The 72,089-nt window shown below is 45.2% G+C and overlaps 1 long non-coding RNA gene across 1 annotated transcript; it reads left to right on the forward strand.

The window, feature by feature from the left end:
* The first annotated feature begins 25,589 nt into the window (after positions 1-25,589).
* LOC125942424 (uncharacterized) lies at positions 25,590-43,186 on the forward strand. Its single transcript, XR_007465096.1, has 3 exons — positions 25,590-25,653; positions 37,590-37,722; positions 40,020-43,186. It is a non-coding gene; the product is annotated as an uncharacterized LOC125942424 (long non-coding RNA).
* The last annotated feature ends 28,903 nt before the right edge of the window (positions 43,187-72,089 follow it).

Genomic DNA, 72,089 nt, shown 5'->3' on the forward strand with positions numbered 1-72,089 from the left:
ACTATAGTAAGCATAGCGACAAGTCGAGCCACAAACGACAAGCCGTAGCTAAAGCCAGGCTGGGGAACAGCTACCGTTGTTAACGGTGCCGTCACGGCTGTTCTTTGGTGGCTATTTGTAACATTTCCATTCCCATCCACTCGCAGTATGTCACCGCAGTTTGCCTCCCCGAGTTCAGCGCTGCTGAAGTGAATACTGGATATTGTAGCAACAAGCGACCAACGATTGACCGTAACATGTGGGTATGCGTGTATTAACAAGGTGAGTCATTTGGTTCACGATTTAATTGTGAGAAATACAGCGGGAAAGAAGGCAGCATACAAAGGAAAACAGGATGACCAGACTCTCCAGCTTTGTCCTGCCGTCATCTTTTCATTTGTACGGTGCGTTTTCAGCTATTATTTTCCATCCAATTTAATGGCGTGCGTACGTGTATGTATGTATGTATGTATGTATGTATGTATGTATGTATGTATGTATGTATGTATGTATGTATGTATGTATGTATGTATGTATGTATGTATGTATGTATGTATGTATGTATGTATGTATGTATGTATGTATGTATGTATGTATGTATGTATGTATGTATGTATGTATGTATGTATGTATGTATGTATGTATGTATGTATGTATGTATGTATGTATGTATGTATGTATGTATGTATGTATGTATGTACAGGTGCCCACAAAATAACTCGGAACGCCAGACCGGTGGCCGCTCGTCGGCAGAGCACACCCGCGGAAAAATACAGCCTCGGTCTGCGCGTGCGCGGCATCCCTAGCAAGCAAACCTCGCTGCCTAGTGCACATTCCGAGCCGCATTTACTACTTAGGAATAAGATCAGAACTTGGACTGTGACACGACAGCTCCTTTAAAAACGATGACTGCGTGCAGTAACAAAATTTTTCAAAATGGCATCAGACGGTGTATTCCAACACGCCAATTTCATGCACAGGAATTAATTTAATGCATGCGGCACTATAATAAAGGTCTCTTCAAGGCTTCGCAGTCACAGTGAACATCACATAGTGCGCTATTTATTTACGAAATCTGGCCGCTTCGCTGCAGTGTTAGTAGGGAGTACTGTAACATTTGATCGCGTGTCTGCGTTGGTTGGCTCAAACATTTTTCGCTCGGTGTGGTGATACGTTGCTAATCAAGGGGGTGTTCAACTGTGCGAGTTAAATGCGTAGGAAAAAAAAAACAACGTTCAGTGGGGTCCCATATAGAATAATAAGACGACTTTGACGGCGAAAGCTTTAATGCGTTGACGTCATTTCATTTGCGATTGTACATAAATAAATAAATAAATTTGTAAATAATTAACTATTAATTGTTCGTAATTCGGTTTAATTGTTTTCCTACTTGCTGTTACGGAGTCTTTAATTGATCCTTATTAGTATGTACTGCTCTTTGGAACTCTTAATTAGTCTTAATTTGGCCTGACCAGTCTTATCACGGTGTCTCGAATTGATGTTAAGTAGTCTCTACTACTGTTTGCAACCCTTAATTACTTTTAATTAATCGTAATTATTTTTAGTTACTGAGTTATTCACTTTAGCATGCTTTAATAAAGGTGTCGCATGATGTCTGTGTATTGGTCTTGTTAATTACCCTAATTACATTTAATTAGTCTTTGGGACTCTTGAATTACTCTTAATTATCTTACCTACTTGGTGCTAAATTAAATTTTACGTGCTGTATTGAACGGTAGAGGTGTAGTATGCCGCTTTGTGATTCGTGATACCGCAGGTGGTGTCGACGATGGTCCCATTCCGGGACTAATGAGCCACTTAAGGCTTTCGCTTTAAAAGGCGCCGATGCCCATTAGCGCGCGCGCGCGCGCTCGCACGAGCGCTTATTTCGCGCGCACACAGCGTTTTAGAGAGCGCATCCGCACAGCCCCGCTCTTACAACGCTAAAAGGCACCCAACGCTATTCGTTTGGAGCAAGGCAACACCTATTTAGATGCACTGGGGAGCGAGGCGAGCTTGTTAGGGTGACCGCGCATGCGCAGACTCTGGCACTACTTTTTCACCGGTGCGCTACGCCGGCGAAAAGCCACCGGTCTGGCGTTCTTATATTGTGGGCACCTGTACGTACGTACGTACGAGGGCTAATAAGAAAGTCTGCCCCTATTTTCTGGCAAAATAAGGTACACAGAGGTAATTATAAATATATGTACTATTCTACGTACCTTACACCATTTATTCACATAGTCGCCACACCGGTTCAAGCATTTGTCTCATCTCAGCACTAAATTTGAGATGCCTCTGTGGTAGAATTCGTCCGGCTGACTGTGGAGCTACCGTCGGACTGCTGTCTTGGCTTCACCGTTGCACGTGAATCGCTGTCCTGCCAGGAACTTCTTCAGCGGACCGAGGGGCGAGGTCCGGACTGTATGGTGGGTGGTCCAGACTCTCTCTCTCTCACAGTGAAATGACCGAAGCTGGTCGGCGGTCCTGATTGCCGCATGTGGCCTCGCATTGTAGTGGAGGATAACCGCGTTGTCCACATCGAGAATCCCTCGGCGTTTTCACCTGATGGCAGCTAGCAGACCTGACAGTGTGGAACAATAAATGTCGGCATTGATGGTTGCGCCTTGTGGCATCAAATCCAGCAGGAGTGGTCCTTGGCGATCCCAGAAGACCGCTAACATCACTTTCCCAACAGATGGCACTGAACGGAATTTTTTTGTCACAGGCAAACCCAGATGTTTCATCACCATGCTCTGGTGCTTCGATTCCGGCGTGAAATGCAGTATCTACGTTTCATCGCCAGTAACAATGTGGTGCAGTAAACTTTCATCCTCCTCGGTATATCGTTGCAGATGATTCAGTGAAGCAATTATTCGCTTGCCTTTCATCATGTCATCCAACTGCTTATGCACCCATCGACATGAAACCGTCCGGTACCCTAAGACCCGTGAACGATGTCGTAAACACTCCCATACGAAATGCCAAGCTCCCGTGAAATGTCCTTGAGGTGCACACGCCGATCCGCTTTCACCATTGGGAAATGTTGTCGTCAGTCCGCGACGCACGCGGCTTCCCCATTGTCATGCAAGTCTTTACGGCCTTTTGCGAAATCACACCCCGACCACCTCACACTTCTCAAAGTGAGACACCTTTCCCCATACGTGGGCTGCATTTCCCTGTTGATTTCGACGGGCGTTCGTCCCTTGCTCCATAGAAAACTAATCACACTTCGTTGCTCGTACGCCGTGGACGTGTGAAGCACAACCGCCATCTTCAACAACTGACAGCAGCGCCGTGCCGCGGAGCTACCGGCAGATAAAGCCGGGCGGTCGAAGAAAGGTACACCTCTGGGAATGGATATGTTGACTTCGCATTTACAGCCGCAATTTGGCTACAAAGAATAGGGGCAAAGACTTTCTGATTCGTGCTCGTATGTATATGTATGTATGTATGTATGTATGTATGTATGTATGTATGTATGTATGTATGTATGTATGTATGTATGTATGTATGTATGTATGTATGTATGTATGTATGTATGTATGTATGTATGTATGTATGTATGTATGTATGTATGTATGTATGTATGTATGTATGTATGTATGTATGTATGTATGTATGTATGTATGTTGAATGTAAATGTTTTTATGCTGCACTAAAGCTTCTTTATGCCTGCGCTTTCGTCGACGCGGTCAGCCAAGTCTTCGATGAACCTGAACCGTCTTCGACGGGAACGTCTCTGACGCTACAGGCGAGTTCTAACCTTGCGAAATCAAGAGTTTCAAAACGTTCGGCATCGCCGACCACCACAAATTTACTAAGTATGCGTATTCTTTACTGACACGACTTGAAAGGAAATGTTGGCCCCAAGAGATGGTGCCAGACGCACAGCGGGTCTTGCAACGACTCGGCGGTCGCCGGCGCCAGTTGACACAAGTAGTGCAGATGCCTCTATATGCCTTTTGAGAGTTCTACTTGCAGAGAGACAGTAAAATCTGAAGACCGCTGTGCATCCACAAGTCACTTTAGGTTCGCTCTCGCTACGTTTGCGAGAGTATGCGTGCTTTGATACTTATGGTACGCGTGGACGTATGCATAAAGGCAAGAATAGTGCCCTGCAGGTGCCCTTGAGCAATATGAAAAGGAACGAATCAATTGCGTTCAGCAGGACGTAATGGCCAGGAGGAGGAGGGAAAACTTTATTTTGTCAGATGTAGAATTATTTGAATTACTGGGTTCCTTTTTCTGCTAGGCGGCGTGAGGTGGCCGCAAGCCCTTGACTTTCGGCGACCTCCAAAGCCCAGTTGACGGTCCACAGCTGGACCACGGGATCTTAGCTGGACACCACTACCTCCCAGTCCGAAGTGTTATTAAGTTGGAGCTATTCCTTACGTTTAAGCCCCGGGCAGTCGCTCAATATATGTGCCAGGTACGCTTTATAGGCGTCGCAGTTATTACATTTAGTTGAGAAACAGCCCGAATATAATAACGAATACTTGTAAGGGTTGGCAAATGAGCCAGTCTGCAACTGTCTCTAGGTCACCTGTTGCAGTTTATCCAGTGATTTATGTGGAGGGGGGTATTTTTGTCTACCTTCGCGGTAGTGCATTGCAATTTTGTGGAACGTCACCATGGGATCCCTCGCTCAATCCAGGTCGAGGCCTCCCACCGCCCGGCTGACGAAACCTCGGACATAATTGTGGGCAGCCTCATTTCCTGGGTGCGAGGAATCTGGCGGGACCCAGATGATTTGAATCTGGCGAGGAGGTGGTGGCTATTTGTTTAGAATTCGCATGACCGGTTTGAGGATGTTTCCACTGGCAAAATTTCTAACTGCAGTTTTGGAATCGCTAAAAATGATTTCCGCGGTGGTGTCATTTATAGCCAGAGCTATAGCTTCCTCTTCTGCTTCCTCTGCATGCATGCAACTAATTGTTGCTGTGAAGTGGGCCTGACCTTGATTGTTGACTATGCCTATAAAGAAGGCATCTCGACTTGGGTATTCCGCAACGTCGACGTGGACTATATCCCGCAGGCCCGAGTAGCGTTTATGTAGAGCTTTAGCTCTTGCTCTCCTTCTTTACTTGTGATGTTCAGGATGCATGTTTTTTGGCATTGGGTTATTCCTTAAATTTCTCTGGTATATTAGGGACAGTTTACATATTGAGGTGTGTGTGGATCCATATCGGATCCCCAGATCCTCCAGTATGTGTGTTCCTACTTCAGTTTTGGATAGCCTCTCCAGCTGGGCTAGCCTGTGTGCCTCGACCAGCTCCTCTAGAGTATTGTGAATTCCCAATTCAAGGAGCTTCTCCTTAGCCGTGTATCGAGGGAGGTAATGGCCGAACGAAAATTTTCCGAGCAAAAGTGTTTGATGAGGCCAAATATTCATCAGGAAAGCTACTTGTTAGAGTAAGGCGGGGCAAAATGAGACACGGGGCAAAACGCGACATTTTGACTTTGCTGCCATCTATACCTAAGACAAAGCAGTTATTTTTTTGTGGTTCTTTATTTAATCAGTAGGCGGAGTAGTTGTCCATTCATTTTGATGAAAAAGTTCGCGATTGTTCGAAGAGTTCATGCGGGAAAAAATCCACGTTTCTTGTCAGTGAGCTCGTAACCAGCCAAAAAGGGGGGAAATTCTGCTCGCTGAAATATTCTAAGCTGTACATGAAGGTATTACCGCATCAGTTCAGCAACGTAATTATTTATAGTGTTGCTTTGTATCACTAGCTACGCGCTGCCAACATCTTAGTTCTGTAATTGTCATGGGTTAAAGGGGCTTTTTTTAGGGGTGAAGCACCTTAGGGCCGAGCCTTGTCCCTCCCTCGTCGTCGCCCGTCGACTGTTTTACCGCATGTTGGAAGCTCAGCGGAGCAATGTCGCGCACAAATTTCAATGATGTTTTAACAGAGCGTACCCACCAGTGCCTGTGGCTAGGGAGCTTCATCACCAATTTTATTGCGATAGCAATTATATGGACACTTCAACCGGATTACTGCTGTCGGCGTCGACGTCGCCGTCGACGTCGCCGTGAGGTTCCGTATAGATTCCAAGGGCGATAAAATCGTCGCCGCGCTCCGTATGCGCGAGTGAAAGCGCGCGGGGGACGCGCGCTATCACGGAGAGCCAACGCACGGCGGAAAGCAAACGCGACCGTCGCGCGAAAGCTTGTGGGGGTATGGGGGGGAGGGAGGCGGGGCGACGCTGTGCTACGGCACCAAATGCGTATCTTGCAACCGAGCGCAAGGGGAACTGGCAACGCAATCTCTCACGCGAAAGCAAAAAAGCGGGAAGGCAGCGTGGGAGGGAGGGGGAGGGGAGAACAGCTTCTACTCAGCCAACAAATACGCTTGCACTGGCTGTGGTGGCGGCCGCCCGCACCGTCTCTTATCTTCACACAGCTCTGACCTTTGTATGCGCTGTGCATTCACCGCTCAGTTTCCGTTGAAGCGATAGACCGCACGATTCTTCGCCAGCTGCAGCGCCTGCGCTTGCCGCCAGCGTTTTGACAGTCGTTGTCTGCGGTCATTCAGTGTGATCTATTCATGTTTGCTTGTGCGCGATGACACCACGCTTGTCAATTCAGTTAGAAAGCGAATATGTCCAAGTTTATGCAGCCGATAAAACTACTATCCCTAGTCCGAATAGCTCTCTACCAATTTGCTATCACAATTGATGCTTCGCCTTTCGGGCGAAACTGCGACATTCTTGTTTTCTTCAGCTCGCACAATTCATTTAAAAGGAGAAGCTGCATGCTATCCAGGTCGGGAGCTGACGCCGCCTTCAACATACGGCACGTGCCCTCATGATCGTCGCCGTCGTCAACGTCTTCATTGCTGCAAATTGTGCCAGGCACTTGCACACTTAATAGTAGCTTCTTCTTTTGGAGAAGAAAATACTCCTCTAGGAGAAGAGTTGTGGCTTACATCGCACCGCTACAACACAACTAGAGTGCACAAAACAAAACCACCCCACCACGCCGCACGCTTATGCGGTTTGTTCAGCATTTTCACTCGCCGCAACTGCGGACTAAGCGATCGCAAAGTCTCAACGCGTTTAAAGGCTGAAAAATTGTGTACTATTCAATTTAAAAAAAAATAATATGAAATTCTAATATTTGACTAGTTTCCATGTTGTTTTTATTTAACGATGCAGGTATGGATACTTCGTGTGGATACCTTGGGCGTCGCTGTGACGGAAATCGCGCGGTCAAAGATGCATGTGAAAGCTGCCAGCGAAAATGTGCGCGACAGAACGATATTTTTCGCCCCAATCGCGCCATGTGAAACGGCCTAACGAGGTTCCGCCAAGATGCGCGGAGAGCAGGGCCATCTGGTGGCGAAAACAAAAAACCAAAATGCCACGTGACTGCACTCTGAACTCTGATTGGCCGACGCACGCGCGACGTGCCGCGTGAGGCGTTTTTTTCTGGATCCTGCTGGGCACGCGGCAGAATGACGCGCGCGTTCCACCATCCGCGCGCCAATCGCGCCTGAAATCGCGCCATGCGGTTCCGGCTTAACTGTGTCGCGCGCGGACGACCGCCCGCTTGCTGACATGCTTCGTGGCACTGTCTCGCGAAAGGATTCGGAGCGGGGCATCGGGATGGACGAACACGATCGTTCGAACGAGCCACCGTTTTCGTGACTGCACACTCGAACGATTAGGCATTGGTGTCCGGCATGGGGCGAACATATTCGCTCGATAACCTGTCGTGGTGAGTCGGACTTCCGCGATGTGTCAGCGCCCGTCGGAATGTTCTATTGGTAGTAATTCGTCTGGGTATATAACGGTGTAGAGAAGCTGCAATAAATGCTGTTTTGATTGTTCCCCTTGCTGCATTATCGTTCCTTTTGTCCCAAGAGCACGTTTGAGACCCCACAACCACGGGATACTGAATTCAATTAGCCTAATTTTCTAGGACACAACATTTCTGGGCTTATACTTTAAGGAAAGCAAGTCCTGAAGCCTCCAGGCGTTAAAACTTACATCTAATTTAAGCAAACTGGTTGGCTGCCTGTACAAATTATCTACCCTAATACTGTTATGGCTAAAAAAAGGCTATATATTATGTCCACTGCATTACGAAGGCCTCTCCTTGCGATCTCTAATTACCCCTGTCTTGCGCTAGCTGATTCCAACTTGCGCCTGCAAATGTCCTAACTTCATCACACCACCTAGTTTTCTGCCGTGCTCGACTGCACTTCCTTTCTCTTGGCACCCATTCTGTAACTCTAAAGGTCCACCGGTTATATACCCTACGCATTACATGGCCTCCCCAGCTCCATTTTCTTTTCTCTTAATGTCAATTAGAATATCGGCTATCCTATCCGGATATCGGCTCTCTGATCCACACCGCTCTCTTCCTCTCTCTTAACGTTAGGCCTAACATTTTTCGTTCCATCATTCTTTGTGCGGTCTTTAACTTCTTCTCGAGCTTCTTTGTTAACGTCCAAGTTTCTGCCCCATATGTTAGCACCGGTAGAATGCAATGATTGTACAGTTTTCTTTTCAACGACAACGACAGTGGTAAGCTCCCAGTCAGCATTTGGAAATGTCTGCCGTATGCACTCCAACCCAATTTTATTCTTCTGTAAGTTTCCTTGTCACGATCAGGATCCCATGTGAGTAATTGACCTAGATAAACGTACTCCTTTACAGACTGTACCGTAGAGGCTGACAGGCGATTCGGAATTCTTGTTCCCTTGCCAGGCTATTGAATATTATTTTTGTCTTCTGCATATTAATCTTCAACCGCACTAATACACTGTCTCGTTTAAGGTCCTCAATGATTTGTTGTAATTCGTCCCCACTGTTGCTGAATAGGACAATGTCATCTGCAAACCGAAGGTTGCCGAGATAGTCGCCGTTGATTCTCACTCCTATGCCTTCCCAGTCTTCCAAGAGCTTGAATAGTTCTTCTAAGCATGCATTGAATAGCATTGAAGAGATCATCTCTCCATGCCTGACCCCTTTCTTGATAGGTAACTTTCTACTTCTCTTTTGGAGAACCAAGGTAGATGTGGAATCTTTGTAGATATTTTCCAAGACATTCACGTATGCCTCCTGTAATCCTTGATTACGTAATGATTCTATGACTGCTGGCATCTCTACTGAATCAAATGCCTTTTTATAATCAATGAAAGCCATATAGAGAAGTTGATTGTACTCCGCAGATTTTTTTATTACCTGATTGATGACATGGATATGATACATCGTAGAGTATCCCTTCCTGAAGTCAGCCTGTTCTCTTTTAATATCCCTTCCTGAAGCCAGCCTGTTCTCTTGGTTGGCTGAAGTCAAGTGTTTCCCTGATTCTATTCGAAATTATCTTGGTAAATATTTTATACAATACTGAAAGCAAGCGAATGGGTCTATATATTTTGAGTTCTTTAACGTCTCCCTTCTTATGGATTAGTATAATGTTGGCGTTCTTCCTATTCTCTGGTGCACTTGAAGTCGTGAGGTACTGCGTATAAAGGGCCGCAAGCTTTTAAAGCATACTATCATGATTACGACGACTGCTACCCTCTCATTAATGCTGTAGAATTCATCAATGTTTCCCACGATGTCCTTATGGATTAGAAATCGTACCCCGTATTCTCTCTTATCTGGAAGACCTCTGTAGCAGAGGATGTGGCCGTTAGTCAGCACTGTGTAAGCATCACCTGTTCTTCTTTCCTCGCTAAGGCCAACAATATCCCACGCAATGCCTGATAATTCCTTAAGCAGCCCAGCTAAGCTAGCCTTACTCAAGAGGGTACGCGTGTTGAACGTTGCCAGGTTCAGTTTCCAGTGGCAGCCTGTCCGGATCCAGAGATTCTTAGCACGCTCTGCCGTGTCGCAGGTCTGACCGCCGTCTTGGTCAAGTGCTCTGCAGCCGCTAGGGACTGAGGGCCATGGGTTAATTGCAGGAGTCTTGAGTAATTGCAGGAGTCTCGAGGGAGGTAGTGGCCGAATACCGCACTAGGGAGGCAAACTCCTGTTCTGATGAGGGAGTGACTTTGTTAAAGCTTAGTGGGCCTTCCTAATTTGGTTGCACCTGGACTAGTATAGCCACACTAGCGCTCGGGAATGTTTTTTTTTTGGCCGTTGTCAGGCGCCACTCCATGCCTGAAAATGTAGTTGACTGGAGGAGGATTCGAACTTACGGCCTTCAGATTAGAAGCCCGGTGTTCTACCTCTGCTGCACGACACCACAGAACATGTGATATTGCTCAATAAGCTTCGGTACATTAACCTTCCAAAATACCTGCCACCGGGATTCGATCCCGCGACCTCGTGCGCAGCACCGCAATGCCTTAGCTAGCTGAACCACCGCGGCGGGTTTTAAGCAAGCATATTAAACCACATCTTACGAGGGAGTTGTTCCTTGTTCGTGCATGTAGAGCTGATGTTGCGCAAACAATACTACAACGAAGGTGGAGACAGGCAGGCACGAACGAGCGCTGTATAGAAGGCCGAAATGTGTGCCTACTTATTCGGGATTATAAATTCAGTACCATATTTAAACACCAATGGCATTATGTCACCACGTTTGAAAATTGCAAGAACATAAGGGACAGCCTTTAGAGTTCTCATTTGATTGCACGAAGTTTATTCTTTTTTACTATGCAGAACAAAGTGAAGCAAGTTCTTAATCTGCAAGTCTTATTGAAAGAACAAAGTGCAGACATTTTCAAAACTAGGTACAATATCACTTTTGCAAGAGAAAAAAAAAAAAAAACCGAGCACCATAGGCACGGAGAAGCCATATGCCTTAAACAATACAATTAAAATATAACTAAGAAAAAAAAAAAGCCGGCAGATCCCACGCACTGGGGAATCGATTTTATGCGAAGCAGTGAGCGGAGAGCCTACCAAGTTAACGAAACGACCATGAGAGCACCAAGACGTAGGCGGCTGTTTCATGACCTACATGACACGCATGTCATGACCTATCATTTATGTTCGCTATACACTCTTGTCATACTATGCCAATTTCGGTACATACCAAGTTAACGAAACGACCATGAGAGCACCAAGACGTAGGCGGATAGATAGATAGATAGATAGATAGATAGATAGATAGATAGATAGATAGATAGATAGATAGATAGATAGATACTCTCAAATTGGTATGTGATCGCCAAGAAATGATTCGCATTTAAAAAGTATATATTCGCATTATGTCCGCTACAATCCGGTACATACAATATCCAAAGAAACTACTATACTAGGCCAACCGTGGCTGCCGCATTCACAAAATAATAATTAAATTACACAAACTATACAATTGCACCATGTTACCCCCCAGGTATCTACAAGACCCGACGTGGTTTCTTGGTTCACATCATATAGGTTTGGTTTGTTTTGCTGCATATATGTATAGCACAACTCACTACGGGGCTTGGCCATGAATCGGGCGACAGTGGGTAGAAAAGGGAAGAATACTTACACAGGATTTTCTTATTTAAGAATGAGATATGAAATGAATTCTAATCATTAATATGAATTTTCATGGCATATTATTTTATAATTTGAAGTTAATACTTTTGTTTTCATGTAGGCTTGGTCCACAAACTGCAAATTATCATCCTCTTCTTCGTCTGTTGTGTTCCTAATGTTGGGGATACTTGGAGCTTCGATAGAAATTTTCATCAGTGCGTCGACATGGGCCGGCGTCATGTGACATCTATCTGATGTTAAGAGACTGTGCATGGTGGAAAAGCTTCTTTCAACGGCAGCAATTCCTACGGGAAGAAGCAGTATCTTCAATGCAGCTGGTGACAAAGCAGGGAACATTCTTTTTCTCTCGACCTCGCACGCAAGCATTAGCAGTGCTTGCTGTGAAGCCAGCTCTCTAGGATACCGTCTGTAAATTCTCTCATTCCCCAGTCTAGTCGTTCGGAGCTTAAAGATAACGAGAACAATGTGCCACATTGTAAGTTTTACGACTAAGCACAGGGGTAGTGCTCGTACTGTACGTATTGTTCATACGAGTACGTTGACTTAAAAATGGAAAAACAGAAATACCAAACATGAATCTCGCATCTCATTCACGCGCAAGCGTTTACCGCGACCTCAAGGATTCTCCGCTCCCTGCAGGTCGCAGTGTAGCACTGTCGTCTGCGCGCCGAAAATCAAAATTGGGCCTCAAAATTAAGGCCACATAACGTCCACCTCCGCAAAGAATAAATATTTCTTACAGCGATTTCCACAGTGCATGCGTTCACGTAATGTTTTTCCAGGATGAGTGTCTGTCTGAAAGAGAGGAGGGGGGGGGGGGGGGTTGGTCCGGAATTATTTTTTTGGGGAGTGTCTAGATCCTCCTGGGGGGGGGGGGGGGGCGGGGGGGGGGTTTGTTGGGGTGTGTTAGGGGCTGTGTATAAAACCCTGCCATGTCGTGATAACGTACATACGTATACGTGTATGCGGATGAGATCGCGTTTTTCTCGTCGGCAAAATACATCCAAAATCTTTATAAAATATTGCAGACATCCTTGACGGCTATAAAACGATAGCTTGATGCGATGCATCTATGTCTCAACGGTAACAAATGCTCGGTGCTCGCATTTCCATTAAAGGACCCCATATACATTTCTCTTTTTTGTCATCTACATACTATTCCACAAGTAGAGACTGTCAAGTATCTTGGCGTAACATATGACTGTACTCTGTCTTGGAAGGCGCACATTGACTATATTGCAGCAAAGGGGACTCGTGCGGTTGGTTTGCTACGTATAGGCTGAGCAATAGTCGATCAACAATGCGAAGAAGAATGCTGTTATCAATATACCGCATGTATGTTCGCCCGGTATTGTAATTTTGGTGGCATTGTACTCTGTAACTCCTGCATATAAACTTCGCCCTCTTGTTATTCTGGAGAGGCAGGCGTTGCGACAATGTTTAGGGATACCTAAATTTGTAGCAAATGAAATTTTACATCTGGAAGCTCGGATCCCTTCTCTGGTTACGCGGTTTATATTGTTAGGTGTACAAACATTTTCAGGGATATATCAATCCCTATAAGGCGTCCACAAAAAGTTCTTATCTCCCAGCCGGATTTGCTTTTTGGCTTGTACCGATCGCGATTCCACGCACCTCAAATTATCTATATGCAAGCTCTCCTAGATCAGTAAAATGTTCGTATTCATGAGGTGACTCCTGTTTGTTGCAACACCAATTGTATTAAAGTTCAGTTCGATGATTATTTCCCTAAAAATGCAAAAGCACTATTTTACCGCATGCTAAGCTCTGTCTGAAATGATTACTTTTTGCGCCTACAGGTAAAGACAGTTATTGCCACTGACGCTTCCCAAAATGAAGAAAAGTGTGGAAAATAGATGGTCCTAGGAGATAGAAAATATAGAAATAGGAAATAGGAAATATAGAAATAGGAGATAGAAAAAAGATAGAAAATATCAAATATCAAATATCTATCAAATAGATTCTCCTAGGTTTTGTGAGTTTTCAAATCGTTAGGGCCCCTTCATTTAGCCTTGATTAGATTGGTTTGGGTACCAGGACATAAGGGCATATTTCCAAAAGAAATGGTAGATTCGTTGGCGAAAGTGTCCCTGAATGGCCCAGTCATTGAAATCCTACCGGGATCAGCTTTCATCACAGCGGCTAGACTTCGTAGGCGAATGACGCGGCGTGAATTTCCCGCCGCTTTTTTACCAAACTCGTCAGATTTACAGCACTTGTCTCATTCTTGGAGTATGAAACTCGGTCAAACGCGAGCGCTGGAAGTCGCAATCACTATAGATTACGCTGCCAAATTCCATTTCAAAATTTTTACCTACACAGAGCTGGTCTGGCTCCCTCACCGAACTCTTGCGGGGAACATGAAACAATCGATCATTTTCTCATTGATGGTCAAAGATATTCTGAATTGCGAAAAATAACATAAGAAACACCATTCCGCCTTCGTAGATTAGAGTTAAAAGGACACTAAAGCGAAACAATAAATCAACTTAGACTGATACAGTATTGTTCGAAAATTCTGCTGTCGTTAATTACACGACAATAGGTCTATTATTAGCAGAGAAAATGAAGTTCAAAGTTTATTGTTTTGAATTTTGCGCGGCAACCCCGACGTCAGCACTTCAGTGTGACGTCACGACTTCCAAAGTAATTTTTCGTATTTGGGCCACGTTGGCTCTGTAAAAGTTCGCGAAACTTGCCACATTCAGGCTTGGGCTCCTTTAGAACGCAATGTAGTCAATCTTTACTGCTAAAAAATTAACTGGGACCTAGAAGACGCAGTCAAAATCCATGACGTCACTGATAGCTGGTGCGGGAACTTCAAAGTGGTGTCGCCTCTTGCCTCTATGTTTTTTATTTCTTTCTGGCTCACTAAGCGGCTTCTCGCGGTAAGAGTGCTGTTTTCGGTATTGTGGAAGGGTAATCTATTGATACAGAAGAAATAATTTTTCCCTTTAGTGTCCCTTTAACTGTTAAAAATTTACTATCTTTAGTGGCCTCGACCTCCGGCCATAGTGACAGGAAGGTTGGCGATGCCATCCAGGATTTTATTGCAAAGTGAGAAAGATTTCGTCTACAAAATCAGAACCTAAGGTTTCGTTATATTCTACAAAATCAATTAGACTAGCTGTATTTTTGTTTTCATTTATTCCGTCATTCTGTTAAGTTCATAAGCTAGAAACTATCTATTATTTACCATATGCCTATTCCCAAATTTCGTTAACGTTATTTTATAATTCTTTTTTTCCTGTTGTTATATGGAGCTACCTGGTTCTTGGCCAATCCCCCAGAGTGGGTATGTGCCACTAACATCTAGGCTGTGCATCTACATCTGTCTCACGAGTTCTTGTGATTTTTTGTGTATTCCGGGGATCATCGCTCTACGGCGGGTGGCTGATAGATCCTGACCCCATTGTACGTAGTCGCGACATGTCATTGCCTTCGACGTGGGCCCCAAGGATGCGGAACAGCCAAGATTATGATACCGCCAGTGACAACACTGAACTGTACGCGGTGAGTAGCGATGACAGCGACGACGGCTTCGTACCTGTGGCGAAGCGTAAGGCGCAGAGCAGGGTCTTCAGCGTGTCTTCGCCAGGACGTACGTCAACAGTGAAGGCTTCCTGTGGTCCGTCACGCCACACTATACTATTTGTTCCCGTTGATTCTTCGGACAACCCGAGGCAGTATGAATCGGCAGGTCATCTCGGCACGACTTGAAGTTCTCGATCGTGCTGAATGAGATAAAGGACATTAGACTTAACCGACGTGAGAACGTCCTGGCCATAGACGTCGAGCATCTGGCCGCTTTAGATGCATTGCGAACTGTTACGGAGCTTGGCGACGTCAGAGTCCGTGCTTACATCTCGCAGGACAGAGGCACGACAACGGGCGTCCTATATGATGTCTACGTCTCTATACCGAATGTTGACATTCCTGTCCTGGTCAAGCCAGCTACTGGTGCTACGGACATATTGCAAATTTGCCGAATAGGCAACTCCCGTTGCGTCAAGAAGATATTCAAAGGTGACTGTCTTCCTTCCCATGTAAAGGTTGATCTGTTTCGTCAAGTCGTTCGAGCCTATATTCCGAGGCTCCTTCAATGCCACAAGTGTCTGAGAATGGGCCACGTACGTGAGTGGCGTATGTAACAACAAGCGAGCTTGCCCACGCTGCATCAAACCCCACACATCAGAGTCTTGCAACGCGACTACCCTGAAATGCAGAAACTGCAATGGAAATCATGATGCCTCATAAAAAAAAAAAAAAAACTGCCCACTAATCAAGAAGGAGAAGAGAATCTTGAGACAAATGGTGAAGGACGGCTCTCCCGGAGGGAAGCGATAACGACTATTAAAAGACAATGTTCTCGTAGACGGCGCGCTTCCGAGAAAGAAATAAGTGCTGTTTTGCCTCTAGAGCGTTCCTTTACGCCGCCGCCACCGCCAAGCACCAAAAACCTACATGGTCAGATGAATACCGAGGGCCAGAAAAGATAATCTGACGCTGCTTGGCCTACACTACTACATTTATACTTCTCCACGGAGCGACTGCATTGACTACCGCCAAGCACTACTTCGACAACAGATAATCAAGCTGCGCAAGATGTCCAGGTCGTTGCTATACTGAGGTCGCTGGTGAGTGTTATCCGCGCACTCCTGAATAATATGCAAACGCCATCCGCTAAATGTGCACTGCAAGTTATGGATTCCCTTGAACCACCACACATTGTATCTTTGATTCATGTAAAAATATATAAAAAATGTAAACATTGAAACACTGTAGTGAAATAGACTTCAAACTTCAACCAGTACTTGCGGGTCAACAGTAACAAGAAGATGGCTTGTCATCCACAACCACTGCGGCTATTCGGGGAGCAAGTCAAGGGCGCTTCCATAATTCACTGGAACGCCCCAGATCTGCATTTACGGATGTCAGAATTTCGCCACTTTGTTTTTGAGAACAAGTTGTAATTGCGCATGGAGCTGAATACAGCGTCATCGATGTGATGTCCGGCGCCCCTCAGGGGTCGGTCTTAGGTTCTCTTCTTTTTTTACTCTACATTAATGATATCAATGAAAATATTGTGTCCCAAATGAGAATCTGTGCAGATGATTGTATCCTGTATAAAAATATAACATCTAATACTGATAATAATGCTTCAACATGACCTTGACACTATATATGAGTGGTGCGCCAAATGAAAAATGGAGCTTAACTTCGGATAAAACCGTGTGCATAGCGTTTTCAAGGAAGCATTCAAAGCTAGTATCCACATACGCGATTAATAATACTCCTCTGAAAATTGTGCCAGAATATATGTATTTGGGTGTCTGTTTCACCATCGCACTGCTGGCATCGCCAAGTAGATTATACAGTTGGAAAGGCCTGCAGATCATTGGGATTTCTCAGTCGAAATACACGTTCCTTTTCGCCAGCTACCCGCGAGCTTCTTTACAAAACTTATGTACGGTCAGTACTGGAGTATGCTAGTACGGTATGGGGTTGTAGTACGGTATTGTCCCGTTTCGCCGATATATTGTTTCTTACAGAAGGAACACTCAACCATTTAAATTGCATCGGAGCTAGTGCAAGAAAAGCTAGTTTTCATTTCGTGTGTAGCTATTTGCGGTGCTTTCTATTTTAAGGTCACTTTGAAGGTACCTGCCGGTTTTGCACCTTGGGCGAGAACATGCTTTTATTGGGGGGAATGGTGTTGGCTGACTTTTGCATGCACTAACATGTCTTTAAAGTTTCAGTTGCGGTGATAGGTAACCCTTGGTACATCCGGGAATGCTTTTCTCAGACGCTGGTTACTTGATAATATTGGGTGGTATTTTCGTGGGATGTTGTTTTTGTTTGCGAGGGCATTAGAATATTTTGTTATAAAAGCTGGTGGTCTATCAGATTATGGTGTAGGTTGTTTCTTACCTAATGCCGACTGCCTCTCTTATCTTGACGCGACGCCATAAGCTCGGTTCAGAGAAATTTGTGGATGGTTTCGTTCCACTAGAATTACTTTAAGGTCATTTAGGTGGTGGATATAATCGTTGTCTTAGCTACAGATTCTTCTTATTCGTTTCGTCTGTCCGACAAAAATTTCTCGCTTGCAGTGTCGCGGATGATGACTGGTGTAGTCTAAATACTGCTGACTATCCGAAGGCTTCCGTAAAGTGTTGTTCTGAGTTTTCCCATTTTCTATGTAAACCGTCGTGTCGAGGAAGTTTATCTTACTAGCACAGTGGTGAGCAGTAAACTTAATACTCGAGTGAAAGTGGTTGAAATGGCTAATTAGGTCGGTTAGCGCGTTTGTGTCGTGTTCCCATATTATGACTATGTCGTCAATATAACGCAGGTAGGTGTGGGGTTTTGAAGGGTATGATTTTATCAGGTTAGCTTCAAGCTGTCCCATGAAAATGTTGACATACGTGGGAGCGAACGGTGTTCCCATGCTTGTGCCGAAAGTTTGTAGGCAGTGAATAGAATCGAATTTGAAATAGTTGAGTGTGAGAACTAACTCGAGAAGTGACAGGTAAACTTCAGGAGCGTGCGCTTAAGGATTGACTGCGAGGGACTTCGACACGGCTTCAATTCCTTCACTCATGAGTATGTTAGATGTAAAGAGCAGAAACATCTAAAATTACAAGAATAGCGCGGTCGGAGAGGGTTTGGTTAGTGTTAATCGAGTCGATAATTCGAAGGAAGTGGGGCGTATATTAAACAAAAAAATGGTAGGTTGGTTGGGATGTTTGACAGATGGTGATTTAAAAATTTCAATACTGACTCGGTAGGTGTGTTGTTATTTGACACTATAGGCCTGACTGGAATTTCTGCTGTAAATATTTCTTCTATGGGAATCTTATGTATTTTAGGAAGAATTAAAAGCGGCCGGCTTCTTTGTTATTGGGCATCATGAAGCGATATTCAGACTGGGTGATTAGTTCCTGGGACAACAGCTGCGTTATTGTACTTTGGACAAGGTTGCTGTAAACCAAAGTTGGGTTAGAGTCGAGTTCTGTGTAATGGGCGTGGTTGCTGAATTGTTTGAAGGCCTTATTTTTGTTCTTTTCTATGGGCCAGATTACTATACTGCCACCTTTGTCTGCTGGTTTTATTACAATATCCTTTCTTTCCGCGAGTTTTTTTAAGGATTTTGTGTTTAGCGGGGGACAAATGTTTGCGCTTGCGGCAATGACTCTAGAATTTCCTTTGAGATTAGTTTTATGTATAGATCCAGGTATGGGCACTGTTCGGCTTCCGGTCTCTGAGACCACTTGCTAGGTGGTCTCAGAGAGTCGTTATGTTTTCCTACGTCGGGCCTATCGAAAAAGAATTTCTTGATGCGCATGCGTCTTGAAAACTCTGTTATATCTTTGTGGAGTTCATACTCCTTTACTACGTTGTTCGTGGGACAAAACGTTAGACCACGTTTGAGGAGATTAACTTTATCGGGATTTAAGCTCTGTGATATGTCTACTACGTTGCTGCAGTGTGCTGGACGCTCGCTCGTAGCACTATCGGCGGAGCTATGTGCTTGTAGGGTTCATAGTTCTCTTAGGTGGATCTGTGGCTTCAATACCTTTGTGTTGGTATTTATCTAGTAGGTTTTCCTCCATAGTTTTGAAGAATTATTCAAGTTATCTTTTTTCCAGTTCAGGTAAATTTATGCTGTTGAGCTTATTAGTGATTATCGCAAGTTGTTCCGGGCAGTGTTTTTCGAAATATCAACGAAAGAGAGCGACGCATTTTCTAGGAGAGCATTCCACTACAATAATAGTCTGGAGGGTAAAGAGCCAAGGGCACATCTAACCTTAATTCTAAGGACTTTTGGGATTTTCCTGTGTTTTATGCAGCTAGCGTAGGTTTTTAGGTGAAATCTGTAATTTGTCTGTTTGGCGGCGAGTTTGCGGGATTGGAGGAAAGAGCGAGATTTGTTGTTGCGTGTGCTATCCCTAGTGCCTGGTTGGTATTTCTGATTGGTTCGGGCAGACCTCCGGGCTAAACATCTTTAGGTGGTGTCTTTTTACGCTTTGTTGGTTTGTCGAGCCCTGCACCAGTGTCTCTCTGTGTATCTGTCTGCTTATTAGTGTATGTAGCTGTTTGCGTGAAGGCTTCGCCAGTGGTTGGGGGCTTCCGTATGAGCGGGTGTTGTTCAGGTGGTGCTGGTTCCACGTCCACCGTTTGTGTAGATGCTTCTTGGATTCTAGCTTCGGCGGAGCGTGCGTACGAGCGGGTGTTGACGTTTCAGGCATGTGTTTCTGTGTTGTAGCTAACTGGGACGGATGATTTACGGGGATTGTTGGCTGCGTCAGTTTAAATGAGTTCCTGAGCCTGTACTGGATGTTGTTAGCAATTACTTTGATGCCATAAAAATTGGGGTGCAGTCCGACCCGGGCGTGTAGAATGTCTGGGTCCTGGTGTATTTCAGCGTGGTGGGTGACATCGACGTTTTAGTGTTGGTGTCCAATGCCCATAAGAAATTCATTGAGCTTACATGTCCCTAGTGCGTGAGCTAGGAGTGTCTCTGTTGAATAAGTGGCCTGTGCTTGTTTGCGATCCGGGGAAGTACTGTTGTCAAGGCGATTTTGCGTTTGGTCTGTTGGTATGCAAGTCGTTTATGAGCGTTTTCATGGCCTCAATTGTGCTGTCACCTGTGTCGTGGTTCAGGTCATTAGTCCCGCAGTGAATGATGAAATGTGTGATGTGCTGTGGTGCTGCGGCAATGAGGTCTCGGATGGTGCGTGTAGTGGCACCGCTCTTAAAGCTAATGTGTGGTGAATGTTGGCCTGGCGGGAAGTGTTCGTGAATGTACTTGTAATGACTGTCGCCAATTAATGCTACGTGTGCCAAAGAAAGCAGAGGGCGCTCACCTTGTTCCTTCATCTTCCGTCGGTAGAAATCCAGGGAAAACAAGGGGAATGCGGGAGATGGCGAATTCAAGACGATGAGTAACACGAGAACAAGGTGAAAGCAGGAGCCAACAACATCCTACGAAAATACCACCCAATATTATCAAGTAACGAGCGTCTGAGAAAAGCGTTCCCGGATGTACCAAGGATTACCTATCACCAAACAGAAACTTTAAAGACATGTTAGTACATGCAAAAGTGAGCCAACATCATTCCCCCGTAATAAAAGCATGTTCTCGCCCCAGGTGAAAAACCTGCAGGCACCTTCAAGGTGACCTTAAAAGTTAAAATCGCCGCAAATAGCTACACACACGAAGTGAAAACTAGCTTTACTTGCACTAGCTCCGATGTCATTTATATGCTTGAGTGTTCCTTCTGTAAAAAAGAATATATCCGTGAAACTGGACAATCCATGAACGCCAGGTTACACGGACATCGCGCGGACACAGCTAAAAAGCTTCCCAACGTCGTCGCCGAGCATTTCAACCATCCAGGTCATAACTTTCATGAACTAAACTCTACATACTAGTCAAATTTCCGTTCTGCGCGAGACAGAAAATATAGAGAACCGTACTTCATCCATAAGTTCAAGACATTGCAACCAGTAGGCATGAACGTTTAAAAGGGAGCTTTAGAATCTATTCGCTATGCTAAACTTCAAAGTATAGGCAACAGCACTTGATTATTTTTCATTGAGTTGCTGAGTTTCTTTTTTCGTTATTCGATTGTCAATAATATTCCAACCTCCCTTTGCTTTCACTTATTCCTTTCGCGTTCTTTTATTTATATATTTACCCCCCCCCCCCCCCCCCCCGTTTTCTTCCTTTTTTCTTTTTTTTCCACGAGCACGACTCTTCTGCTGCTACTTTTATTCTCGCTTTCAGGCACGATAGTTCACTGACCTCCAGCGGAGCAGATACCGCCCCCCCCCCCCCCCCCCCCCCCCTCCCCGTCGTCCAGGCACCTTCCTCGAAAAGAGGAACCTACAGTGACACGTCCACCGGCTAACACACGGCACTGCCTCAAATTCCTCCACCAACTATCAGTACCGCATTATCTTTCTTTTCAATTCTACACCCTCGCCGCTAACACACTCTAGTTCGTTACCTCACCCACCCGCTTTACATTCTATCCCATTTAGAAGAACCCTACCTATATATACTGTGCCGAAGAGAGCATATGTCGCCTTGAAGAAGACAAGTCCACTTGTCGAAACGTTGGCTACTGCTCTCACCTTGTTCTCGCGTTACTCATCGTCTTGAATTTCCATCTTCCGCATTCCCCGTGTTTTCCCTTGAGCACTATCTGTGTCACTGCCCATCCTTTGACACTCAACGACGTACTCTACAAGCTAAACTCAACCTGCTATATAATAGAGCACTCTTGGGAGAAGTGATACTTGGACCATGGCCTATGCATTCTTGCATGCAAAAGGCCACAACAGCCCTTCTGCACTTCGTGAATGATACTGGATTGTGCGAACACCTGTGATAGCGGAGATTATTCTGTGACTGACTCTGGACTCTGCGAATGACTGATTCTATTATTTTTCTTTTCTCTCATCTATCCTTCCCCTTTCCCCCTCCCTAAGTGTAGGTTAGCCAACCCACCACGTCCTTGGTTAACTTCCCTACCTTTCACTCTTCGTTTCTCTCTCTCCGCCGAATTCTACAGCGAAGCTGTTAAGGGCTCACTCTTCGATGGTCGCGTCCAGATGTAGAAAAAAAACTCTCATTGACCGTATGCTGTATGTGCGAGTGAAAGCACGCGAGGGCGAGAGACGCGTGCTTTCACGTGGAGCGAACGCACGGCGGAGAGCAAATGCGACTTCCCAGTGGAAGGGGAGCGGTGGGCGAGGAGGGCATCGAGGCACCCTAGACTATGCGTGTGCGTGCCCGCTCTCCCACTGCGGCGCATGGGCGCAGCCCTGCCGGCTTCTGCCGCCTGTGCCGCAGACTCTCTCTGGGCTCTCGACCGCCTCTCCCCTAATAGTGTCGACAACGGCGTGTAGCCGTTCCGTCACAAAGACATCGCGCTAGCGCTCTCAGTTGCCCTTACGACTCGCCATGGCCCGGCCGAGTGCCGTTAGTTCGGAGGAACAACGCAATGAGCGACGGGGAACTGGCGACTCAATCTCCCACGCGAAAGGAGGACAGCGGGAAGGTAGCGTGGGAGGGAGGGGTTGCGGCTTCTACTCTGCCAGGAACTTGTACTTTGCGCATCTCCGGGCGGTCGAGCGCACAGTATCTTGAAAGCGATCTGCAACACGGCTCCTACCTTTGTATGCGCTGTGCTTTCGCCGCTCAGTTTACGTTGAAGCGATAGACCGCATGAACCTTCGCTCTCTGCTGCTGGCGCACTTGCTCACGCCAGCGTTTCGACAGCGGTTGTGTGCGGTCACACAAACAACGCGCCGAACTTTTGTCGACGGCGGCGTCGTTTTGCCCGCGTTCGCACCGAACGCGCGCGGCGTTGTTGACGTGTTTACGAAGAAGTGCAAACAACCTTTGCCGTACACTCTATGGCGGTGTACCATAGCGACCATAAGGCCATGGTCCCCGTGGTCACTAAATAAATGAAAACCACCGGATCATATATATTTCTCATTCTTGAATGGTTCAAATAACCAATTACACCATCACATATAATAGTCATAATTGGAAATACATAATTCCCACTATAGTACAGCTTCGCTGGTCTTCCCTCTCCCCCCCAGTGGAAGGGCTGACAGTTTTTTTGTCTCACTTTAGCGACATGCTTAAAAAATTATGGCAATACTGAAAACGACTGCTCTAAACCATAACGAGCTCGAGATATTGCAAAAGTAATGAGAATTTACGAGAAAGCTTTTACGGAGACGCTAGCGAGTTGCGCACTCAACCGCTGTTTGCAAAACATGATAGTATTATTAAATCAAGTGATATGTATACTTATAATGGCTTTACACAAAGAAAAACAGCCTTTATCATCTTCCATCCGATATCTCCCCCAGTTACACTTTCCGCAAATCAGTGAGGTCGGTGCCTTTTGTCCGGAAAAGCATTAGGGAATGCCTTGTAGCGTACCTGATTTCAATGATACCGAACCAGTTTTCAATGCACATTAACTTTGAACTACCTGAACGTAAATGTAGAACATACGTGCGAATTCTTTTGTTGAACAGATAAATAATTTTGTAACTATTACTAGATTTTGCAATTATTTTGTTCTTCTTGGACACACATTCTGTAACTATTTGGGGATTGTCAATTTTTTTTCAGTTACGAGTGTTCCATGCTGAATGCGCAAGCATTGTGTGACTACGAGGTTGTATATGCATTCACTATGCCCATCGTAAGCGCCTTCGTTTGTTATTTCATTTCTTGTTCCATCCACTGTTTGAATGATTGCATTTATGTCTGATTTCAGCATTGGCTTTCAGATCTCTTCCATGTAATTTCAGGCTCAAAACTGCTGCCGACTGTTGGATTCTCTATAGGCATTCTCAAGATGTCTGCGACATCTTTTCGTCTAGGGACCTCCAACTCGATGTTTAATATAAACTTTGACTTGACTAATATGTCAAGTATGCTCATATTGTGCACGTTGTAAACATTCACTGTCTGTCTGTGTCGGTTCATTTTCTTTGCTCGCTACTTCATTAAATTAATTTCCTGCTGCCTACACATAGTTTGGCTTGACACCTTTTAAGCATCGCTTTTATTATTGTTATTTTTTTGCCGTTCGAATTTTTAGTTTTAGCATAGTATTTGTATCTACAGCATCAATAAAATCAAGCAATAGAGGACCTGTTTGAAAATGCCTATTGCGTACTGAAATTTGTACATCCCGCCCAAGCTCCCAAAAAGCTTTCGTTTCGCGAACAAATACAATCACTTAACGTTAAGTGTACTAAAAAAACACACATACTTTAACAAAATTTGCCTCATGTGAATGTAAATAAATAAAAAAAAGAAAACCTGAAAGAGAATCACGCTAAATCACCGCGTAATAATACTACGAAACCTAGAAATTTACATTCTAGGTCAGAAAAAATTCTGATCTAGTACTTCAGGCACGTTATCAGATTTTTGAATGAAGGTTTAATAAAAAATTTCTTTTCGTCGTTATTTTCGTTAAACGTCGTTAATTTCATTAATGCATGTCATTCAGAGCAATTCACTTGGCATCTACGATTGCAGCCGTGCACCTGACGATATTATAATTATTTGTAATTATATATTATTTTCTCCCTCTTAATCCAATCATTCATTGAAGTTTAGGCAGCATATGACAAAACGAGAATGCAAGTTGAAATAACAGCAACAAAGAGACCAACCGCTACGGTGGCTTAATTGGCTATGGCATTGCGCTGCCAAGCATGCGATCGCGGGTGCTATTGCCTGCCCTCGATGGCGGGGTTTTAGCACTTCAAACCCCGTAATCTAATTAATTATTAAGTTTTATTTAAACAAAGAGCTCACTTCTCTCATGCTCCTTTCGCTGCGTTTTTTTTATGCCAGGGTGAGGAGATACCAGCTCGCAAAAAGACCCACTTTTGAGGATAAGGTACTGTATTTATAAATTTAGTCGCATTTGTAGACTTTGGGTAAATCCCCCCCCCCCCCCCCCCCTCCCCCGCTGCCCTTCTTCCACCTTCATCTTTCCATAACCGAGAGCACTACCGTTATTGTAATGGGGGAGGAATGAAAGCTTGTCAATACTTTGGAATTTTAGCTGAGGTCATCAGAATAAGGAGGCCTCATTTACAACATTCCTAATGAAGGAGGCGTAGCTTTAAAACGTAAAATTCATCATTCAATAAAAAGTGACGTCCCGCCATCAGAACTACTTCCTTCTCTTCAACAGCACGACAGACGCGCGCGTGTATCGTGCGCGTGTATCTGGCCTAAAGCCCCTCCATCCACGCGCCGCTGCCGCACCTGGCCGGCGAAAACGCGTATGGAGGGGCTTTAATCTGGCCCGGCCGTGGTTTGACAATGAAAGTTCGCAGCTGGAACGCTAGATGGCGATAGCGCACCGCAATGCTCGGGTTGCAAAGCGAACGGCCCGGAAGCGCATTTACATTCGCACGCCCGTACAGCCGGTCGATTGCAGCGCGCCCGCGCGGCGCTAAAGGGAACTACACATCTAGGTACTTGCTGGGGACGCGTCTCCGCGAACGCCCCTAGCTCCGCGATTACCTGCGCCCTTCGCGCCCTAGGGCTGCCGCCTCCCCAGCTTCTGCATGGCTTCACAGAGCGCCCCAAGCCAGCGCCCGCCGTGGTCCGTCAGAATGCTGGAAAGACAGGTAAGTTTCATTTTGTCTTCTACATTTGCTCAAGGATAGTTAACACAGTGGGGTCCCACAAATGTTAATGTTGTATTCAGTTGTGTTCCTGAGTGAAAGTCGTGGACGCAGATGCAAAAAAGAGAGACAGTGGCTGTTCTGTCGCGCGCGGAGCCGTACGTACCTGTGTCACTGTTTATTCATTTTGTCTTCTATATTTGTTCAAGGATAGTTGGTCCCACAAATGTACCTGAATGAAAGTATACGCGTCCGTGCAGATGCAAAAAAGGGAAACAGTAGCTGTTCTGCCGAGCGCGTAGCCGTACTGCGCTGTTTATCTGTGTTCATTCAGTCGCACCAGCGCGCGGCCCTACGATTCGTGTCAAGTTTGTTGAGCTGTGGCGCAGAAAACGACAACCCATGGCCGCGCTCGAGAGAAGCGGTCGAATGAGCGCGGTTCGCGATCGACTGGATTCCTACCGAGCAATATCAGTATCTAAGTATCGCAGGTGTAAAAGTGTATGTGCTCACAACGCTCACATTAATTTACATATTTAGAAAACACGCATTGCAGTCGAATCATTACTGATGGGCAACAGAAGCTGAAACATTTAGAAAACATGCATTCGCGCCGTATCGATCATTACTGATCAAATGGTGCCCTGATAAAATGCCCACCAATATCTCTGATACGTTAATTCAGGTCATCTTTAAGCACAACAAGGATCCTTAACAGAAGCCAAGGTGAACAAACTTTTTATTCAGCATATCTGCATATGTACTGGAATTGAATGCTGCAAATGCTTTCACAATGTTTACATCTTGTACAATGTGAGGAATCAATGCTGCATGACAATAACAACAAACACAAAATTGCACATGACTCCAACTACAGAACAAGTTTGATAGTAATGCTACAGCTTCCTCCACGCCAACAGATGTCTACAGTAGTAGTGGGAGAACTTCATCCTGAACAGTGCACAGTTTGGTTTGACAATGCTGATTACAGTGGAACTGACAATTAGCAAGCAGCTGTTACTCATGGAGGTGCATTCGGAAGCATCACACTCATTAGTTAGCAAAGAAACTTTTCGATGTCACTGGCCCAATTGCTGTGCACAGCTAGAACCAACAGACCTTTTATTGCACATATGGCCTGGATAGGAAACAGAAAATGGTGCTTTTAAGGCTCATTCACACTGGCGACTGGCAGTGGTCGTGAACAAACTTTTTATTCAGCATATCTGCACATGTACTGGAATTGAATGCTGCAAATGCTTTCACAATGTTTACATCTTGTACAATGTGAGGAATCAATGCTGCATGGCAATAACAACAAACACAAAATTGCACATGACTCCAACTACAGAACAAGTTTGATAGTAATGCTACAGCTTCCTCCACGCCAACAGATGTCTACAGTAGTAGTGGGAGAACTTCATCCTGAACAGTGCACAGTTTGGTTTGACAATGCTGATTACAGTGGAACTGACAATTAGCAAGCAGCTGTTACTCATGGAGGTGCATTCGGAAGCATCACACTCATTAGTTAGCAAAGAAACTTTTCGATGTCACTGGCCCAATTGCTGTGCACAGCTAGAACCAACAGACCTATTATTGCACATATGGCCTGGATAGGAAACAGAAAATGGTGCTTTTAAGGCTCATTCACACCGGCAACTGGCAGTGGTCGCGCGACCAAGTTGGTTGCAAAGCTACCAGTCGCAAATGGTCGCTTTTCTCGAAAAGCGACCATTTTGGGCCAGTCGCTCGCTGCTCGATTTTTATGCCGCGCGACCATGGTCGCAAAGCTGCTCAGCCAATCAGCGCCGCGCCAAAAGTGATGTTATGTGTTTTTATCCGGCGTCCTCCACGCCAAATGCAATGTCCACGCCACCATATGCAGACTACAGGCCGGTAATTGGTGTCTTGTCTTGGGGTGATGCTGGGATGCAGCAGCTGCAGCAACGTGTTGAATGTACGCGGGTGCATTCGCTGGAAGATAAACAGCAGGAAAAGAAAGCACAACATAGACCCCTTTTCCAGCTGCCGTGCGTTGGATGAGCACGCCACCCAAAGGTCAACAACGGGTGAACAGTTTCGCTTTAATATTATGCACCGAGTCTCACCACAATGCGAACTAGAAATTACAAGTTGTTCTCGATAGTACTCGTTGTCATGCTCACAAAGTTCGGGCAGGAGGCGGCTTGCGTGTCCGGCCAGTTCACGCGAGCGGAGGCACGGGCGCACCCACCAGCATCGCATTTTCTTCGGAGGCTTCTACGCTGCCACAGCTGACACTACGGCAGAGCACATCAGCACAGGGAGGACGTCTTCCTGTTCGCTCAAATCAAAATGCAGCCATCGCTCGAATCAAAATCCCTGGCTGTTGCCGGAATGCGAAACCAATTTACCCAGTGCCAGCGAAGTGCGCGCGAAGTGCGTAGGTTCCTAGAGTTCTCGCTGAGAACTATAATCTCCGAGATTGCGACTTGCCGGTCGCGCTCAAGTGGGCTCGCCGGTGTGAACATCAGTCGCCTTGGGTCGCTTTTTGGTCGCGAGTCGCAAATGGTCGGGCGACCTCCTCAAGTCGCCGGTGTGAATGAGCCTTTAGGACGCTACTCGGTGAGTGTCCAAATCAGGAACAAGACCACACAACTCTACCTCCATGTTGTCCTACACCAAGGAGGTAGTCAGAATCAACAGTGTGACTCTTGTAAAATTGGGCTAACTTCTGACTCACTATGACAATGTGCTCAACAGACACACAATGGGCACACTGGTGAACCAATGCATATTTATTTGCTGCTAGAAGCTACCTTTGCATACGGGAGTACACAAGGAACTCAACATACTGGATGCTTGGGGAACCTATGTAGTCCGTTCCATGGGCTACATCCCTGGCCATGGTTCACAAGGAAAACAAAACAGTGAGCCTTTGTGGCAAGTACAGCTTCACAATTAGCCCTGCTTTAGGCCAAATCCTTAACCTCTCAACCATGAGCGAGTTGAATGTCAAGGTGAATGGGTCTTCCAATAGATACATGTCCAGCAGGCATACCAGCAGATACAAGTAGATGAAAGCTCCTCTGAAGATCTCATTGTGACCACAACAAAGTCACTCTACCGAGTCAATCGCAATTCTTTCAGTATTGCCATAGCACTTTTGTTATTCCCACAGTTCATGGCCTCTGCTTATTGGAATTGACAGCACAAGTGTGTACATCGATGATATTGTCGAGGCCAGTGATATTTTTGCCCGTAACAATATCCTTAAAAGCACTCATGGGACCACTACAAAGTGCAGGAGTCTGTGTTTTGAAAGAAAAGTTTGCATTTGGTGCACCATTTGTAGGCTTTTTCGGCTACTTTGCTGACACCAGGGGCACCAGACCAACGGCTGGAAAGCAGAGAGCCATCAGGGAGACCCCAGAGTCAAAGAACAAGACGAAAATACAAAATGTCCTTTGAATGCGCAGCTTCTATAGCTGTTTCCTGCAGTATCGAGCATCAGTAGCAGGAAGCCTACATACACTACGAGGGTGGCGATGTGGGCTTGTTGGTCGGTCATCATGGAATAGTATCTGGATAGCGCAGCAAAACACGGACATGAGAAGAAACGAAGACAAGTGCTAACTATCAACAACAAAGTTCATTTCCGGGACCGGTCGTACTTATACAAATAAAAAAAGCACATGCACAGCGATATCAACTCTGATTTCATATTGCTGTGCACGTGTTTTTTTTTCTTGTGTGTAAGTACGACCGGTCCCAGAAACAAATTTCGTTGTTAATAGTTAGCGCTTGTCTACATATACTCCTCGATTAAGAAGTTTCTTGGAATTGGGGAGGATGGCAAAAGCACTGCCTTTCAAAGGCTGAAAGGCATCCTAAGCTTAGTGCCAATACCAAGCCATTTTGATGAGCTCTGTGACCTCATTCTGCCATGCGATGCTTCACCCTACGGCGAGAAAGCTGTCCTCTCACAATCAACTATAGAGATCTTGAAGTGCTAGTATCTTTTGCGTCCTGAACATTGTCAAAAAAGCAAGCAAAACTACAGGCACGTTCAAGGAAGTGGCGGAAATTCTCTTTGCAATGAAACATTAACTGTATCTTCCAGGTTGCTATAAAGCTGTGTGCACTGACCATATGCCGCTACTGGCATATGGTCAGTGCACTACTAGGGGTAGACAGGGTTCTTTCTGCAGCTCCTAATGGATTTCAGGAAGGCGATATGAAGAAGTGGACTGTAAGAGAATTTGCCCCATTCAAGTAATGCAGAAAAGAGCTATCAATCCATAAAGGTTGCATTATTTGGGGTTCGCAAGTGATTGTGCCAAGATACGCTCAAGAGCAAGCCCTAAAGGTGCTTCATGTCAGCCACCTCGAAGTTGTGGCAATGAAGACTGCAGCACACAGTCACTTTTGGTGGTCATGCATCTCTTATAGTCCCAGTACTGCTTTCATACATCAAACGACACAGATGACAAACAGTGTTAGGTGAATGTGAGATCTTTTGCTATATAAGTCAAGAAGGCCAACGTGTAGAATTAGTGACATATTGTCACCCAGCTAGTACAGCTAGAATATTTGACCAGCAACAGATAGGCAAAAAACACGTCAGCCTCTAACAATGGCTGTACCTCGGAGAGCGCGCGCGCAACCACAAACTTCGTCGTTCTCACCTCAAGGGGCCAGTGTCACCACGTGCCAACTTATTTCACGTCATTGCTTCCCTCTCAAAAGCGACCGACCCAGTCGCTTCAAGGGCAGTGGGCGAGCACTATGGGCAAGAGTGCCAACATGAAAAGAAAAAAAAACATACAGGAATGTACACAATGCTGAAGCGGTTTGTGAGGGTTGCTTATCCCTCGCGTGCGTAGTACGGCTTCATCCGTACTACGTGGACGACTTCAGCACGGGGACAGCGTCGGTTCGAACTAGGATCAGAGCTTCGAGGCACCACCTCATAGTTCACATCACTGAGGCGGCGTACAACTTCGTAGGGGCCGAAATAGCGGCGCAACCATTTCTCCGAGAGCCCACGGTGTCGGATAGGTGTCCACACCCACACGTGGTCGCCTGGTGAGTACTGGATGTCCCGTTGGGTCCAGTTGTAACGGCAGGCATCGGTATTCTGCTGGGTGCGGATGCGATTCCGAGCAAGCTGGCGAGCTTCCTCTGCTTTCTCGACGAAATCTTCAGTGGTGTCATTCCTTGTGGTTCTGTGGTCTACCGGGAGCATGGCGTCTAAGGGGGTTGTAACGCGATGTCCGTAAACAAGCTCAAATAGTGTAAACTCGGTGGTCTCCTGCACAGCGGTATTGTAAGCAAACGTCACGTATGGCAAAATTTTATCCCATGTCTTGTGTTCTACATCAATGTACATGGATAGCATGTCGGCCAATGTTCTGTTCAGGCGCTCTGTTAAGCCGTTAGTCTGGGGATGATAGGCTGTGGTCCTTCGGTGGTCAGTATGCGTCAGAGTGACGACTTGTTGCAACAACTCCGCTGTAAACACTGCACCGCGGTCAGTAACGAGCACAGCGGGTGCACCGTGACGAAGCACGATGTTGTGGACGAAGAAGCTGGCGACTTCAGCAGCAGTTCCCCGCGGCACAGCGTTTGTCTCCGCATAGCGAGTTGAATAATCAGTTGCCACGAGTTGCCACGATTATCCACTTGTTTTGCAAGGAAGACGTGGGGAACGGACCAAGAAGGTCCATTCCCACTTGCTGGAACGGCGCCGGAGGCAGATCCAAAGGCTAAGGAGGCCGGCAGGCTTGACGGGTAGGACTTTACGCCTCTGACAGTCACGGCACGTTCGCACATAGCGCTGAACCGACGAAAATAGGTGTGGCCAATAGTATTTCTGCCGTATGCGTGCTAATGTCCTCGCGAAGCCTAAGTGGCCAGCACAGGGATCGTCGTGACACGCCTGTAAAACTTCCTTGCGCAGCGCCGTCGGAACGACGAGAAGGAACGTTTCTTGGCTGTTCTCGAAATTTTTCTTGTACAGGACATTGTTCCGCAGGCAGTACAATGTCAACCCTCGTGAAAGTGGGCATGGGACAACGTCAGCTCCCTTGAGATATCGGATGACTGGAAGCAGTTCAGAGTCTGCACGTTGATAGTCAGCCATGTGCACCACGTCGACGACACCAAGAAACGGCAAATCGAGCTCCAAGTCGGAGGATGTCAAGGGAATAGGAGAACGCGACAAGCAGTCAGCGTCGCTATGCTTATGGCCCGATCTGTAGACAACAGTCATGTCGTATTCCTGGAGGCGGAGGCTCCAACGAGCGAGGCAACCTGACGGGTCTCGTAGATTGGCAAGCCAGCAGAGCGAATGGTGGTCACTAATCGCTCGAAATGGCCGGCCGTACAACTAAGGTCGGAACTTGCTGATGGCCCACACGACTGCTAAACATTCTTTTTCGGGGGTTGAATAATTAGCTTCTGCTTTTGTAAGACTACGGCTCGCGTACGCAATTACACGTTCTGCGCCGTCTTGCCACTGAACCAGAATGGCCCCGAGTCCTACGTTGCTTGCGTCTGTGTCATCGAAATGCGCCAGCACTGGAGCGGATTGAAGGCGTTTGCGCAATTCGGTGAAGGCCTGCTCTTGGTCTTCCGTCCACGCAAAGGGCACATCTTGTCGCGTCAGTCTCGTGAGAGGTTCAGCAATCCTCGAGAAGCCTTCAACGAAACGACGGTAGTAAGCGCAGAGGCCCAGGAACCGCTTAACAGCCTTCTTGTCTTTAGGGTGAGGACACTCGGCAACGGCAGCGAGCTTTTCTGGGTCTGGTCGTATTCCTTGGGAGCTGACCACGTGGCCTAAAAACTTGAGTTCCTTGAAGCCAAAGGAACATTTTTCAGGCTTGATGGTGAGGTTTGCCTTGCGTATTGGGGTAAGGACACTACGTAGTCGGGTGAGATGTTCATCGATCGTGCTGGAAAACACAACAACGTCGTCTAGGTACTCTAGACACGTCTGCCACTTTAGTCCGACGAGTACAGTGTCCATCATTCGTTGAAACGTAGCAGGAGCGGAACAGAGACCGAAAGGCAGGACTTTAAATTCGTATAGCCCGTCGGGAGTCACGAAGGCGGTTTTTTCACGGTCACGCTCGTCCACTTCGATTTGCCAGTACCCTGACTTTAGGTCTAACGAAGTAAAGAACTCAGCATGACGCAGACAGTCCAAGGCGTCATCGATCCGTGGCAGGGGGTAAACGTCTCATTGGTGACTCGGTTAAGCCGTCTGTAGTCAACGCAGAAGTGGAGCGTGTTGTCTTTCTTTTTTACTAGTACGACAGGCGACGCCCACGGACTAGCGTGCCAAGCTTGCGCTTCGAGCACGCGCTGCGCTTCTTTATTTTCTCTTCTGCCTTCTGCCGGCACCAAGGCACCGGCTGAGAGCGCCGACCTGAGCGCTTCGCACTGCGGCGTCGGTGGGCGCTACACCTTTATTACGAACCACATGGATATTGTGTGTGTACACCTGTACTTTTGACAGTGCTGAAAGCTACTTATGAGATAGCGCATAGGTGCACATCACCGAGCCCCAGGTGGTTGAAAATAATTTGCAGCCATCCACTGCAGCCTTCCTCATATCCCATGTCCATATTCAGGACATGAAATAGCATAAATTCTTTTACAGCGCAGCTGTATATGGCTAAGATCCGGAGTTTCGCGGCGTCTATGTGCAAAAACTATCATCATCAACAATGGCTCGAGCGTCGTCGTCTTCTACAGCTGGCTCGTTGGCGCAACCGTGCGAACACGATCGTGCCACTACTCACGCGTTCGTCGTTGTCATCGTCTTCTTCCACAGCTGGCTCCGTTGCCGCTCATCATTCCAGCATAGAATTTCACTTCTCTTCTGTAGTCGTAATGGGGAGGCCAGGCCACATTGTACGGGGGTATGAGCCATTCATTGTCTTAAGTGACGGACGCATTTAATAACAGAGGTGATACGAGAATGTGTGTGCGTACCTTTCGTCACGATGACCACCGATCAGGACAATAAATATGTTCGTACCTTCATTCAAATTCTCTGTCACCTCTGTGTCGTGTGCTAAACAGCTTCGCTGGTCATCCACCTTCACAGAGTGGAATGGCTAATGAATTTTTATGTTCCGTTTGATCAATGTGATGGGCACACATTACCAATCACATTTTGCAGTTTCTCTAATGGCATTTCGCTCCTGGCACATTGTCCTTTATGCTTTTGCTTAGGGCATGGACTCGTTTTGTTTTTTTTTGTTGGTCGTCCGGCTGGGATACGCCCTGAGCCCCTTGGCAAGCCAGGTCGACGCCTTGCCAGGCTTGTTGGCTGAACTTTAATTTTTTTGCCATGCCTCTTAGTTACCACAGCAGAAGCCTTCAACCTCAGCAAGAATTCATGAATGGCGCTAGTTGTGGTGATGTCATCCAACTGTGCACTCACAGAGTGCAGGAGTGCAGCACTAGCAGGGTCTCTTGCAGCTGCTGAGTAGATGCGCTTCATGCTCTTGTTAAACGATGAACACTCGTAGTCTTCTGCCAGGTCCTGCGTAGAATTTTTCTTTTGTCAGCTATTGTCCATCCATTCTAGCATGAACTTTCTAGCTGTGAATTTGATTGTGCTTAAAAATCTGGGTCCTCAAAAGCAAAAACACATTTCCCCTTTTTATAAGGTAGCGTGCCCTGAAATTGGTGATGATGGCAAATTTATATACTTGAGCAAGTGCCAAAAGTTGTTTAAAATCTTAGAGAGCAGATGTCTGCAATTTGACCAGTAAATTACTGCAGTATTTATCACAAACAGCCTAAAACAAAGCCCTCCTAGTATGTGCATGCATACATGCACTCGTAAATACACATATTTGTGTGTGTGTGTGTGTGTGTGTGTGTGTGTGTGTGTGTGTGTGTGTGTGTGTAAGACTACAGGTAAAACTACTAATTAAATCAGTTCTGGCCAGTTGACCAGCTTTCATCTGTAAATTGCAGAGGTTAGAGTGGCTGCATTGAAAATGTCAGTAGTCAGTTTTTACAGCAAAGCTTTCTTTACATTTTATTTTCGAATCCGAGTTCTTCAGTGGAATAGCTGAATCGTAAGCCCATTTATCCCATACATGCAAGAATGAAACAAATGAATAATTCTTAACCTTACTGTTGCGAAGAGTGCCTTCACAGATGCAAAACACGTGGTGTGGGAACTTCACTATTGACTTTGTCTTCTATAATCAGGAGATTGCACCACAGAAGAAGCTGAGGTGGGGGGCACACCAACCACTCTATTTTGCTTATGGCAGCTAGTGTTTCGAGACGACTGGCACATGCAAAACAACACATAGCAACAATTTGGCTATATAATGAGAGCAGCTGCTCGTTCCGGCTCCACCTATCGTCTGAGCCAAGCTTTGTGCCAAGTATTCGAGGCTTCAGTACACTGCAAAGAGTTAACAAGGGCCATTAACATTATAATAAAGAATTTTAAAAAGAAAGGTTAGCCCCATGTGCACCACCAGAGCAGCAAGTTGTGAAGTATAGTACGTATATAGCAATGTGTGTAGTAGTGGTCTACTCATAATAACTGTAATGTGATGTAGTGTCTCTTGCGTGATGTAATGTAACAATAGAGCAATGTAGTAAAGTCATTAAGTGATCATGACTGAGCTGCAACATTCTGACTGAGCTGAGAAATGTGTGGGTAGAGCTTATCATTGCATGTAGACACTGGAAGTCAGAAATGAATTTCTAGAATGTGTGTCATAGGTGCTATATATATATATATATATATATATATATATTGCACCTATGACACACATTCTAGAAATCGTCTAGGAATCCCCTGTGGAGTATTCGTTTCATCAGACTGCTTTTAGGCAATAGTATTTGCAGTGATGCTATGAAATTGTTTGCATAGTTCAGATAACTTCAGTTCTCATGGACAGTTCTGCACACCTGCAAGCAAATTGTCCTGTATTAGCTGTTTTGTGTTACTTTTTCAGAGGAAGCAATCCTTATATACTTAGAAAAGCATGATGCAACTGCCATGAACATTTGCATCCAGCCACATTCTAGTTATTCCATTTGAAACTAATTTGGATTCCATTCACATTGTGTGACATGAAATGGTAGTGGAATGTAACGTACCTCGGGCTGTAGGCTGGAGCCAGCATGTGGCTCTTGTGGACTGTGCAGTGGCTCAGTGCAGTCGGCACTTTCTTGTGCAGCTGGCTCACTGGGCCCAGGAGTAGGAGAAAGTGCTGTGGTATTCTTAGTGGTAAATGGCATGAAAAATTGCTCTGGGGGGCATCGATCCCCAAGTGCCAGGTGAGCCAGCTCTCTGCAGTCTCCTGGTGTGAGCTCCGGGCTGTTCGGGAATGGCCCACCAAAGGCCCGCTGCACAACTGCCTGGTGCTTGCAGAAAGCTCCCTGGCTTCCCTTCCAGCAGCTGCAAACTCCTACATCAGCCCTTACCTCATACATCCCATTACCCAAAGAGTTGGGCACATTGTAGACATTCTCTTCAACTTTGACTATTAATTCTGGTGAAATTTCAGGCATTTTTTGGAGGAGGTGTTGGAAATCAATTTTGTGTGATTGTTCACGATAATTTGCATGGCGCAGCAGCCGTGTTTCGAAATATTTTTCCCAATTAGTCATTATAAATTCAATCAAGGCTACTGCGTTGTAAGCTTTGGTTCGGCTGAGAATGATATCTTTGAGGATGCGGACAGATGCCTCCGAATAGTTGTTAGTATTCTGTCCTCTTGTGATGATCCCAGCACGGTACAAGAGCACCCACTCACATTCACGTTGAAGGAATGTCTCAACTCTTTGGACGTAGGATGGATGAGGCAGGGCATGTAGGTATGCTTTGGCTGCCTGAAGTTCGCCATCATCCTTTGCGTAAAGGATCTGAAACACAATATGAAACATTGAAGTGTATCAGTTGGTTTTCAATGCCTTCATTGTCTTCTAATGGTGTTTTCATATAGTTGATTGGCAATCTTAAAGAGCCCATTCTTTCCAGAAATTTGAGTTTGCAACAATAAGTTCCAGGCCAAATTATTGCTGTATCTTGGGCACATAGTCTGTGAATGTTATTCCTTTTCTTGGTTGAAGAACTCCATTATTTAGTGGCTGTCAGTTTGTGGCAAACGTCACACATTATAATGATTGCATTCCTTATTTGTTAGAATTGTTTCAAATAAGTGTCATGAAAACATTTCCTTCACCATGTGTATTATGCAATAGTAATGTAGCTAGCTAACGTGATATTAACACTAATGAACGAAACAAATTGCCATGACAAATGGCAGTCGCTCGCACAGTGAATTAATCACTGTGCTAACCCTCCCCCCACGACATGCCTATTCCGATTTATACCCAGTTGAAGAAACGACCACGACGACATCCTGCCGTAGAGGCTAGATAGATGGATAGATGGACGAACGGACAGACAGACAGACAGACAGACAGACAGACGAATGGAGTCAAATCGCCTGAAATTTGTGATTAATGCTTCGCCTTAAAGACCTGTGTTTCACTGTGCCTCTTTGCATTCAAAATGACCATAAATTACTGAAAAGTGACATAACAGCGAATAAATTAGTGCATTTTAGAATACGACCCTGATAAAAAATTTCAGACTAAGCAGTTGCAGCATTTAAACTTTACCACACCCCTAGAAAGCACAAATGAGTAAAAGGAAAATCAAATTGAAGCTTTTCCCTCACTATCTACTTTGGGACCGAGTTGCACCACAGATATCAGAGGTTAGTATTAATGTTCTAGTAGTACCACCTCATTAGCTTTTCTTAACTGTTTCAAGTAATAATTACCTTGTGTTCTGTCATTTTTAAACTAACTTAATGGCAGCACTTTAAGCCTTTCTATTACCTTCTGAAAGCTTGCCATGAGGTGGCGCCGGTCATCTTTTGCTATCTTGTTGTGTGCAGCCAAAAGCCAGCGCCATTCAGCCTGGAGGACATGAAATATGCACAGCAATTGTGTCGCTGAGGGCCAAACGTCACAAAGGGCATCCTTCTCTGCCCTGGAGTTGTCTGTCATGAATGCTACCGGAGCCTGCAGGTAAAAAAGAACTTAATGAATCAGCACTTTCATGGATGAACCCTGCATTTCCTTGAGATATTAGCATGCCACATCATGCAAGTGCATAGTATCGTAAGCAAGATAAAAATGCATTACTCAGTGCTGTCCTTCAAATAGAAATATGCCATCTTACTGACATAGAAAGGTCTGTTCCGAATGTTTATATAAATTTGTTCAGCCCCAGTGTTGTGACGGTTTATGTGCCTTTTTGGTAACTATGCTGTTCAGATCACTGTTTCTGGCGCAAATCTTGCTTCAACCTATGTTAATGTGGTTGCTTGTAGTGCTTGGACTTTTCATTCAACTATTTTTCTGAACCTAAGTATATTGTAATATTTGTTGAAGTTCTCGTCATTCTATACTGTCTGTGGCATGTGCTTTCTGAAATGGCTGCCTATGTTATTGGGAAGCAAAACAGTAGCGTGAAACAAACAAGCACGAGACGAGTACACAGGACTGGTGTTTAATTCCAGCTGAGGTTTACTGAAGAACTGTGATATTCGTAAGTACAGCACAAGACCAGCATGGGGTATTACATTGGTGATAAAACAGCCACATATCAAAGACTTCCCAAGAACCCCCCCCCCCCAAAAAAAAAAACACATCACAGTCACGCACCATGACAAAACCGTGCGGCTCAATATACCAGAGGTGATTAGAGACAATCGAGAGTATCGCAGAGCACACTTGACTCTAAATAATATGCGAAGGTAGGTTGAACCACATGGTCTTACCCGCTAACTAATAAAGACCTAGATAAACAAGATTGAATAGTAAATGCTGCGCTGGTAACCAAGACCTGGAAGGAATACATAACAGAAAACAAAAATGAAAGCAAGAAAGAACCTAGAATACTTGTCTAAAAAAGTATATACGCTAAAACTATAAAAAATCATCGCCCAAGCACTCCATACACCTGCAACACATGCACATGCACTCCATACACAACCAGCAAAGCTGAAACGTGTGGCCCCAGAGTTTATCACTGGGTTAATCCCGACGGTACATTAGTGTCTTTCTCAGTTATTGGTTACATCTTTGTGTTTCTTAATCAGGTTACACACACATTGGGCTGCGACGGAGAAAATGACGTCACTGACGGTATGCCTGCAGTCCACCGTTGTCACATTGCCGCTAGCGATTCTTCAAAATTAGATTGCTTCAAAATTAAATCTGTCCGTCACATAAGACAATAAATGGCTCATACCCCCTTAAACACGGCCTCCCCATTACGATAACAGAGAAGTGAAATTCTACGCCGAAATGATGAGCAACAACAGAGCCAGTTGTGGCAGAAGATGACGACGACGAACGCAGGAGCAGTGGCACAAGCACATTCGCGCGGTTGCGCCGAGGGGTGCCCACTAGCCAGCTCTGGAAGAAGACGTCAACGCTCAAGCCATTGCTCATGATGATAGTTTCTGTGCGCAGGCGACAGACGGACGAATCGGCTAGCCATATACAGCTTCGTTGTAAAAACAGTAACAATGCTTAAACGACGAGGCGCTGCATCAGTAAACAGGGACACTACACATGTCCTTCCAGGAAGGCGACTTCTTTGTTAATTAGGGCTAAAGAAGTCGTGCCTACCTTCACATAATATTTAGAGTCAAGTGTGCTCTGCGATACTCTCGATTGTCTTTAATCACCTCTGGTATATTGGGCCGCACGGTTCTGTCATGGTGCATGACTGTGATGTGGTTGTTTTGGGGGTGGGGGTTCTTGGCAAGGTCTTTGATATGTCGCTACTTTATCACCAATGTGATACCCCGTGCTGGTCTTGTGCTGCACTTACAAATATCACATTTCTTGAGCAAACCAGTCCTGTGTACCCATATTGTCCTTGTTTCGCTTGCGCTACTGTTTTTCCTTCGCAATTATGAAAGAATTCCTCCAAGGAAATGTTTTACCTCCCCTTATGCACTCATTTTTATATGATTGTCACCAGTGACAATTTTGCAAACGGCCTCCATTCTAGCTATTAGCTGTGGAGTTATTCATGGTGGGTATATTCCCATATTGGTGCAGTAGTCACTAAATGTAATTGAAAATCAAAGTGCTTGTGCCTGCTTTAGTAAAAGCATGGAAATCTGTTTCCTGGCAGCCATAATATAATAGTAACTTTCGTTGTTGTAAAACTGGCAAGCCATTTTAACATTGGTGTTATTAATTTCTGGTATTCAAAATAAACTTTGTTCCTTCAGCAGCACTGATGCAGTTTCTTTTACAACATGTTTTAATTGCAATATAAAATTCGTACCTCTTTGTTGCCGAAGCATGATGGGTGCTTGTCCTTCAGCAGCTGAAAAGCAGCACGGTACCCCTCCGTTGTTTGGGAACTGTGAACAAGCACAGCTACAGCCACTGCCCCTGCTTTCGTGGCCGTGAGCAGCACAGTTGCCGTGCTACCGTCTGCATCGCATGACGATGTTGAGTCCACGAATACAATGTTCTGTGACGACTCCAGGCTCTGGGCGCGCCGCATAATGGGCGTCACAATGAGCACCGCCCAACAGTCATTGGACGTGCTCGTTGAGCAGACATTAGTGCCTGCGTATTCATAGTAAAAAGTGTCAGCTTTTCTACATGAATAGTTTCGTTGCTATTGGTAAAAACTTCAGCATGTGTGGTACATGTGAAACAATTCGAGCTATCAAGCTATGAAATATGCGTTGTCGTTCTAATGACGAGGACCACGTTACTCTGGCTTAAGGAATTAAGTTTTCTTTTTATATAAAACTACCAAAATGTGCATGGAGCATTCCTTAACAATAACAGCAGCATCCACTACGCAGTTTCCTATGGCCTTTGATGATAATGCATAGGTCACACCGGCTACTACAGAAGTGGCAATTTGTACCTGGATTGCTAGAAATAGACATCTTGCAAACATGCACACGTGCTCGCCCAAGGAGTAAGTTAAACCATCACAGGGGTTGGAATAACATAACACTATTCCAATTTGTTTTCATTTGAGCTTCACCATTAGTCCTCCTTAATAGGTGAAATTAGCTCAAACCCCACTAGACGGGCGCGGTCGCTGCCCATATAAGCAGTGACCGAGCCATTTTGACCTATCATGGGGGGCTAATGGTAAATTTGGAATAAAAACAGATTGTAATAGCTTTACATTATCGCGGCCTTGGTTTGCCCAATGTAAAAGTATTAGCAAGAATTTTATCCACAGTGCTTCGTGACTTTGGACTTTTGGTGCTACTCTGCATTTGTTTGCAATCATTTTTTTTTGAGCATTGCTTTTGATACTGAAGCCATTGTAAAGTGCTTTGGTCATTTTACAGCAAATACAACCTGCATGCCTGTCCTGTCTGTCACCATCTTATGATGTCAAGGGAATGCTATACCTTCCTTGTTAACAAGCTAGCAAGTTATATCAGAACTATCACCGCATAGCTTTTTGCCAAGTTATTCATACAGAAACCACAAGCGTGTGTCACCAAATTTTTGTCTTTTTGAAGAAAACTGCTTTGTATTTGGTGCTAGTAGGCTCTGGAAAGAGTATAGTTTTTTTTACTAGTCTCTGCTAGAACCAAGCTCCATCTTTTTTTCTCTGAAATGACCTTATCCCTCTCTGAAGGATGAAGGTGGCATCAAAATGGGGCAAATGCCCCAAGCTCCGAGATGTGCATGCATATTTCTACAAGGGGCATGTACAGGGTCGCTAATTCACCAGTTGTCCCTTGAAGTTGCAGTTAACAGCACTTGGCCATAGTGAGAAATTTCATCACTTTTACATAGAGCACTTGGTGCTGAAAGAATCTGGATAGAACACTTCTAAGCTTGATGCAGTTTGTCGGAACAGGCGAGAACCCCACAGACACCTGACCTGGCAAAAGGTTGCTTGGTGAAAGAAGTCACTGAGATGTTTAAATGGGCCCTGAAACACTTTCCTAACTAATAGAATGACCTCACTATGAAGGGCATTGCCTCATGAATCTCATGCTGCAAAAATTTTTCAAATCCTTCAACTATAAGTGCAGTTATCGCGCCGATACCCGGCATTCGCTCTCTTAATCTCACCGAGCACGCTGGAAGCTACACAGTGGAGCTGGCCAAAAGTTGAGTGTCGTGGTACCTGGCAGTACCTGGCAGCACCTTGTGGCAGCCGCGGTAGAACACGCTACGCAGCATGCCACTGCCATCTTGGCGGCCATGTGCAGACGCAATGAAATGATTTTTCTGTCTTTTTTAGATCGCAGACATGTGTATTTCTAATTTTTTTAACTCAACATTAGCAGTTATATGTTGCTGAGAATGCTCTCGCGATCACAAAATCAGACAATAGTGTTGGCGGGCCATCTGCTTTATGATGACACTTTATGGTGACGCAGCATGGTGGCATTGCCGAAGTGAGAGCAAGCAATTTTTCGCTGTTTTTGACACGGGATTGTAAATTTCGTGCTGCATATGTGCAGTAATATTTGACTCGCATGTTCACAGCAGCCTCTACGACAAATCTGCAAGATTTTTTTCCTATGTTAAAGAAGTGTCTCAGGGCCCCCTTTAAGCCAACTAAATAAAAATACTGCAGTATGTGCTCATGGCATCTATCATCAACCGAAGAAAGTAGGGGACAGAAGCCAGTAGTGCTGGTAGTATTCTCAGTGCCCAGTAAGCATAGTCATCTGTGCATAGAGGTCAGTAGTGATGCCTTCATTTTACAAATTTCTTCTGTGTATTCCTACATAGCATGTCGGAGATAGCAGATGTTATTGTGGGAGCATGCACTTAACGTGAGACCGTTGACTGAACCTGGTTCAACTGTGTATCGTTTCAACTGAGATTACCGCCTTGACTTTAGAATGTGCAATTTTGCGAGAATACAATGTCATCTTGAACTGGAAGTATAATTGACACTTGACAAGTTTTACTCAATGCTCCTGCACTAGGCATAATTGCACTTGGGGTCCAGTAGCTGTGTTTTAGGGCCATTGCCCTACCATGCCTGAACTATAGTAGTGTTTCCAGGGATATTGAGCGTTTGCGTAAAGGATATGCAGCAGAGCGACGTCTTGGAAGTGATTCCTCGCTTTAAAGTCACTGAGAAGCAATATTACATTGCAGTGAATGCATATGTCAAGGACAGGAGCTAACATGCACATCCAGAAATCGAGGTTTTTGCTGATTTTGAGGGAGCAGCTAATTCTACCGGGCTACATATGCTGTTGCCTAAGATAACCTATGCGTGGAAAATATTGTGCCTACAATGCAATGTTTTGGACATTTCCATGTTCCGGTTCTCTGAAAACTATGAACTTTATTGTATTTTGTTGACATGTTTCACCTTTATGTGTGTTGTTTCTTTGCAGTAATAAAAATGAGATTTGTTACAGAGATCCTCTGCTGCCTTTTTCTCTTGGCTTTTCCTGTTATCTCTGCTGCTTCTCAGCTTCATTGTGAACCATGTCTTCTAACATCAAATATTACTGTAACACAGAATTACCTGTAAAAGACAGTTTGTTACATATTGTCTGTGTTTTTTTTTCCTGACATAACATCTGCCCCTGCACGACTATTGCACTCTGTCTGTACTTAAAGAAATTGGGCTCTCGAACATAAGATGCGTATACATCTTAGATATGTATACAAGATCTCAAAGCTTATTTGTGCTAACACTTAGTTCCCTTTTATTTGGAGGAGGGATCTAAGTAAGTTGCAGCAATGGGTTACCACCATTGCCTTGGACAAGCACATGTATTTTGACAAAACTATTGGCACTTTGCTGAGGTGCCACCTTTTCTTTATCAGTTCTTGGTATATTTGTTACCATCAGCTAAACTTTTTAGCTTGTTCCATGTGCAATTACTGCTGGTCATTGCTAACTGTTATTGCATTGTCAAAGAATGATGACATTCAGATGGTGTCGGAGCTCATTTAATGTTGATGTTTGTGGTACAGCAATACAAAAACCAGTTATGCTTAATACCAACGGCGCATGTTTTCAACAAATATGTTATAAGAAAGCTCACCTGCAGCTGCGTACTTGGCTACCTTCTCCTGCAGCTTTGCCAGTGGATTTCCTGGTAGACCAAATCTTGAAATCCTCCATTCGCTATGCCACCAGTACACACTCCTCCTAAGGGGGTTTATGCTGCCATTGGCAAGCTGGAGGGGGCCATCAGGTTTAGCAGCGAGCAAGGCTTCATGGTGCCGTATTGCTTCAGCAGGCCCCAAGCCTGTTTCAAAATATCCACTGAAGGACGCCTTAGTTTGCTGACTGGCACGAAGCATCCGTAATGCATCAGCTGACTCTGTGCTGTGGTTATGCTCATGCGATAATTTGATGACTGTTTGTAGGGGGACAGGCCTGCGTAGGAATGGATCGTTCTTTTTCGTGTCCCTGTTCAATTTTTTACTTTAATGTCTAATCTAGCGTCGCACTTTGTGCTTCGCTGAGTAGAAGTCTTTGTCTTGTTTCGTTGGTTATGCTGACAGCGCCAAACTTTGTGGAAGACCATCCTAAAATGAGAATTCAGAATTTTTTTTAGCAGGCCACATTGTTACCAAGTCTTTCTTAAAACGTATAATACATATTTCATCATACTGTACTTTTTTCCTTCATGAATACCTGTTTCATGCTTTGTCTATTTCCATTCTTTCTTTGTTTTCAACAAGATGCGTTTGCTATTATTCAGGAGCTGACTAATTAATTTATTGCTTGAAGATAACACATAGGTTATATAATAAAAGCAGAAACCCATGGCTTTCATAGGGGTTATAAAAGGGGTTCCTGGATTGCATGATTTTAGGCAAACATAATCAACATTCAAAGAAAAGAGATCAATTGTGGCTATACAAATCTACTATTGGGTCTGCATTGATTCCTTTCTTTTCATATTCACACTTTCTGCTTTCTTGTCAACTTGTATGTCTTGCAACCAGTGTGTGCAATTTATTGTTCTTAATCATATGTTTTTAAATCATATTTTATTTTTGCACAAAGCCTGTTGCGACTCATTTACTGTCTTCTAATAGAACTAAGCACACCTGATTTACAGCCCTTGCTTCCACTTGTCGTTTTTAATTCTGCATGCTTTCTGGTGCTTTCTTCCCCTGCCATTGCTTTTCTTATCAGTTAAAGTAAGCATAATTTTTAAGATCCTTCCGCCACCGTAATAATGAGGCATTTGCAGCCCACCTTTAACTATGACAACTTTGTCCAACACTTTATACAGCCCTCACTGCAATTACCCCTATCTGCCTAATTATGTGCTCCTTGCTCCAGAGGAGACAGAGCTGTGTAAAAACTATGCCAATGAAAATATCTGTGCTGATGAGAACAAGTCTTTATGCTGAGATGTTGGCTCCAGGCTGTTCTTTTGTTTCCCATTTGCACTTTGTTGATTTATAACAATGCCAGCTGTGCAATACATATTTATATACACTGATGTACATCAACACTTCAAAAAAAATATCCTGCACTTGCTCCTGCTTTATTACTGTTCTTATTTCACCCTAAGATTGCATTTTCTTATCTAATTGGTGACAATCAAAATTTTACATCAGTGAATGCGTGCTTCATCTGGCAAATAGCCATCTGCACATACAGGCCATAGATAAAGAGAGTTGCAGGAGCTGAATAGACCTTCTGCCATCTGTCAGGTTATCTGCAACGTAATGCGCTGCAGGCCACCTGCTCCTGAAATTTGCCATTGATGGCTAGATGTCTTGTTTTTCATTTGTGCCAGACGAACCATGCAAGTACAAGTATGCAGTTTCGATTCTAACGGATTGAGCAAGAGAATATGCCATCTTTGTGCGAAATGAATGTGCCAATGAAGAAGCAGTGAACATGAAATTATTTAAAATTTTGAAATATGGAGCACAACTGTACATGTAACTGTATATACTGCTGGCACCTTGTACCTCACATCTTTCTCTCTCTCTCTCTCTCTCTTTCGTTTCATTGTCGTGGCAATGTTACTATGTACTTAGTTTTATATCTGTTATTTTCTCAATTTAGCGAGCAATAAGGAGTGCTCGAGATAGGTCAAGCAAGTTCATTGTAATGCCACATGTAGCCGCCTAAATTTTCCAGATAGTATGTATAAAGATTTATGAAAGATAATTATGCAGCATAACAAAGCATGCACGATTTAGTTGTGGCACGTAAATATTGTCACTTACTTAGTGCAGTTCGGTTTGGAGTTCTGAATGATCCAGGACGTGTTTGTCGCAGCGCTGTACATCTTCATCCACTCTTCCGCAGATGCCCCATCCGTAATGTTTAGCCTCATCACTGTTACGCCTGGCGAAGAGGCCGCGGTGTCGTGCACGCAATCTGTGGCGTTAAAATTCAGAGATATCGCATTGAAAGAAGCTGCCGCAGGCGTGTCCGTTTCTGTGCACTCCATGGCACATTCCGCGTCCTGTGAGGGCTTTCTAACCCTGACATCATCAAATGCTTCAGCTGAAGCAGCAAATCGAGAGACGTGCGCGTAATCCACGTGCTGCATGGTGCATTCGCTGTCGAAAACCGCAGTGGTGGACGAAAGTCACGATCAAGAAAACCGCGCGGTTTTACCGCCAGTTGTTTCTAGTTTCAGTTTCGTTTCTATTTGTGATTTTATTGCGCGATTCAATTTTCGTTCTCGCGATTTCACATTGGCTGGGGCAGGGGAAGTGTTTTCCTTGCGCCTTTTTATTGCCCCTAATTATTTTTTTGTAGGTTTTAATTGCTATGTTAGAATTTGGGACGTCCTAATACCAGGGATATTAGAGGGCACTATTGCATATGGCTGCTGCCGATGAGGGCTCTCGCTCCGGTGTACTTACTTGTTCCGCCGGCGCTGTGGCGCGCGTATCATTTTGCGCGGCGAGTTTCGCAATTGGAGCCACTTCTACGTGAGGTGTAGTGCAATTGCGTGCGTTTCGCGAACGAATAAAAAAAATATATTTCTTTTTTGGCAATATTTTTGGCTCATTAAACGCTTCGTATTGGAGGGGAGAGATTGCTGACACAGGTGCTCGAAAGCATTACAAGTCATTCTACGCATGTTTTGGTTGTGTAATTGAGAAACTAAGTGCCGCATTACAAATAATTGTGACGAAATGGCGACATGTGGGTAGTGGCATAGTTTAAAATGTGTGAGAGGAAATCCGAAAAGAAGCGACGCGTACCATGTGCAATAAATTTGTAAAAGCTACATCTGAATTCTTCCTGTGTTATGCAGCTTTGTCCGCTCTCGAGATAGTGGACTGTATGGTGCCCATCACCCTTGTACAGGTATGCCCTGGCGTTCGAAGGCCCACGGAATGAGTAATGACATCGGCGCAATATCATCGAGGTCAATGGAACCATACGCGCAACGAGCGCGTCGCTCTGGTTCCGGTTTCGATTTTCACTAATGCTCGTGATAATAAGCTGTTCGTAAAAGGTGATACTTGTTGGCGATGCTCTGGACTAGGAACTAAAACGAAATCTGAAGATTAAAATAAGCAATGTATCAAATATTTTGAACGGAAAACTGTTTCAACTGCTAAAAACTGTTTTATCACTAAGCGCCACCTGTTTCCGGTAGTCCAAACGTGTCATGGCGGCTTCCTGTATGTTCGTCGTGAGCGTAACATGGGAGCTTCATTAATACAACCGAGTTTTCTTGGCTATCCCAAGCTCTCAGTTGTCCTTCCGCGTAATATATCTTTCTTGTGCGCAATAGAATACCGGATATGAATCATGTCGAAGCTCAGAGGCTGCACCTCTCATTCACATAGACAGGTAAAGTAACAGCTGTTTGCGACCACTTTCAACTCGTCTGGGGTGTACATATTTGGCATCATTTTTTACGTCGCCTGAATTCCTCGCTGTGAGTACGCTTCAAATGCAATACACGCCTTAAATTTGCATCCATCTGTATAGTATTTAAGCCGTTATTTATAGCCATTATGTTGCCGCGTACGACTTTAGCCATATGCACACTACCACCTTCGTTCTGTTGCGCTCGTGTCATCAGTGGTTCCGCGCTCGCGATATCAGAGTGCTGCTTCCGCATCAAAAAAGGCAGACTCAGCGTGTTAGGTTGTACGTACTATCGACCAAAAAAAAAGTTTACGAACCACGGGATCTCAAAAAACGCTAAATATCCGAGCAGCCTTCCGAGAAAGCGAGAGAATATCCGAGAAACCGTACATCACAATGTTCGCATATACCAGTAGATGCCGGAAATGGGAATACCAGGCTGCGTTTTGAAGCTGCGGAGATATTCAGCTTTTTGTCAGATCTCTTGGTCCGTAACCTTTTTTGATCGATAGTACATATGGAAAACGAACACGGTGACACGTTATTGAAATTGGCCGACGGTTGCAAAACGGCGTCGTCGTTGCCGCCGCCGAAGTGTATATACAGGCACACTATAATATATGGGAGTGGATATTGTGCCGGCAGCCGGCATTTTACCATCCCCGGATAATATGCCGGCACTGGCCGACACTGTCGTCCAGTTGGCTGTCGTGACTGCGGGACCACAGCCAAAAATTTATTTATTCCTTGTAGTAAGTTCCCATAATTAAACGTAATTGTTTTTTCATACCAGCAGTTATTTAAAATTTAAAGTTTCAGTGCGTAGTGATGTTACTGTGACGTGGACGTGAGGGGTGGGCAGTTGGCACAGTGTCTCAGTTTGAACAGCGTGCGAACATCAATTTTATGTGCAAATTGTAAAAATTACTTTTGGCTGTTCCCTACTCTGAAAATGGGCCTCAAGGAGGCACGTTTTGCAACTGTGGAGGACATCAAAGCGAATGCGATGTCTACGCTTAAGCAGATTCCGAAAGAAGCCTTCTACCGCTGCTCCCAACAATGGCAGGAGCGATGGAGCAAGTGTGTGTGTGCACAAGGGTCCTATTTCAAAGGTGATCGGGTAAGCATTGCCATAGGTCGTAGCATTAGCACGCTGAACCACCATTCCAGGAACTTTTTGACTGCCTGTCATATATTTACACTAATTACAGGTCATGTCAGGAAGGTCAGGCAGAGTCATGTGGAAATAAGGTGGCCGACATATTTTGCTCCAGTGCATCTCAGCTTTATCTTCACTCAATGTCTTCTCTTCAGGCAGCGGAGAAAGAGCGTGTGGCAATATGAAATGGCCTTTGATGACAAAGGCGAGTAGTGGATGCCATGCTTCAGTTCCAATTAAAGATAAGGCATCAGCACTGAGCATGTAGACTAAGCTGGGGCCATACTTTGGATTACCGAGTACAGTGTCACTATCTTCTGCATTGCAGAAGGTGGGTGCTGATATTTATTTATTGTTGCCATTTCAATTTAATATCTTATGTTTTTGTGCTCTGCAATACACAGCTAGAAGTGGTGCGGTTTTCCAATGAAGGCTACTTTCTGTGTTGCAAAATAAAATTTTGCGATAATAAACTGATTTTCAAAAAAAATGAATTTTGCACATGGCCTGCTTTATTTTGGGTGATTGGGCATGGGAGCCACTGAGGCATCATGGCTCACACATGGCCCCTTTACGCTGGAAAGGTGTGTGCACAGTGCTCCTTGCACGTTTAAAAAAAAGAGACCCCCTTAACCACAAGTGCCCGCTGAAAGTGTAGCTGCTTTTTGTTACTCTTCCTGATGGTGTGTTTTAGATACATGGAAACTAGGACAGACGTGCACATTCAGTGTGATTGCAAGAATTAGAAAATTTACTTGGGGATCCTTTGCAAGATATGCAAGTGCTTGTCTATTTCAGAAAAAACAACTTTGTTCTCGTTCTATACAGTAAGCTAAAGGTCAGGCAGACTTCATTGCAAAAGAGAGAGAGATTGATTTAGAGAAAAGAATAGCCTGCTGACTGCACCGTAAAGCGCGTGGCTGACACCTGCACGTCGGTCAGCAGTTTGGGAAAGTGACAAAGATGGCCATGAAAGCACATGTGGTCAAAAGAAGACCGAAGGAAAAATTAGTGGCATTAAGAAAAATCTAGATATTCCTGAAGAGGAAACTGAACCATTTGGCGAATAAAACTAATAGCAGCCTTTATCAAGTTTAGACAGTGTGCATGGCTCTCTGGAATCAAGACTTCATGAAGTAGAGGGTAGATTGTGCAATGACAGCTTATTTTTACAAGTTATCCCAAACGTCTGAGTCATGGGGGCAGTCTGAAGCATGTGTTAAATCTATTAACACTTTCTGAGAAAGCCGTATGGGTTTCCTTTGTAGCAGTTTGCTACGATCGGGTGGATGACTCATTTTACATTCCCTGATTACTTCACCTTGCAAGTTTCCGCACTGTTCAGATGAAGAAGTGGTTCTTGTTTGCTTCCAGATCAAGAGCATAAACGAGCCATAAGAGAACAAGGGAATTTTCAGGTGCTGAGAAGGCAATACAGGCATGAACATAGAAAGAGGCTCTTATAGGCACGGTAAATGCAAGGTTAACTTGTTTACATACCCTTAGTTCCTGCTTATAAAGTAGGCACCATAAGGATGGCAGGGAAAAATAGGCTTTTCGTCTGAGGTTCTTCTCAAGTTATGAAGCCATTTTCAACAATGACAGCTAAATAGAAAAAGTGTGTCTCCTGATGAATGAAACCTGAATGCCAGCTGCAATGCATCTTGAAAGAGCGTAAGTTTGGGCATGTTGGTATTCCATGACTTTTACTTTTTGTCACTAATGTCAATTGTTTTACTAATGTCAAGTAATTTAACGAATGTCTCGTGAGTGCACAGGCTTTCATCTTCATCCTCTTTACCTCTTTAGCGCATACTAAAGTGACTGTCAACTTTTATTGAAGAGGCGAACTGGATTTTGCCTCATAAAGTTTCATATCCTAGGGCCAACTCATACTAAAGTGACTGTCAACTTTTATTGAAGAGGCAAACTAGATTTTGCCTCAAAGTTTCATATCCTAGGGCCAACTCAGTGTCCATGAAAACGGTTATAGTGACTCGCATAACTATATAACATATAGTGACTCGCAAACTGTTTCGAGACATTCGAAATGCGAGATTTCGAGACACTCGCATCTCGAATGTCTCGAAACAGTTTGCGAGTCACTATAACCGTTTTCATTGACACTGAGTTGGCCCTAGGATATGAAACTTTGAGGTAAAATCTAGTTTGCCTCTTCAATAAAAGTTGACAGTCACTTTAGTATGCGCTAAAGAGGTAAAGAGGATGAAGATGAAAGTCTGTGTACTCACGAGACATTCGTTAAGTTACCTGACATTCTCATTCGAATGCCTTGTCAGTTCCTATTGCCTTCTCCAACCAATGGTCATGGGTTCGAGTGCCTTAACTCCAACTGTCTTAATTAGCCGTAAGGTGTACGTAACTCTATATCTTAAGTAACTGTGCCTTAAAAAACACCAAAGATTGTGTGTTCGAGCACATTCATTCTCCATTTTAACTGTGAGTTAATTAACTACACCTTATTTACAATAAAAGTCATGGGTTCAACTCCCACCAATGGTGGTGGGTGGCACCATCAGTTTTGGTGCCGTAATTCCGGACATCGGACATCGGATTTTTCAACCCATGCGCCATCTAAGGCTCTAGCTTTTAAATGGCTTATTTTTATTGCTCTTTGAAACATATCTACCTGGGCATACCTGGCATAGTGTCGTATGACACCAACTCGGCAATGTCGTAATGGTTCATCGTTAAGTGGTAGATTACCGACAACAGGATGCTCACTGGTCTCTCCTAGAGTCCCATTTATGCCTGTGGGCCCCAATTGTGCTGTGAAAATACTGTGTTAGAAGTCTGGAAATACAACAGATTTGTGAAACCTGGGGGGATATTCTGTAAGCGTTCTAGTGGACTGTCCACTTCGACTGTTCTCGATTGGCTCCAGCTGCACGAGCGAGAGGAAGATTGGCTGGCTCCTCACTCGTGCTGCTGGAGCCAGTTGCGACAGCCAAAGTGGGCAGTCCACTAGGTGGACTCTTGCAGAATACCCGTCCAGCTCCCTTTATCACAATATGTTAGGGACTTCTCAATATTACAGTGCAGGGCATGAACACTTTCTTAGGAGCAGGCTTCTGCTTGTTTCTGAATTATATAGAAGAGGTTCATTACCTCTTGAACACTGCTTTGTGCAGCACTCATGCTGCTTCACAAATCTATCATGGTTCTGTCAAAAACAGGGAAGTCGGGTGCTGCAGATAAATGGCTCCTGCAGAGCCTAGAAGTACAGCATCAGTAGGTATCCAATCAATTTCATTTGTTCTTGGTGTTTGGTCCAGTTCTCTTAAACTGAAGCATTAGTGTATCTGAAACATACCAATATAACTACAATTGTTCAATCTGAGTACCAATATTAAATGTGTTATTTGGGAGCTTCAATGATTTGCTAAAGCTAGATAGAAATTGAAAGACCATATTAAAAAAATGGCTGTAAGGTCAACTATTATCTTGAGCGCATAAGATTTCAGATACTGTGTAACATATAGTCTAAACCACATGAAAATAATTTTTTAATAGAATAAACGAAGTACAGCCACACTGGATCTTGCTGGCATCATCATATGTCACTGGTGAGGCAGTTTAGCACTGGGAACCACCATGGCTAGTACAATGCTTAGAAGCATACATTGTAGTCATGCAACTGTGCCCATTGGCATTTGAACTGTTTGGAATTAGAACTTCTAGCCAGGTGCTTATTCATTAATGACTGACCAAAAGCCTCGGCTTCTCGGACGGTCGTGAAGCCCCAGTGTTTTTCTACCTGGCAATACCACAAGCTTCTCTGCTGATACAAGCTGCTCGACAGAGCATCAGTAGTTTGGGCTCCAGCGGAACTTGAGGCCAATTCTTGCCTCAGAGATGAGAAATATGAACATACTGCCAAGCTGCAATATCTTATCTGGTGTATAGCAATACAGGTACTGTATTCCCTTTATTCTTGTCGAAATATCCCTCTGATGCTGTGCAGTTTGGGGCTGGCTAGTAGTTCCTCTAGAAAAGGCAGCAATCACAGAGGCGTTTAATGCATTGAGTTAACGGTGTTTAAAACTTACTGAACACAATTTGTCACTTAGCTTGGATCTTGATTCCTTTCCCCTAGGTCATTGACTAAACAGTCTCGACAGGAGTAGAGCAGCATGTATTGTCTTCTTGCCTGTTTAATAATGGCAAGAAATTAGGCTCTAGCACTGTGCCATAATCAGAGAACAAACGTTAAAGTTCCTTCAGGAATGACTTCGAGCTTGATGCTCTGCCATTAGGCCACGTTGGATCTTGATTCCTTTCCCCTAGGTCATTGACTAAACAGTCTCGACAGGAGTAGAGCAGCATGTATTGTCTTCTTGCCTGTTTACTAATGGCAAGAAATTAGGCTCTAGCACTGTGGCATAATCAGAGAACAAACGTTAAAGTTCCTTCAGGAATGACTTCGAGCTTGATGCTCTGCCATTAGGCCACGTTGGATCTTGATTCCTTTCCCCTAGGTCATTGACTAAACAGTCTCGACAGGAGTAGAGCAGCATGTATTGTCTTCTTGCCTGTTTACTAATGGCAAGAAATTAGGCTCTAGCACTGTGGCATAATCAGAGAACAAACGTTAAAGTTCCTTCAGGAATGACTCCGAGCTTGATGCTCTGCCATTAGGCCACGATCGCATGCATACTTTCCTCTAACTTCATGATCGGCCAAATTTAATTACGTTTTAACACTTCGCCGGCGCACAAATGCCATCGTCGTTTTAACATTGACCAGACGACACAAACGTAAGTCCGTACGGTTGTATACACTGTCGCTAATCGCGTCAAAACCCCCTGTCTCTCTAGTTAATGCTCGTTCAGTACCTATGTTAGAACCCAACAGTCGGCTCGCACGGCCGCACTGCAAAACGATCTCAGCGTGGCCGTCGTCGTGCAAATGCCATCGTCGTTTTATCAATTGCTGTTTGCGCACAAACTACTCGGCCTCCTGCTCGCGGCGAGTTGTCGAGCCTGACCCAGCGGAGGCGTTCCCGCGGGCAGCGGCGTCTGCGATGTTTTCGCTGGGCGTGGGGACTAGGGGCACTAGGGCGCTCAACGGAGCTAGGTACGCGGGACCCCTAGAACCGAAAAGCACCTAGATGTCTAGTTCCCTTTAGCGCCGCGCGGGCGCGCTGCAATCGACCGGCTGTACGGGCGTGCGAATGTAAATGCGCGGCCCGCGCCGACCGCGCGTTGTTCAACATTGCGTGTGTATTGGTTGTTGGTTCAGTGTTATTTGGCTGAAAGCCGTGAGTAGTGCTAGTGTGGCAGTGCGGATTTGGCCTCTGTGAGCTCTGGCAATACAGAATCTGCGTTGAGTGATCCGTGTTCTTTGACAACGCGGCGGTGGTGACGATTGAAATGTCGGAAGTGGCGTAGCGCCTCGGCAGCGCAGTTCAGTGAACCGCGATGTGGCGTCGCCGTGTCCGCCTTTGCTTAACGGACGTCGAGGGATGTGCTGCTCTCTACAATTAAGTCGCAAAAATGTGACTGCGTCGACCGCCCACGGTTCGGCGCTAAATGTGTGGTTTGAGTACTGTGCTTGAAACGAGTGGTGCTGTTGTGGTGGCAGAACGCCATGAGACCTCAGTTTGTGCTCTGTTCTTGAAACGAGTGGTGCAGCTGTGGTGGCAGAACGCCATGAAATCCGTGCTGTGCAGACGCTAGAAATATCAAATTCGCGTCGCCGACGCGAATTGGAGCGGCGCCTCTGTGCCCGCCCTATTCGGTAGCGTCGACGCATTAATATTTACGTAACCAGGCGTCCTTTCTTGACAGACGCCGATGGCGAAGGTGCTACGATAATGCTGCTGCCCAGCCTTGCAGTTTTTCTCACATTAAATATATGTAGCATATCTACATGCCTATAGCATGTGTCTACCATGAGAAGATTGACAGGAGTGTCCCAGTACTGCTCCCAATTTGGCATTCCAGGCTTTGCGTGCCCTCTGTAAACATGATGACAATGTGGGCCCATTTTCTTCAAAGTGAGCTGCTATTCTGTTTGCAAAATGGGGAGGCTAGCTAAGCTGGTTTGTTTTTTTGTGTTTTGTCAATTTGATGACAAATTATTGGCAATGTTCTTTTAAGGTGCTTTTAAAAGATGTCAAGCCTACCAAAAAAAGTGCACCATTGGCAGTGTTTTTTGGTGGTGACTGAAAAGTGAAACTGCAGACAACTAAGTTGGTCATGCCCACATTTTTGGAAAATTTAAGAGCAATATCGGCACCCACAACCGTATAACTGTGATTGAGCCATGGATGGCCACACGCTTTCTGCACAAATTATGGGCCCTTGCACATTATCAGTGAATTAAGACTCAACAGGCCAACGTACTGTGTCCCCTTCGACCTAGGCAGTCGCTCATTGTCGCAACTGCTGATCGCCTCGCAAGTTTACAGCCTGTGTCTTCTGCTGCTACTACGGTCAACTTGTCAACCGTGCACAACACTTCTGGTTGCCCCAGTAGTAGTGCCGCTGCTTCTAAATATTGAGTAACCACACATTGTAGGCTACTAGGGCATTATTGCACTGCATCTCATCGCTGTGTGTTGTGTTGCTGTTTGCATACATGTCTTTGTTAAAAAGTGCTCTTAATTTTTTGCACTACTGCAATGTCTTGACTGCACTGTGGCAGAGTTGTATATACTATCGATTAACCTCCATATACACAAGTGCTTTGATCATCAATCTTCAAAAATGCAACCTTCATGCTGCCCCTTCCTTCATAAGAAAGCTTGCATATCAAACATTATCGTTGCCCCAACTAGAATTCGCACGTTCAATTTGGTCACTTCTCCAGGCATATCTAATCCGCATTCTTGAGTATAGCCAAAACTGTGCTGCACGTTTAATTGCCAGGGATTACAACCAATATTTGAGCGTATCTAACATTACGTTGTCATTGTCACTACCATCCTTGGAATCATGCCGGAATGAAGTGTCGCTTTGTCTGCTACATAAAATCATTGATAGGGAGCAGTCGTCCACCTTGCCTCTTATTTGTCCATCCCACACATCTAGGTGCTTGCACAATCGCCTTAGCGTCCAGCACATTTTTGGTCGAACTGATGCCTTTAACTTGTCTGCTTTGCCACGTGCCATTAGGCATTGGAATGTTCTTCTCGATAACATTGCTCACATTAACAATACTGTAACCTTCAGACAAAAAATCAGTATGTTTGGGTAGTGTTCAAGTGTTTCTATTTCTGGTGTATGTAACTTTTTTATGTAATTATGCAATCGTACTATTCACTGTATAACTCAGATCTCTAATGGTAGAATTTTACTTCAAGATTTTATAATTTGTTCTTTTGAAGTTACTGTGTTGATCTTGTGTTGCTGTTTTTATTTCTAACGTTTAACTTTTTGGCTCCTTTGTTATGCGATGCTCTCCCCCCTCCACGCAATGCTCCTTCTATAGCCTGTGATGTAGATGAATACATAAACCAGATGGCACTACTGTTTCTTGTGAAATCAAAATTGTGTATATTGTTGCGGTTTTACCAATAGAAGTTCTAAATTGTTCTCCTGCAATGCCGGCAACGTATCCATAACAGGCCAGTTGTGTATATTGCCTAGAATTATCGTTCTTAGACCCTGAAAAGTATGGAATATCCTATCTTCCTGTCTGTCCGGGTCTTTGTCCATTTTCCCGTAAATTTGGGTCACTGGGTAATCCATGGTATAATGGGTAGAGCACTAGGGCTGCTGTGCTGAGGACACCCAGTTTGAAACAAAAATAGGTCATGAGGTATTGGCCATGTCAAGCACTGACTTAGCGGCAGCCCTGCTAACAGGCGTAGCATGTCCAGAGGGACTCGTGAGAGAGGATCCTGGCTCGTACATGACTGATCTCTGTGTTGGCAATACAATGTCTATACATTGTTTCAATGCCATTGTATTAGCGTCGGCATCATCGTAAAATGGGTTGTGCCAGAATTTTTTTTTCTAAATTTATTCCCCTGTACCTATGTGCCACAGCTGAGCTTCTATCTCAACATTAGTCGATCTCAACTGAAGTAATGTATATATAGCCTTAGCTATAATTTCTAATGAGCATGACTGATTCTCACCAAGAGTAACAGCCGCTTCAATTCCTTCACAATCTGCACCTGCATTATCAAATATGTTATAGTGAAGTGAGTCTGCGACAACTGAGGATCGAACATGTTTTCAGTTTCAAGCAAACCATGCCAGTCAATTTCATGAAAGTGGCATTACAGAATTCACAGGCATTCAATTGCACAATGCATGCTTATAGGCAATTTTATGTTCAGTTCATGGCAGTTGCGATCTTGGGCTGTCGTAATCTGAATTGTGTGCATAGTGACGTCAAGTTTACTGAATCATGGAACGTTAAAAACACCTGTGAACTGACTCTAGGTTCTTACAGCCAGAAAAATGGGCATGTGAGCAGCCATGGTGAAGGCGCCCCAAAGCTCCAGTAAATAGGGTGCCTGCGAGAAGCTCAATTACCACATACCTGTGATGCTTTGTTTCCCAAGCACCAACTAATGCCAGCAACCTCATCAGGGCATCAGGGATCGTCATCATGGCATTCTCTTAAAAGTTGTCACAATTTTATTTGGTCGTTTTGACAAGATTGCCAAGCTGATTAAACATGAATTGCACTGAATCTTATATAATCTCAACTCTTTCCTTGATTGGCATCAGTATATCAAGCTTTAAGTTGACAACTTGAAGCATCACTTAGATATTCTTCAGGATAGGTAGGTTATTTTTCTGTTTGCTTGGATTGTTGCACATTTTTGATGGCAAGCGCCATGAACACTTCCAGAATTTGCGAAAACTTTCGTTTTTCAACTTCTATTTCATCAGTGACTCCACCACAGCTGCCAGTGTGATAGTTTTCTTTACATACACAGAGCATGTTATACTTTCACAAGCATCATCATCCAAATGTGGTTCATGCTCAAGGCATTCACCAGATATGGTAAAGCAACATATGGCGGCAGTTGCAGCAAGTAGAGCAATGCAACGGTGCTGTAGTATATAACTCTGCTGCCCCAAGTGCACTAAAGATGCTGGATCCCGTTCACCATCTAGGTATCCGCTTGGCCACTGGTGCTTTCAGAACGAGCCCTATAGAAAGCCTATATGCAGAATCGAATGAATGGTCACTTCATCTCCAGAGATCGTACATCAGCTTCACATACTTCCTCAAAGTTCACTCTGATCATGAACATCCATGTTCTCAAACCGTTAACGATTTGACGTTTACTACACTTTTCCATAATAGACCCTCTGTGAGACGGCCTTTCTCACTACGTGTGAGAAAACTTAGCGAAGAAATGGATGTCCCACTTCTCGAACATCGTTTAATGCCTCCAGGTAAGCTTTTACCACCCTGGGAGTGGCAGGTGATAGCATGTGATGTATCCTTTGTGGAGGTCACAAAGCACGCTCCTGAACTCGAAATCGCAATACATTTCCGTGAACTCCAATCGACGTACTGTTGCCCTGAATTCTACACCGACGCGTCAAAGTCCCATGCTGGTGTATCTTACGCGGCCGTCGGTCCATCTTTCTCTGAATCAGGCGTATTGAACCCTTATACAAGTATCCTCACTGCAGAAGCCTATGCAGTACTGTCTGCGATTAAACACATTAAGAAATTAAAGCTACATAAGGCAATAATATTCACGGACTCCTTAAGTGTCGTAAAGGCACTAATGTCTTTAAGGAAACACAAAAATCCTGTTTTCATTGAACTTTACTCATATTTGTGCAATATTTACTCATCTGGTAGACATGTGACAATATGCTGGGTTCCTGGTCATAGATCCATCGAAGGTTATGTGCTTGCAGACCAAATGGCCACATCAATTACATCTGAAGCTACCAATCTTAGCAGTACTATTCCCGCCACAGATCTGAAGCCTTTTTTGCGAAGGAAACTGCGAAACCACTGGCAACGCCTGTGGGAGAGTGAAACAAATAATAAACTCCACCTGATTAAGCCACAGTTAGGTTTCTGGCCCTGTACAACTAAAACACGACGAACTGATGTCCTATTCTGCCGTCTCAGAATAGGACACACATATGGTACTCACAACTTTCTGTTGACTGGTAACGAGCCTCCAACCTGTGGCCGATGTGGTCAGAGGCTGACCGTCCTCCATGTCCTCTTGGAGTGCCGGGAAGCCGAAACAGAGAGAAGGAAACACTTTCCTCTTGCATACCGCTACCATATCCCTCTCCATCCCAGTATGTTTCTTGGCAAAGAACCACTTTTTAATACCAAAGCAGTCCTAGGTTTTTTGAATGATGTGGTACTACATGTGATTAGCCCTAGATATTCGTAGCACATCCTCCCGCCAGAGGATGCTGTTGCGATAGTGCTCAGTATAGCGCATGCCTCCAGGCCTTTATGTTCAAGGGCTCTGTTGAGGCAATAGTGCTTCATGCCAATTTTCGCATCGGACATACTTTGCAAATAGTAACATTTATTTGCAATGCATATTTCATGCTCATAGCACACGCGATCAGTCATTTCCATAATCTTATTACCTGTAGATTTTATGCACTTTACAGCGACTATTTTTAGGCCCCCTTACAGCCACGTCATATCCACCACTCGTAATTCATCGCTTCAATTCAAACTCATTAACACTGGCCTGGCGCTCTTTGGCCATTATTGGCCCTTGCGCCATTAAACCCCATATATCATCATCAAGTAGAGCAATGCAACGCTCAGAAAAGCAACCAACCTGCGATTCTACAGCAAAATCCCATTTTTGCAGCTGCTCTGACGCCGCTGCTGTAATATAATACGTAGCAAACAGACAGCTTAAGCTAATGATCAAAGAACCGCTCAGTGACAACAGAAATTCAGACGTGATCAAACAACCGCTCAGTGATCAAACAACCACTCAGGCGTGATGCTGCAGCAACAGTGGAATTCTTTTCACATGTTTACACAGTACACCCATGTGCAGAAGAAATCTAACACTATAGGGTATACCATTTGGGCAGCTGCTTTGGTGCTGCTACCACTGCCAAAGTCCTGCACCCCTCAGTCAGTCAATGGGCACTGAAAGTACTGGATTTGCATGTAACACGACCACAAATATGATGCAACCGGCGGCTTTTGGTCTCCCCTAAAGAAAAATTTATTGTGATTATATGTGTCACGAACCCGAATATAATGCGAGGCACGTCCTGAGGCTGTAAATTTCAAGGAAAAAAAGGCAATATCCGTGAAAGTGAGCCTTCAGGTATAGGGTGTGTCCTTCTACATTGAGCTTATTCCAATGACAAAATTCAGTGAGGCACCTGACACAGCCACCAACTCCACACCCCCTCACCACACATTCGTGCTGAGCCCCAACCCACACGATGGACTCCCATGTCTCATGTGAGCAGTGAGTGACAATCCTAACAACATACAGCTTGTTTGAAAGCAGAAACAAACATAAGGGTTCTGCAAACGCCACATTCGAGTTCAGGCTATATTCACAGCATAGCTGCACTGCACGCTTGCTTGCTGTAGAGACTACCATCATAATAAACATGCACGGCATTGTTGACATTTTAGCATCGTCTCAGCTGGTTAAGATACGATTTGTTGCCCTTTTTGCACAAAAGCACGCGTCTCAATTGTGCGAAATTAGGGCACCACAGCTGCGCCACTCGTTTCAAGCACAGTACTCAAACCACACAGTCAGCGCTGAACCATGGGCGGTCGGCGCAGTGTGACTTGTAGAGAGCAGCACATCCCTCGACGTCCGTTATGCAAAGGCGGACACGGCGACGCCACATCGCGGTTCGCTGAACTGCGCTGCCGAGGAGCTACGCCACTTCGACATTTCAATCGTCACCACCTCCGCATTGTCAAGGAACACGGATCACATAACGCAGGTTCTGTATTGCCAGAGCTCACCGAGGCCAAATCCGCACTGCCACACAAGCACTACTCACGGCTTTCCGCCAAGTAACACAGGACCTACAACCAATACACAAGCAACGCAAGCACAATCACACACGCAATGTTGAACAACGCGCGGTCAGCGCGGGCCAGAGAACGATCGAGCCGAGAACGAACACGCCGTCGCATGCCGTCGTCGCTTGGCGCAACCATCGCGCCTTCTCAAAAGTCCCTAAATGATCGTGTCCCTAGGTGCCTAGGATCGAGTCACGTGAGGGATTTTTGTCTAAATGTCGTACAAAAATCCCTCACGTGACTTGATCCTAGGCATAGGGACTTTTGAGAAGGCGCGATAGTGGCGCCAAGGGACGACAGCATGCGACGGGGTGTTCGTTCTCGGCGTGATCGCTCTCTGGCCCGCGCCGACCGCGCGTTGTTCAACATTGCGTGTGTGATTGTGCTTGCGTTGCTTGTGAATTGGTTGTAGGTTCTGTGTTACTTGGCGGAAAGCCGTGAGTAGTGCTTGTGTGGCAGTGCGGCTTTGGCCTCGGTGAGCTCTGGCAATACAGAAGCTGTGTTGTGTGATCCATGTTCCTTGACAATGCGGAGGTGGTGACGATTGAAATGTCGAAGTGGCGTCGCCGTGTCCGCCTTTGCATAACGGACGTCGAGGGATGTGCTGCTCTCTACAAGTCACAAAAATGTGACTGCGTCGACCGCCCACGGTTCAGCGCTGAATGTGTGGTTTGAGTACGTGCTTGAAACGAGTGGCGCAGCTGTGGTGCCCTAATTTCGCACAATTGAGACGCGTGCTTTTGTGCAAAAAGGGCAACAAATCGTATCTTATCCAGCTGAGATGATGCTACAATGTCAACAATGCCGTGCATGTTTATTATGATGGTAGTCTCTACAGCAAGCAAGCGTGCAGTGCAGCTATGCTGTGAATATAGCCTGAACTCGAATGTGGCGTTTGCAGAACCCTTATGTTTGTTTCTGCTTTCAAACAAGCTGTATGTTGTTAGGATTGTCACTCACTGCTCACATGAGACATGGGAGTCCATCGTGTGGGTTGGGGCTCAGCACGAATGTGTGGTTAGGGGGTGTGGAGTTGGTGGCTGTGTCAGGTGCCTCACTGAATTTTGTCATTGGAATAAGCTCAATGTAGAAGGACACACCCTATACCTGATGGCTCACTTTCACGGATATTGCCTTTTTTTCCTTGAAATTTACAGCCTCAGGACGTGCCTCGCATTATATTCGGGTTCGTGACACATATAATCACAATAAATTTTTCTTTAGGAGAGATCAAAAGCCGCCGGCTGCATCATATTTGTGGTCGTGTTACATGCAAATCCAGTACTTTCAGTGCCCATTGACTGACTGAGGGGTGCAGGACTTTGGCAGTGGTAGCAGCACCAAAGCAGCTGCCCAAATGGCATACCCTATAGTGTTAGATTTCTTGTGCACATGGGTGTACTGTGAAAACACGTGAAAGGAATTCCACAGTTGCTGCAGCATCACGTCTGGATCTGTGGAGGTTGTTTGATCACATGTCTGAACTTCTGTTGTCACTGAGCGGTTCTTTGATCACTAGCTTAGGCTGTCTGTTTTCTACATATTATATTACAGCAATGGCGTCAGAGTAGCTGCAAAAATGGGATTTTGCTGTACAATCGCAGGTTGGTTGCTTTTCTGACTGTTACATTGCTCTATTTGCTGCAACTGCCGCCAAATGTTGCTTTACAATGTCTGATGAATGCCTTAAACGTGAACCACATTTGGATGATGCTTGTGAAAGTATAACATACTCCTTGTATGTAAAGAAAACTATCACACCGGTACGTGTGGGGGAGTCACTGATGAAATAGAAGTTGAAAAATGAGTTCTCGCAAAATTTGGAAGTGTTCATGGCGCTTGCCATCAAAAATGTGTAACAATCTAAGCAAACATAAAGATAACCTACCTATCCTGAAGAATATGGAAGTGATGCGTCAAGTTGTCAACTTAAAGCTTGATATACTGGTGCCGATCAAGGAAAGAGTTGAGATTATATAGAAGGATTCAGTGCAATTCATGTTTAATCAGCTTGTCTAAACGACCAAATAAAATTGTGACTTTTAAGAGATTGCCATGATAACGTGATGAAGTTAATGGCATTATTTGGTGCTTGGGAAACAAAGCATCACAGCTATGTGGTGATTGAGCTTCTAAAAAAAATTAGGTGTGCCACTTATCTAATGAATTGAACACATAAACCACTGAAAGAAGTTGAGTGTGCAAAGGCAAATGGCTACAGTTATATTTGCACAGTAATAGAAAAGTTGTAATCGGGCTGATGGTGCACAGTTGATGGATGTATATTGCATGTTCGAGGGCTTAATTTTTCATGAGCTACTCATTTTTGTTTTCCTGTTTTGTTTCCATGTGCCTTAGTGAGTGGAATGCCTGACTGCAGACTCCCGTCATTATGTACAATTAATGAAAAGTAAAGTAAATTTTTCTATGCAACTCTTTTTTTGTAACTTCAGTTGCAAATGACGCAGTTGTTCCTACTCTGCACTGAATGGTGAAGGGGGGGGGGGGGATGAGCGCATGCAGGCACCCTATTTACTGGAGCTTTGGGGCGCCCTCACCATGGCTGCTCACATGCACATTTTTCTGGCTGTAACAACCTAGAGTCAGTGCACAGGTGTTTTTAACGTTCCAGGATTAAGTAAACTTGACGTCACTATGCACAAAGTTTAGATAACGACAGCCCAAGATGGCAACTGCCATGAACTGAATATAAAATTGCCTATAAGCATGCATTGTGCAATTGAATGCCTGTGAATTCTGTAATGCCACTTTCTTGAAATTGACTGGCATGGTTTGGTTGAAACTGCACACATGTTCGATCCTCAGTTGTAGCAGACTCACTTAACTATACTATTTGATAATGCAGGTGCAGATTGTGAAGGAATTGAAGCGGATGTTACTCTTGGTGAGAATCAGTCATGCTCATTAGAAATTATAGCTAAGGCTATATATACATTACTTCAGGTGAGATCGACTAATGTTGAGATTGAAGCTCCGCTGTGGCACATAGGTACAGGCGACTAAATTTAGAAAGAAAAATTCTGGCAGAACCCATTTCATGATGATGCCGATGCTAATACGATAGCATTGAAATAATGTAGAGACATTGCATTGCCACCACAGCGATCAGTCATGTATGAGCCGGGCTCCTCTCTCACGAGTCCCTATGGATATGCTACGCCTGTTAGCAGGGTTGCCGCTAAGTCGGTGCTTGACATTCGATTCGAATCGGCCCAGCACCTAAGAAAATGTTTTTTGTCATTGGTGAGCGGCCCGGCTCATGCCTCGTGACCTATTTTTGTTTCAAACTGGGTGTCCTCAGCACAGCAGCCCCAGTGCTCTACCCATTTTACCATGGATTACCCAGTGACCCAAGTTTACGGAAAAATGGATAAAGACCCGGACAGACAGGAAGATAGGATATTCCACACTTTTCAGGGTCTAAGAACGATAATTCTAGGCAATATACACAACTGGCCTGTTATGGATACGTTGCCGGCATTGCAGGAGAACAATTTAGAACTTCTATTGGTAAAACCACAACAATATACACAATTTTGATTTCACAAGAAACAGTAGTGCCATCTGGTTTATGTATTCATCTACATCACAGGCTATAGAAGGAGCATTGCGTGGAGGGGGGAGGGCATCGCATAACAAAGGAGCGAAAAAGTTATACAACGTTAGAAATATAAACAGCGACACAAGATCAACGCAATAAATTGAAAAGAACAGAAATTATAAAATCGTGAAGTAAAATTCTACCATTAGAAAGCTGGGTTATACAGTGAAAAGTACGATTGCATAATTACATAAAAAAGTTACATACACAAGAAATAGAAACACTTGAACACTACCCAAACATACTGATTTTTTGTCTGAAGGTTACAGTATTGTTAATGTCAGCAATGTTATCGAGAAGACCATTCCAGTGCCTAATGGCACGTGGCAAAGCAGACAAGTCAAAGGCATTAGTTCGACCAAAAATGTGCTGGACGCTAAGGCGATTGTGCAAGCACCTAGATGTGTGGGATGGACAAACAAGAGGCAAGGTGGACGACTGCTCACTATGAATGATTTTATGTAGCAAAGCGGCACTACATTCTGGCATGATTCCAAGGATGGTAGTGACAATGACAACATAATGTTGGATACGCTCAAATGTTGGTTGCAATCCCTGGCGATAAAACGTGCAGCACAGTTTTGGCTATACTCAAGAATGCGGATTAGATATGCCTGGTGAGGTGACCAAATTGAACCTGCCAATTCTAGTTGGGGCAAGAATAATGTTTGATATGCAAGCTTTCTTGTGAAGGAAGGAGCAGCATGAAGGTTGCATTTTTGAAGATTGATGATCAAAGCACTTGTGTATATGGAGGTTAATCGATGGTACATACAACACTGCGACAGTGCAGTCGAGACATTGCAGTAGTGAAAAAAATTCAGAGCATTAATCAAACAAGGACATATATGCAAACAGCAACACAACACACATGGAGACGAGATGCAGTGCAACAATGCCCTTGTAACCTACAATATGTGGTTACTCAATATTTAGAAGCAAGGGCACTACCACTAGGGCAACTAGAAGTGTTGTGCACGGGTGACGAGTTGACCGTAGTAGCAGCAGAAGGCACAGGCTGTGAACTTGCGGGGCGATCAGCTGTTGCGACAACAATGAACTGTAGACTGCCTAGGTCGAAGGGAACACAGTACGTTGGCCTGTTGGCTCTTCACTGATGTTGCGCAAGGGCCTATAATTTGTGCAGAAAGCATGTGGCCATCCATGGCTCAATCACAGTTCCATGGTTGTGGGTGCCGATATTGCTCTTAAATTTTCAAAAAATGCGGGCATGACCAGCTTAGTCATCTGCAGTTTCACTTTTCTGTCACCACCAAAGAACACTGCCAATGGTGCAGTTTTTTGGTACGCTTAACATCTTTTAAAAGCACCTTAAAAGAACATTACCAAGAATTTGTCATCAAATTGACAAAACACAAAGAACAAACCAGCTTTGCTAGCCTCCCCATTTTGCAAACAGAATAGCAGCTCACTTTGAAGAAAATGGGCCCATATTGTCATCATGCTTACTGAGGGCATGAAAAGCCTGGAATGCCAGATTGGGAGCAGTACTGGGGCAATCCTGACAATCTTCTCATGGTAGACATTGTCTTATAACACATGCTAGGCATGTATATATGCTACATGTTTTTAATGTGAGAAAAACTGCAAAGCTGGCCGGCAGCATGTCGCAGCACCTTCGCCATCGGCGTCTGTCAAGCAAGGACTGGTTACGTAAATATTATTGCGTCGACGCTACCGAATAGGGCGGGCACAGAGGCGCCGCTCCAGGGCGCCGGTTCGCGAACTGGCCGTTGCCTAGACGCTGACGTGAATTGGATATTTCGAGTGTCTGCACAGCACGGATTTCACGGCGTTCTGCCACCACAGCTGCACCACTCGTTTCAAGCACAGAGCACAAACTGAGGCCTCATGGCGTTCTGCCACCACAGCTGCGCCATTCGTTTCAAGCACATTACTTGAACCACACATTCAGCGCTGAACCGTGGGCGGTCGACGCAGTCACATTTTGATGACTTGTAGAGAGGAGCACATCCCTCGACGTCCGTTATGCAAAGGCGGACGCGGTTCGCTGAACTGCGCTGCCGAGGCGCTACGCCACTTCGACATTTCAATTGTCACCATCTCCGCATTGTCAATGAACACGGATCACATAACGCAGGTTCTGTATTGCCAGAGCTCACCGAGGCCAAAGCCGCACTGCCACACAAGCACTACTCACGACTTTCCGCCAAGTAACACAGAACCTACAACCAATTCACAAGCAACGCAAGCACAATCACACACGCAATGTTGAACAACGCGCGGTCGGCGCGGGCCAGAGAACGATCACGCCGAGAACGAACACCCCGTCGCATGCTGTCGTCCCTTGGCGCCACCATCGCGCCTTCTCAAAAGTCCCTAAATGATCGTGTCCCTAGGTGCCTAGGATCAAGTCACGTGAGAGATTTTTGTACGACATTTAGACGCACGCGATGGGTCCAGGGGCTTTGGCGGCGGCAAAATCGTTGACGGCAAAAGGGCTGGCGGCGTGGCCATATCGGCTAGGCACCGCTGCCACCATGTAAGCGGGCCGGCAGTCGGGTGACGAACAACGTATATTGCGGTTGAAACGAAGTAGATATAAGAGACTGGTGACGTAACAGGTCACGTGATTTTAACGAAATGGCCGTTGATGTCAGAGTGACTCAGCCATGCTACACACACTAGCCAGTATATTCTAGGCACTCTAATGCGGATTACAATAGTGGCCACTCCAGCCTAAAGGTGGCGGAGCTACAGAGCTTCATGCCGCCCGCTAGAGGGCAATACAACACTCCCTGTCTCCAAGGGAACGCGCGTACTTGTTGTCTACTGTAGTACCTTTTCTAGTGCACAATACGTCTATTTGTCTATGTGGCTGTAGGCATAGACGTTATCAACGGGATCAGCTGTGAGTGAGCGGTGGATGATAAGACTAGTATAGAATGAAGCATAACGCATCACTACGAAATACCGGTCATGGTGTGATCAGGCAAGGCGGCGCTTCCGTGGTCTTCTCTGGGTTCGTCTGCCTGAACGTCTGTCTGCTTGGCTGCTGCTTGGTAAGAACGCCTTCATTACGTTCTTTTTTCCCTTCATTACTTTGCAAATTGCTTACATATTTGTCACTTCAGCCGTAAGTTGACATTTGTCGCATTGTGATGTTCGGCGCAGAGAGCTTTTTTGTGTTCTTCACTTCGCGCATGATGTTCGTGGATTGCTTCACGTTAAGTAAGAAACAGCAATTTGGAATGCTGCGCAGCACGTTTGCGAGAAAAGCGTTTCTTGGCGCGAGAAAGTGAGTCGGCACACGCCGGTACACGTAGTCCAAATTCAATGCATGTGTGTGCAATTGTGTGAAAGAATGCAGTTATGCTTAGGATCGTTATTCGTGGCGTGCGCAGATTGCTTGAAGCCTTTGTTACGAGCGTAATTAGAGAGAACTTCCGAATTGAGAAGAATGTTTGTAAGCTGTGGCTACGACGTATTCTGAATAAACACTCCTAGCTGCTTCAGTATCGCATGCATGGCACCGAAGGTTGCTTTTTTTTAGCTGCGGCAATTGCACGTGACGCTTTTCGCGAAAGGGCGGTGTGAAGTGCGTAGGAGAAAATTTGTGCGCAGGCGGGAGAGAATACATAACCAACACTTTTTTTTTCAGGTCATGCCATCCGGAGTCAAGTACTACGGGAATTACTGCTGTGTTGCGTGGTGCAGTAACAGCAGCAGAACAGGGAGAGAGCTTGGTTGGCTGACAACTGTAGTGAGCAGCCTTCATTCCTTGTTTGCTATGTAGCCCGAAACTACTACTTAATAAGAAAGGTTAGGCTTCAAGAGACAAGCGTTGTTTTCCTGTTTAATGCTAATGCTGTCTTCTGCAGTTTTACTGTTTTGTGGGGTTTTTCATAACATCGCCTGTTTATTCCTTCTGTGTAATTTATTGTTAACATATGGCAGCTGTATTGGCATGTCTTGCAATGTGCAGTGCACCCATCTTTTTGTGCTTACATTCATGGAATGTTGCGGGAAAAAAAGCGTGCGTGTGCTTACTGAGAATATGACTTGAAAAGTTTCGTCTCTTTCAACAGTTGTCATGTTTATTTAAAATGTCGGCATAAACACACAGTGGCATCGTGTGCTTGCTGCTCTGGCGGTACAGCTTACACGAAGCTACTCGATGCGTGCAAGCAACGCGTTAATAAATCAAAATGTAGCCTCCGAAACGAGCATTCGCACGAAAGCGATCTTGGAGGCCATGTAATTTTTCTAATCACCAGAAAATAGCATTCGAGATTTGTTTTCCTGCGGTCCCAACTCTGAGTCTGTGTAGATTCCACACACCCGCTAGGTGCGCTGCTAACCCGAATCCCCAAAAATTCATTCACTCGAGAGAGTCTAGAGTTTCACTCAAGTTTCTCGAGAATCTCGAGTTTCACTTCACTAGAGAGAACACCGAACTGGACGGTCGTGGCCGAGTGGATCTCAGCGTAGCAGGAGCAGCATACCAAAGAATAAGTTAAATTTTTGTTTACTTTTATTTGGTTGTTAGAAGTGCTAGGTTAACCGAGCTATCTCTATATGTTGTTTTTCATGCTTTTTTAGTTTCTTGATTATTTTGGTTGGATTTAGTAGGTAACTAGTTGTATTTTTTGGAAGCGGGTCGTGGCGCACGTGTTGCATTGTGAAAGCAGTGTAAGGCGGCAGTTTTAAACCGTGTTAAGAGAACCTAGCGGAGGTAGCCGGATAGCGAGATTGCCGTAGGGCTTACCGTGGGGCTTTGTTCAGGTATTTTGTGGGCTTTCTCGTTAGGTGGTCGGGCGGGCGATGGCGCGGCAGGCTAGGGAAGTCAAGGGTGATGACGAGCTGGTGCAGTGCGAAGAGTACAAACGTTGGTGTTATTTGGACGAGACGCACTTGCAAATTTAGCCGACGTTGAGGACAGGGGCGTAGCCAGAAATTTTTTTCGGGGGGGGGGGGGTTCACCGGCCCGACCGGGGGGGGGGGGGGGGGCAAGCTTCTGCTTTCCTCTAGGTCACGCGATCGATAATAAATAGCGGTAGTGTAAGCAGACTCTAGACATGTATATCAAAGACATGGGACCGCCCCTACCTCCCCCCCCCCCTCGCGTGTGCGTGTGCTTGTGAAGATATTAAGTAAAAACTAAAGTAAGCTCATTAAATACAGTAAGTACGACAGGTACAGTGGGCGTTTGGAGCAACGGTCTCTCATCGCGCCACTGAATGGACCAGTCTTCGAAAACGCATCATTGACACCGTGCGATCGGAGAAGACATCAATAATTGTTAATTTCCGTTAAGCGTAGATGGCGTCGTCCTCGTCGGGGCGAAGTGCGTTTCACAAGTCAAGGACGGCTATACGCGTGAAAATGTACGTGTGACCAGGCTATACCTACTCCCATAGCAATAACTTGTTCGCTGCTGTCTTTGCGCTAGAAAACTTAAATACGCGCAAAAACGCGTAAGGCTTTATTATTTTTTTTTTCGAAGCTTTCGTCGCCTCGCTCCCTTATACGAGAGGGTTGCATTTCCTGCGGCAAGTGCATGGGCCGCTGTGTCTTGCGCTGTGTGCGAGCGTGCAGCCGTCATTTGCCTTTACGTCAACAGATTCAGAATTGTACAGAATATTTCACCGCACAGCATAGATATGGCATGTGTACGCATTTAAAGTAGTGCGTGCAAGTCATTTCTGCTTCACTTACGCCGGTGCAAACAGGAAGCGGCCTTGTACCTCACAGAATCTCGACTGATTGGTGTACTATAGTGATGCAGGAATGAACTCCGGTATTATTCAGTGCATAGTGCGCATAAACAATTTCTCAGGACGCGTGAACTCCGACGAGAACTGTCAGCGTCTGCAACAAGAGTTTACTTACGCTGTACTGCGCACAACACTTCATGCTTGTCGGCTGTCTGTTTCGTGCATTCTATTGCGAGTCGGTGGAATTTCACTGCTGTCATCAACCCCTTCGTGTGTACATTCCTGGTTTGGGATTCCACAACAAGACAGCAACTACTAGCCTTCCGTAATTGCTGGTTTGGGATTCAACAACACAACAGTAATTACCAGCCTTCCGTAGGGGCGCAATCGCAAACAAGAGACGTTTCTCGCGCAGACTAAGCCTACGTTCACACTTGGAAAGCGGCAAGCGGGCGGAAAGGCCAAAGCGGCCGGAAAATTTTTTCCGCGCCTGTCCAAGTTGTTCACATTTGTTTTGCTACCGCCGCGGCCGCCGCTGCCGTTTTCGTCCAGATCCATCTTGTCTGCGTACGTTTGTCGGCGTGGTGGCGCTCATTATCGCATTATTTCGAGCGGTATGTTCATTCTTTGACCCACGTACCGCCATGAAAAGTGATCATTTTACGCAACTTCGCGTGTCATCTGCGACCTTCGGTAAATTCCTCGTTGGCGTTCCGTAATTCTCCGCACACGGGCGCGGTAGCGCTGAGTCACAGGTTGGTGCCTAGGCGTGATATTTCTTTAATAGCTTTTATTTACAAGTTGTAATAACATTTAATCATTTCGTATAGGCTCCGTACAGTCGAGTTTGCGGCTGCTCTGGCGCCATCTGGCGCAGCGACGCAACAGTGTTGGGAAGTGGGCGCCGCAGCTCGGCCGGCTCGATGAGTATTCGTTCCCGCGCGCTTCATTTCTTCTCGGCCACGGTTGAAGCCGTTTTGCTTTGTTCACCAGCCTCCTTTTTTTATACGTCTTGCGACGGTGCAATGGCATGCGCTTCATCGGCAAGCGTCGGAGGTGGAAAAAAAAAGGCAAGTGGAACCGGCGATACTGCTGCGTAAAGGGCTGTCACAACCACGAAGGCCAGCCCGGGATAAAGTTGTACAGGTTTCCTGGCAAATCTCATGAGATCGAACGGCGAAAGAAATGAATCGCAGCTGTGAGGAGAGTAAAGTAAGTCAGCTTCTTTGATATTTGTGAGAAGGTTTTGTTCTGTAAAGCGTGCTGCACATGCGCGTTTCACAGCTCGTTGTGCGACGCCAGCGGCCATGGCCAGCTGCTGAACAAGACATTTGTCACGACTTTGCTGATTTGGCGACTGCTTGCCGTTGTCTTAGCATTCGGTATGATCAGCATAGCACTGGCATGTGCGATGAGCAATATGTTATGCCAAGGAAGCCTATTTTGTGCTCTTGAGCACTAATTCAACGATCCTCGTTTCGGCCGCTGGCGCTTGAGAGGCGCGGTTTCTTGTGATATACACTTGCGATGTATCACTGTAAAAGCAAAGCGCGTATGCAAGGAAAGGAATTCGTAAGCGAAATCGTATCTTATGAGAGGGGCCTAATGAGCCTCGATCATTGTACATGATGAAAAACGAACATTCGCGTCATGTAAATTAAGATCGCCTAGTTAATAAATCTCGTTTATCAGCGCAGCAGGTGGCTCCGACTGGGTCCCAAACGATTCAACGAGGACAGCATGGTCACTGCCACACGATCCAACAATCCGAATCGTTTAGCTCACTCGACATGACTGTGCTGACGACAGCCTACGAGTGAGCGTGTAGCTGCACGCGGTCCAGATCGAGCTGTATGACAATCTAAAGTAACAGTGTCACAGGGGCATCAAATGATAGGCCGCGGGGTACAACGCGCCGGAGCGAAATGAGGCATGTATTGCCAACAGTGAGGCGTCGATTAAATATCGGTCAACTACAACGTTTTCAGGGTGCCAGTTTTGTGACTTCAATTTTAGTATAACAGTAAGCTTTACTCACGTGAAGGATGACGTCGTTTACTTACTTTCCCTGTTGCGAATGGCAGTTCGCGTGAACGTCCACGCCATCCACTT

The sequence above is a fragment of the Dermacentor silvarum genome, chromosome 1 (genome assembly GCF_013339745.2).
Source record: "Dermacentor silvarum isolate Dsil-2018 chromosome 1, BIME_Dsil_1.4, whole genome shotgun sequence".
NCBI lineage: Eukaryota > Metazoa > Arthropoda > Arachnida > Ixodida > Ixodidae > Dermacentor > Dermacentor silvarum.